General features: G+C 46.3%; 1 protein-coding gene across 1 annotated transcript; it reads left to right on the forward strand.

The window, feature by feature from the left end:
• The first annotated feature begins 24,569 nt into the window (after positions 1 to 24,569).
• uimc1 (ubiquitin interaction motif containing 1) lies at positions 24,570 to 60,040 on the forward strand. Its single transcript, XM_052013273.1, has 7 exons — positions 24,570 to 25,427; positions 31,364 to 31,416; positions 42,597 to 42,685; positions 49,274 to 49,350; positions 54,633 to 54,804; positions 57,497 to 57,572; positions 59,890 to 60,040. Exons 1-7 carry the CDS (start codon positions 24,849 to 24,851, stop codon positions 59,891 to 59,893), a joined length of 1,050 nt encoding a protein of 349 aa, XP_051869233.1. The 5' UTR covers positions 24,570 to 24,848; the 3' UTR covers positions 59,894 to 60,040.
• Positions 60,041 to 70,597: the final 10,557 nt, after the last annotated feature.

Genomic DNA, 70,597 nt, shown 5'->3' on the forward strand with positions numbered 1-70,597 from the left:
TCAACTGCCTCTCTCCGAAGGGGATACTGTGGGACGGAAGGCAGTTGTGCTCCTGGTCTTACACGGATCTAGACTGGGTTCACTGGGGTGTACCCTACCTCGGACTTCGATGCGGCCCATAAATCGGGGGTGGGTTCATCCGAAGGGAGTCGATGGGGCCGGTGATGGTGTAAACAGCCCGTCACCGAGAAAGGGACGAGGTAATAAGTCAGGGTCCCCCCGGCAGAGCCTGAGGAACCCCGAAAAGGCCTTTGCCTGTACCTCAAGCTGGTGGGCTAGGAATCCCAGTTCCTTTGGTCTATGTCCCTCGTTAACTGACAGGGTAATGTGAGGGGACATCAAGCCTGACTGATTCCACAATTCATTAGGCACTTGGACTAGAAGTGCTGTCCCCTCCTTTCCCACTACTCCCCCTAAAATAGTGACGGTCACCATGCTACCCAGGAGAGGAGCATACAACCCTTCTAGTTCCCTTGAGGCCCCAGTGGGGTCGTAAGCTAGCATCACATGCGGGTCAGTGGTTTCCAAGGGTGGGTCAAAATCGCTGCTCGTGAGGTTCACCGTCCACCACTGAGGAGGCTAGTGAATCCAGAGGATCCTATGGTTTTTAGGACCAGTAATGGTAATATCGTCATCCAGGCATTGTATTTTGAGTTGGAAGGAGCGGAGCAGGTCCCTCCCGGCTAGGTTAACCCCCAGGCTTGTGGTTACCGCAAACTGGATCAGGCATTCTCGATCTTCAAATTTAACTTGTAAGGGTTCAGTTAAGGGGTAGGATCTTTCGTGTCCCTCCAGTCCGCTCAATGGAACTGAAGCAGTGGACAGTTTAAAATCATGCTGGGTAATACAAGGGGCTTCAAGGGTCGAAGTATTTGCTCCCGTGTCTATCATAAAGGGAATTGGCTTTCCTTCAACTAAGAAATTGACGATGGGTTCATCGTCCGGGTTATCGGTGAGGGCAGGGTACATGGAGAGGCTACTCTCCACGTCTAGTCAGGCAGAAAACGGGTTGTTGGTTGAAAAAGGTTGTCGTCTACCAGGGGGTCAGGTCTGCCGATGACGGTAGTGGGGGCAGTCCCTCTGCCAATGGTCAGGTGCCCCACACAGGTAGCATCCCGTCGGCCTGGCGCTCGCCGGTGTGGGTTGTTGGGGTCCCCTGGGTCCTAGGTAATTACGAGAGGGTGGTGGTGGTGGCCCACAAGGGGGCCCATACACTGGGGCTCTTAAGTCATTGGGGTACAGTGGGTATCCTTTACTGGACTAGTCAACCCCTTCTGGAACGCAAAATTGCTGCTCCATTTGATAGCCCGTATTGTCGGAGTAGGAAGGTTGGGGCCGAGGGGGTCTCTGCACCATTTCCTGTTTTGTCTTTGTGGCTTTCGAATCGCGCCCGTTACTCCAGAAGTGGACTAGTGCCCTCCTCATGGCTTGTCGTGTGTGGTCAGGCCAGTTCATGTCATTAGTGCGGATAGCTGAGGCCACTCCCGCAGGGATGCATTGTAATAGGAGGGCGTTAAACTGGGGGGAGGCATTGCCTCTGTTGTAGGCATCGTCCCCCACATAGGTACCGTAAAGTGAACAGAAACGGTCCCAAAAGTCTGGGCCGTCCTCACCTTGTTTCGGTCGACATTCTAAAACTTTAGTTATGTCAATAGGCTGTTGGAGGGTTTTACGAAGGGCAGTTCTAATAGTGGCCACCTGGTCCTGAGGCCGGATGGCTGCCTGAAAGGCTGTCCAGTTGGCATAGTTCTTTCCACTGTGCCACCAACAAAGACTGAAAAGGTCTTGGGGGGCGGCCTGATACATCTGAATTGTTCCAATCAGATAATCTATGAAATCCTTCGGGTTGGTTTTATGGTTGGGCGCCTGACTCATGATTAAGCACATCTCCTGAGGCTTCCAAGGGGTGTAAATTTGGATTGTAGGATTAGCGCTGGCTTGGGCTGGATCAGGATTGGGAACACTCCTGTTGGGGAATTGTTTCTTAACCTTGGCTCCCTTAACCCCGTTCAACATGGTTGGTAGGCTGGGATCTGTAGGGTCGCCATAATCAGTGGTGGAATCAGAGTCGGTGTCCGTCTGAGAATCTATTGAAGGACCGTCCCTTGCCAAAAAGCTTCGTCGTTTGTCTGTGGCCTTAGAGCCACCTGCCTGTGGGCTTTCCCTTCGACTAAGCCACATCCTGGTTCGGGACGCAATAGGGCCATGGACTTGTCCTGTGGGCGGGACTTGGCTAGCAGTCGCTGGTGGTAAGGGCGGGACGGCTGGCGGGCTAGCCGCATTATATGGGGGCGGCAATGAAACCGGGGGTAGGTAGGGGCTGTGGGTCGGACCATCCAATCCTCCTCCTCTTTGTCCGTATCATTACTTTGGAACAACAGGGGCACACCAGACATGTCGGGAGGTACCTCCACTTTATCCTTACTACTTTTATTTTTATTTCTGCTCTTCTCCTTATACACCTCATTTACCTCTTCTCTCTCCCTTCTACTCTTTTCAGCATCGTGATCTCCACACTGAGACTTCAGGACTTCCCAACTCTTAGGATTTCCCTGTTCATTACACACACTAATTCCCCTTCTGCGCGCATTATGTTCCGAGCTAGCCCGCTTAGATTTATTTGTTAGGTCTTCGGCCGTTTTTCTCCAAGTGGACATTAATAATTTCCATTTTTTCCCTGTATTCCGCTCCCAAATTGCCTTTTCTGCCTTTAGGCATTTATCTACGTCCCAAGTTCCCCCCAATGGCCATATTTCGTTTCCCAATTTCTTATTGAGGCATGCTGATAATTCACGGAAGTTACTCTCGTTCTTCGGATCGTCTTTACATAACTTAGATAGTGGGATATTGGACCCAGACTTATCGAGAGTTTGTCCCATTTTTGTATTCTACCCGATCGGACAGTACGAATCGCTGCGATTACCTATAAGATCGGTCTCTTTCCTTCACCCACTTCAGGTTCCTGACCTTCCCCTGGGGGATTTCCCCTCTTAAGAACCGGTCTAAGGCAGGGTGGTAGTACCGGAGAACCGATCTCAGAACTTAGAGCTCAAAAACCTTGAAATTCACAACTTAAAATCCCAAAACCCAAAACTGGGGACTTGAACCTCGAATGGAACTTAACTTAACTTAACTGGGGACTCGAACCCCGAACAGAACTTAACTGGGACTCGAACCCCGAACAGAACTTAACTTAACTGGGGACTCGAACCCCGAACAGAACTTAAATGGGGACTCGAACCCCGAACAGAACTTAACTTAACCGGGACTCGAACCCCTCCTTACCTGTGGCACTCGGACAGGTTCGCGAGGAGTCCGTCAGAGGATTGTCGGTAAGCAAAGGGATCGATCAGGTGTCCGACTGCCTGAGAGGGATCAAGGTGAATCGTACCTTGTGGGCCCGTCTGTCTCAGGTGGCCATTATCCCCGTCGGTCGCTCACGCCACTTCCGAAACCTCGTCTTGGACTCCTGGCTGGCTCGCCAAATTGTCGTCCCGAAATCAATTTTCCCTTTCCGTCCGCTGTAAATAACACAGTGCCACGAGGTCGATTCGAACAAATACCTTTATTACCAGTGCACCGCTAGGAGAATTCTCTTCAGCACTCACTAAGAGTTGCTTCCCGAGTTCTCCCCGAACAAAGACATTTATACAGGAATTGTCACGCACGTCCCATGCAAACGGCGCTGCAAGCTTCGGTCAAGCTATAGAGATCCCAAGACAGCTATCACACCTTTTGTCTTAGTATAATTGAGTTATAATCAAGGCTTTCAAAAGCAGGTATCACCCTTCATTGTTCAGACCAAGTCTTCACCTCGATGTTAATTACACTCAGTATCGCCACCGTCTGACATATCGGAATGGTTCGTTACCCGAAACAAAGGCAGTTAACATACTTAACATTCCGACCTAACTAGTGGGTCAGCAGCTTGCTAGTCCTTGCTAAAGAAATATAAATGCATATATATATATATATTGTTTGCCAGTTATAGGTATGGTTGCAATTCTTAACCCTTCACTTCCTCACAACAGCCTTTCACGCAGCCTTCTGTCTGTGTCTTAGCACCAGTTGTGACTCAGCCTAAGGGAAGGTCCTGATTTGCACAAAGAAAGTGCCCCCTTTTTATACCCCTCAAAAACTTAACTTTTACTCTAGTACTTTTCCATTCCTTAGTGATGCCAGCCTGTACCTTCTTATCACTCACGACCTTCAGCCTAAACACCTAACTTAGAAACAGAGACAACAGGTCTGTAAAGAAGAAAACATTCTTCACTGGTACCTAATCTCAAGGATGTACATCAGTACTCCCATAAATTTTCAAAATGTTCCCACATTCCGAGCTGACACTATTTTGTGTTACACACAACTGCACATACTAAGGAGGAATCGGAAATGACTTTTGGCTAATTTAATTCTTTCCTTACACTCCACCCCTTGATTCCTCTTTAGTACGTCATAACAAAAAGAAAAAGAGTAAAACACTACATTAAATACAAATCGATTATAATACAAATGTTAAACAGTGGGGTTATTATAATGTGGATTCCATATGGGTAATAAATTATTTTCATTTCGGGGAGGTCTAGCCCTCCAGTCGCCTAACCTCTCGCTTAAGGTGGTAAGCTAAAATAAACTGCACTGCAAGCACAATTAATATTATAATTACAGCAAGATGCATGCTGGAGGGTTGCCACATTGGGGGATGTCTCCTCTTTCGTGTTGGGGCAAGATCCCTGTATGTTCTTCCCACACATCCAGATGGTATTCTCTACCTGGAGGAGAGTCCATGTTGTTGATTGGATTGCATCATTTCCCCTAAAAGAACACAAAGCATCTGTTGTTATCAGTTTTGCAGAGATTTTGAGATTACTTTCATTTTGTCAATTTCTCCCTGTTTAGACACGCCAGATGGTCTTGCCCTTGTACTGATACCCAGTAAGTGTCACCGTTTCTGTCTGCTACAATCTCCCCCTTGCAAACCGGAGAAATTGGTACGTGCACTCATACTTTCCCACCCACTGTGGGAGCCATTTCTTAAGTGCCTGCTTCCTCCTCAGGTTCTGGGGTACACTTGATCATTCTAGTCATAGATGATCCTTGGGGTAAGGGTCTGTTACTCAGTTGCACAAGGCTTGAGCCAGCGCAGCCAGCCACCCCTGTATGGTGTGGGTTGGCGTTATCAGACAGATTTGTTGCTTCAAAAGTCCATTCATCCTTTCAATCAACCCTGATTGAGGGTAATAGGGTATGTGATACACCCAATAAATGCCTTTGCTGGTGGCCCAGTCTTTTACAGCTTGTCCTAAAAAATGAGACCGATTATCCGATTGTATCTCTTCTGGGTCCCCATAACAACTGATTAACTTCTGCAATCCCTTCAGAGTATGGTCCTGATCAGCTTTTGTACAAGGAATTGCCATCAGAAGACCTGAATAGGTGTCAACCATAGTGAGCAAGTATTTAAATCATTGCTGCTGTGGCAGGGGTCCAATGTAATCGATCTGCCTTATCTGGGCTGGGCCAGTTCCCCTTTTAATATGGACAAGCGATCTTTCAGAGAGGGCTCTCCTTTTAACCTGCTGACAAATATCGCATGCAGTGAAACTTCCTTAGTCATATCCATTGGTAATCGTATACCTCGTTGCTCAGCCCATTCAATAGTGCCATGTGTGCCCAGATGGCCAGCCATGTTATGTGCCCATTGTCCCATCGCGCGGGATTCGGGGGTGTTAATCTGTTATACCCGGACTAGCTGGTCCACTTGATTATTAAAGGTGGTGGACAGAGAGGAGTCTTCCTGGTGGGCGTCTGCATAGAAAACAGTGATCTTCATTCGTTGTGCTCCCTCCCAGATCTGTTCTCAGGGTGCCTGATCCCACAGGGGCTTTCCCTGTATCTGCCAATTCCTCTACTGCCATACGGCCATCCCATTCGCCACTGCCCAGGAGTCTGTGTATATGTGCAGCTGATCTGTTTTTGTGCTACAGTGGCAAGGTGACTGCCGCCAGTTCAGCTGGCTGGCTAGAACCATCCTCTCCCTGCTGCTGCAGAACTGCTCCTGTGCCTGAGTTCAGCACAGCAGTTCTCCACCCCTGTACACTGGCTTTCCAGTGTCTGGAGCTATCCGTAAACCAGGCATGGCATTTGTCTGCTTCGGGCAGCTGTTCGTATGGCACTCCCCATGTAACAGGAGAGGGAGGCACTGGGATAGGAGAGTCGATGTTCTCTGTGCACTTATTCACAGGTGCGTGGGCTATATGTGTAATTTGCTGATTCCCTCTGGATCCTTACTTGCTCGTTTTGCAATGTACCGCTTCCACTTCACAATAGAGGCCTGCTATGCCCTCCGCACCCTGTTGGCGGAGCTCTCCAAGAGCAACCACGTCATAATGGGGAGGTCCGGTCTCATGGTAACCTGGCTTCCCCCTGTGGAGGCTTCTGTCTCCATTAACGCCCAGTAGCAGGCTAACAGTTGTCTTTCGAAGGGCGTGTATCGTTCAGCTGCATCGGGCAGAGTAGGGGACCAGAACCCTAGAGGAGTGTTCATTCCATTTCGTTTTTGCCGTAAACTCCATACAGCGGTGTTCTGGTGTATGGATACTTGTAACTCAAATGGCAACCCAGGTAAATAAGGGGCAAGGGGCAGGGCCTAAGCCACTGGTTCCTTGGCAGCCTCAAATGCTTGTTGTTGCTCTGGACCCCATTCAAAAGCTGCCTTTTTCCTAGTTACTGTGTATAGAGGTCGTAGCAGGACAGTTAGGTGTGGTATGTGCCGCCTCCAATGGCCCCACAAACATAGAACATAGAACAATTACAGCACAATTCAGGCCCTTCGGCCCACAAAGCTGTGCCGAACATGTCCCTACCCTAGAAATTACTAGGCTTACCCATAGCCCTCTATTTTACTCAGCTCCATATACCGATCTAACAGTCTCTTGAAAGACCCTATTGTATCAGCCTCCACCACCATTTCCGGCAGCCCATTCCACACACTCCCCACTCTCTGAGTAAAAAACTTACCCCTGACATCTCCTCTATATCTACTCCCCAGCACCTTAAACCTATGTCCTCTTGTGGCCACCAATTCAGCCCTGGGGCAAAGCCTCTTACTTATCTACCCTATCAATACCTCTCATCATCTTATACACCTCTATCAGGTCCCCCCTCATCCTCCATCTCTCCAAGGAGAAAAGGCCGAGTTCCCTCAACCTGCTTTCATAAGGCATGCTCTGCATCCCAGGCAGCATCCTTGTAAATCTCCTCTGCACCCTCTGTATGGCTTCCACATCTTTCCTGTAGTGAGGCGACCAGAACTGAGCACAGTACTCCAAGTGGGGTCTGACCAGGGACCTATATAGCTGCATCAATACCTCCCGGCTCCTAAATTCAATTCCCCAATTGATGAAGGACAATAAGAATATGCCTTCTTAACCACAGAGTCAACCTGCGCCGCCACTTTGAGCGTCCTATGGACTCGGACCCCAAGATCCCTCTGCTCCTCCACACTGTCAAGAGTCCTACCATTAAGACTATATTCCGCCAATATATTTGACCTACCAAAATGAACCACTTCACACTTATCTGGGTTGAACTGCATCTGCCACTTCTCAGCCCAACTCTGCATCCTATCTATATCCCTCTGTAACCTCTGACAGCCCTCCAAACTATCCACAACACCCCCAACCTTTGTGTCATCCGCAAACTTACTAACCCACCTCTCCACTTCCTCATCCAGGTCATTTATAAAAATCACAAATAGGGTCCCAGTACAGATCCCTGAGGTACACCACTGGTCACCAACCTCCACTCAGAATACAACCCCTCAACAACCACTCTTTGCCTTCTGTGGGCCAGCCAGTTCTGGATCCACACTACAATGTCACAAAAAAAACCTTTGTGTCTTTTGCTTATTGGTGGGAGTAGCCACTTCAGCTATCTTGTTGCATACTTTATCCTGGATTACTCGATATCCTGAGATCCACTGGATACCCAGAAACTGGACTATCTGACTAGACCCCTGTATTTTCTGTGGATTAACTATACATCCTCTGTCTCTCATGTGGCTTATCAGCACATCCAGGGTTTCAGCTACCCCCCTTTGATGGATCCTCATAGTAAGATGTCGTCAGTATAGTGGGCTACCTGTATATCAGGCTAGAGAGTACATACATCGAGGTCCCGCGCTATCAGTCCATGACACAGGGTAGGACTATGTACATACCCCTGAGGCAACGTGGTGAAGGTGTACTGCCTGCCTTCCCGTGTGAAGGCAAATTGATCCTGTGACTGTGGCGACAGGAGAATGAAAAAGAATGCATTGACCAGATCTATTACAGTGTACCATTTTCTCTCCCTGTGACATTCTTCCCACTAAAGTCACTATGTCCAGACAGCAGCAGTTAACGGGGTGGGGGGGGGCGTGTTTATTTAGCTGGTGAAAATCAACTGTAATCCTCTAGCAGCCGTCTGATTTCCTCACTGGCCAAACAGGACTGCAACTCTGAGGCTGCATGCCTGATCACGCCTTGTTTTAATAATTCCGCTACAGTGTCTGAGACCTCCAAGTGCCCTCCCAGTATCCAATGTTGTTTCACGCAGACCATGGCACTAGGTGGTGGTATGGTAAGAGGCTCCCACTTCGCTAATCCCACTAAAACAGTTGCCTTTAAAATGCTAAATGTAAATTTTCCCAATTTAGTCTGCACTGCTTGTCCCTGCAGCATATTCATCCCAATTATGTTTTCAGGTAACGCAGCTATCAGCACTTGGGCTTCCATCGGCAGTCCTTACCCAAAAGCCAAGTGAACCGTTGTTTCCTGTGCTGTTACTATAGATCCCCGAACCCCTCTATCTGCACCAGGGGCCCCCGGTGCTGATCAGGGTTTCCACCTATAACTGAGTGTTCAGCACCCGTGGCTAACAGAGCGTTAACCCTTTGCTTGTTCCCATCCTTCCACTATAAAGTGATAGTCATATAAAGTCTTGGGTCCCCCTGGTGGAGAGGCTTAATTATTCTGACTGCCTGAAGACCCTGACAGCACCCCTATGCAACAGGTTGGCCTGGGGGGGGGGGGAGGTGCTGGGCCGCTCTGGATCAGTCCCTGTGCCCCTGTTGTCAGCCCATTTTTCCATCATTTTCCTCATCTCAGCCCTGGTCATAAATTGTCCCTCCGCGGGAGGGACATTGGGCTCAACTTTCTTTTTGTCACAGTGATGCTTCCATAAAGCACACATGGTTCCCGTGGGAATACCATCAATCTTTGACTTTACCACTCCTGCCTTCAGCAGGGATAGAAACATCTCCCTGCGGGTTAGTCAGGGGTTACTGCCTGCATTACTTTTACTGCCTCCCGTACCTCCCTTTGACCATAAAGCCCTGACTTTCACTTTCCCCTCCTCAATCTGCTTCAGTCCCTTCCTCTTTTCAAGTGCTTCCTCCAGTGGGCTGTGCCACTTGCGGTGCTAAGAGAGCCATAAGGACCCCTTTTAATTGTGCATATTGAACTAATCTGTTCACATGACCCTGATTCAATATCTTATCATCCAGGCCATCCCACCCTAATCTACGGTAAATTTTTCCCTCATCTATGGTATGCAAAGGTACTCCCTGTTGTCCCCAGTCCACCACAGAGGGATAAGCCCTCAATACTGCACGTTGGACTCAGGCAAACAAGTCTGTAGGCTCATCATTCTCACTTTGCATCTGGTTATTAATACTGCTTTGTATAGAAAGAGGGAGCAAGTCATTAGTCTCCTCCATGGTCAGAGGCACCGTGCCAGCACCTGTATCCCACAACTGAGTTAACCATGAGGTGAGGCATTCCCCAGTCCTTTGCACGTATTTATCCCGCATAGCCCCTTTTCCTCAGCCTTCCATGCCCTGGTCACTCTCCTCTTGTGTCGTCTGCCCACCTCCTGGGGTTGTTGTAGTCTTGTGACTATGGACCGTTACTGGATGTGTTTGTCTCTTGTGTAAAGCCCTGCTCATACCTCAGTGGGAGATCCTCAGGACCATCACTGTACCGAGTGTCAGAGTCATACCATATTTTGCCATCCCAGCTGTCGAGGTCCCAACCCTTGGCCATTAGTGTCCTTACGCTGACAGGATCTGGATCCTGATCCATCAGGCTTGCCCAATCTTCCTGGTGTGCTTTAATCAGTTTACAGGCTAGGGTGGTTTGCTGGGTTTCAGCTTTGTTGACCCATTCATGGACTGACTTAGCCAATTCAGTTAAAGCGACATTTTGCTATTCTAGGGTTACCACTTGCCCAGTGAGGGTGTAACTTGTTGCTCTGCTGCCTGTCGCAAGTCATGCTCCTTTTTCAAGGTGCACAGCAAGACCCAATAGGCTGCACCCTTACTCATCTGTTTGGGAAACCCTACCTTATTTAACAGAGTGGCTAGTATACCCGGGACGTCACCACTACTGCTTTCCATCTCAACTCTCCAACACGTGGGAGAGGAACACACAGACAATATGTTGGTCAATGCTCCAAAACCCATGGGTGTTGTCTGTCCACCCCGGTACCCTAAACCCAGTCCTGCCTGCAGGTACGTCCTGTTGTTTGCAAAACATTGCTCTGGATCCTGTTGACCACGCCAATTTTGTAACGAAAATATTTTAAAATTCGTTCCTTGTTCTTTCCTGATTCAGCAGCGAGGTATTTACAAACAAAGGAGGCAGTATACACGTGTTAAAGGTCATAGAAACTATTAGAGTTATATAAAGAATAAATGATTGCCTTTATCACATTAATGATCAAATGATCTATTTTGCTTAAATGGAAGGATCCAATACCCCCTACCTACTTTTCAATGGTTTTCTCAAACTATAGTCATGTCTAAACTTGGAACAAATTAGGAGTGGTACTGTTGATCCTTCGCTTAAATTTGAAGACATTTGGAGTCCATTTATTCAATACTTTCATATGATATAGATTCCTTTTCAATTTAAAGGAATGGAGTTGACGACTTAATATTGCTCTGCTTTTATTGAGAAATTTCAGTCCAGTTTTTTTTGTCTTTTTTTGAAATTTTCTTTATAGTTTAGTTTGTTATATTATTTACAATTTTTTTTATTGATTTGGGGATTTTTTTTCTCATATATACAATAAATCTCTTTCTTTTATATTATATTCATCTACTAAGAGATCGTGAGATCTAAAGGTTTTTTATATATTTTATTACTTTTTATGATTATCTATGTCATGATTGTTCTCTTGATCTCTTTGTATTACATGTACAATCATCGATGTTATATATTAATCTGTATTAATTTGGAAACTGTAAAAAGATTGAAAAGAAGAAAAAGAATAAAATATAGAAAGGAAGAAGAATACTTAAAATACAGAGTAATACTTCAACCAATCAATGAACTGATCTATATAATGCCAGAGGGAACCTCGGGTGTCCGAGAGCCTTTCGCACAGCCTTCTGTCTGTGTCCCAATTTGCACAAAGAAGGTGCCCCCTTTTTATACCTCTCAAAAACTTAACATAACTTTTACCCCAATACTTTTTCATTCCTTAGTGGTACCAGCCTGTACCTTCTCATCACTCACGACCTTCAGTCTGAACACCTAAGTTAGGAACAGAGACAAAAGGTCTGTAAAGAAGAAAACATTCTTCACCGGTATCTAATCTCAAGGATCTGCATCAGTACTCCTGTAAGTTCTCAAAACATTCCCACAGTCTGAGCTGACACCATTTTGTGTTACACACTACTGCACATACTAGGGAGGAATTAGAAATGACTTTTGGCTAATTTAACTCTTTCCTTACAGTGAGGGAGACAAAAAACTATACACAGCGTTCCAGGGCAAAGTGTCACCAGGGCCCTATCAGATAACAATATATTTTGAATGTAACTGTTTGTACTCAAAAGATTAGAATATTTTAGGTAAGAGTATTTAATGATCTGATGGAGGAAAAGGTGTCATGTGATCTGATTGAATGGCTGTATGGGCTTGAGGGACCTGTTCTTGGAATGATGTTGAAATATCAAAGTGCAGCAGTCACAGCTGATTGGTGTGGTCATGTTGTCCCTGAGTGCAAGTGATTGACTTGTAATCTATTGCCCTTTTTTTTTGCAGACCAGGAGCAATTTGAACCCCAATGCGAAGGAGTTTGTCCCTGGAATGAAGTACTGACAATGATAACAGAGGTCTGTGTTGGTGAAAGTAGTACAATCTCCATACGGTGAAGCCAGTATTAGAGGAACCAGTAGAAGCTCCCTTCTCTATCACTGTGTTACACTCATGCATTGCCAAAGTTTTCACTTACTGTTGCATGCTAAATAAATGTACCAAGACAGAGTTATTATTCAATAACTTGCTTCTAGTTGTTGACTGAGAGAAAAAGAGCCTTGAAGGTGCCACTTATTGAGAGGAACAGCCAGTGTGGACTGGAAATACTGTCCGGACTCTTCTGGATTCAGAATTGGCTTGCCTGTAGAAAGCAGAGGGTTGTGGTAGAAGGGTTGCATTCGGATTGGAGGGCTGTGACTAGTGGTGTCCCACAGGGATCGGTTCTGGGACCTCTACTTTTTGTGATATTTATTAATGACTTAGATGAGGGGATGGAAGGCTGGGTTAGCAATTTTGCAGATGACACAAAGATCGGTGGTGGTGTGGATAGCGTGGAGGGCTGTCGAGGCTTACAGAGGGATATTGATGGGATGCAGAGCTGGGCTGACAAGTGGCAGATGGAGTTCAATCCAGGGAAGTGTGGGTGGTACACATTGGAAGGACAAACTCCAAGGCGGAGTACAAGGTAAATGGCAGGATTCTGGGCAGTGCAGAGGAGCAGAGGGATCTGGGGGTTCATATCCACAGATCACTGAAAGTCGCCTCACAGGTAGTTAAGAAAGCTTATGGGATGTTAGCTTTCATAAGTCGTGGGATTGAGTTGAAGAGCCACGAAGTAATGATGCAGCTTTACAAAACTCTGGTTAGGCCACATTTGAAGTACTGTGTCCAGTTCTGGTCGCCTCATTATAGGAAGGATGTGGAGGCGTTGGAAAGAGTGCAGAGGAGCTTTACCAGGATGCTGCCTGGATTAGAGAGTATGGATTATGAGGAGAGGCTACAGGAGCTAGGGCTTCACTCATTGGAGAGGAGGAGGATGAGGGGAGACAATGATAGAGGTATACAAGATATTAAGAGGAATAGAAAGAGTGGACAGCCAGCACCTCTTTCTCAGGGCACCAATGCTCAAAACAAGAGGACATGGCTTTGAAGTAATGGGTGGGAAGTTCAAGGGAGATGTCAGAGGGAGGTTTTTTACCCAGAGAGTGGTTGGTGCATGGAATGCGCTGCCTGGGGTGGTGATGGAGGCTGATATGTTGATCAAGTTCAAGAGATTGTTAGATGAGCATATGGAGGAATTTAAAATAGAGGGATATGTGGGAGGAAGGGGTTAGATAGTCTTAAGTGTGGTTTGAAGGGCGGCACAACATGGTGGGCCGAAGGGCCTGTATTGTGCTGTATTGTTCTATGGTTCATGCCATGTTGTATATTCCCAGATGCATACCTTGTGGCTGAGCAGGGACTGAGCTTGTCGGTGAACACCAGACACCGACTCTCAGGCTTTGTTCTCTCTACATGTCATAACCTCTGACTTCATCAACTTGGCTCTCCAACAAACAGCTCAGGTTTTCCATAGATGCTCATTTCCTGGGAATCTTGGAGCAGATATCAGCCTGTGATTGCAACACTTGTCAGCTTGTGATTTGCAAGTGATGTGGTGCCAGTAATCTGGTGTGTTACTGGCTGACCAGTGAATATGTCAGGCCCCTGTTTTACACAGTGTCCCTGGTGCACGTCTTGTAACAACAGAATTCTGACAGATACACTTATTCAATGTTTTGGGGGGGGGAAGAGAAGCTACTACTCATACCTCAAAGTAATAAAATACTGATAACCTGTTCACTCCTTATTTGTCTGTTGATGTGAGGAGGTCTTGGCCACTAATCTTTCATTAGAACAGAAAAATTAAATCTGTTTCTCTCTGTCAGAAAGCTGCCTGACCTACTGAGTATTTGCAGTATTTTCAAGTTCATTTTGGATTTTGAGGATCTGCATTCAAAAGGATCTTTTGAATGTTACAGTGTTTGGGGTGACACTATCAGTGTCACAGTATGTAGGGTGACACTCTTAGTGTTACAGTGTATAGGGTGACACTGTCACAGGGTTACAGTGTGTAGTGTAACATGGTCACAGTGACACAATGTGTACAGTGACAATGTTACAGTGTGAAGGCTGATACAGTGTCACAGTGCATAGGGTGACACTCACTGTGTAGGGTGAGACTGTTACAGTGTATAGCGTGACACTGTTACAGTGCGAAGGGTGACACTGTCAATGGCACCATGTGTAGGGTGATACTCTGTCACAGAGTGTAGGGTAAGACTATCAGTGTCACAGTGCATATGGTGACGCTGTCAGTGTCAAAGTGCATAAGGTGACGCTGTCATATCGTCACAGTGCATGAGGTGACACTGTCACAGTGTCACAGTGAGTAGGGTGACGTCACTGTGCGTAGGATGTCACAGTGCATAGTGTGATGCTGTCAGTCTCATAGTGCATAGGGTGATGCTGTCAAGGTGTGTAGGGTGACACTGTCCAGTGTCATAGTGTGTAGCATGATGCTGTCAGTGTCACAATACATCGGGTGATGCTGTCACAGTGTGTAAGTGCGAGCTCCTACCTCACCCCTCCCTCTCCCTCTGCATTCTCGCATGACTTGCGCCCATCTTGTAGAGTGAGAGTCTCCGTCATCATCTCTCTGGGTGGTACATATGTAGATTTGGCCTTTTGACTGAGTGAAAGGAGAATCTCTGACCCATTGTGGCTATCCATTGGTGTTACCTTATCACTACCATCAGACCTCAGTTTTTCATAGAGGTGGTATTACTGCAGACAGCCATGTGTCAAAGGAGCAGCAGTTCTCCTTATCTTTGGAGCTCCACTCACAGTGGTAAGGAGAGAGCATGCTTTCTATCTCCATTAGAGTGGCAGAGATCTTCTACAGCAATCCCGACAGAGGCTGCATGGCTTTGTGCAGGGGATGTCATGTCTTGATAAATTGGATTGAATTTATTAAAGATGTGAGTATAGATGAGGTTAGTGAGGAAGATGTTGCTTACCTGGACTTCAGTATGGCCTTTGACAAGCTCCCACTTGATAGGCTGGTCCAAAAGATTAAAGCTCATGGGATCCAGAGCAAGCTGGCAAAGTTGATCCAAAAGTAATTGGTGACAAAAGACAGAGGGTAGTGCTGGAGGGTTTCTTTTCTGATTAGAGAAGTCTGTGACCAACAATGTATTACAAGGGTCGGTACTAGGACCTTTGATGTTTGTGATATAGCTACTAACAACTTGGATATGAATGTAGGAGGTATGATCAGTAGGTTTGTGGATGACATGAAAGTTAGTGGTGTTGTGGATAGCGAGGAAGGTTGTCTAAGGCTACAGCAGGATATAGATCAGATGGAATGTTGGGCAGAGCATTAGCAGGTGGAATTTAGTCCCAACAAATGTGAACTGATGCATTTTGAGAAGTCAAAAAGGGGTGGGACACATACAGTAAATAATGGTGTGCTAAGGAATCAGGATGAATAGAGGGACCTTGGGGTAAAGGTCTGGCGGGGGGTGGGACCCAAAGCAGTAGTGTGGCAGCTGAAAATGTTCAGACAAATATGATATTAATGCGAGCAAGTCCAGTAGGCAGAACAGGGAGCGAGAAAGGTCTGATAGACTAAACTGCATCTATTTAATGCAAGAAACGTGACAGGTAAGGCAGATGAATGCAGTGCATGGATAGGTAACTGAGACTGGGATATTAAAGCCATGAGAGAAACATGGTTGAGGGAGGGGCAGGACTGGCAGCTAAATGTTCCGGGGTACAGATGCTACAGGTGTGATAGAGGTGGTGGTAAGGGAGGAGGGGGAGTTTTTGATGAGGGAGAACCTCACATTAGTACGTCACAACATTGCTATACAACCATCAAAGATGCCTTCCGAGCCACCCCTCGTCCTCACTTTGGGAAATCAGACCACCAGGCTGTGCTCCTTCTCCCTGCATACAAACAGAAACTGAAATGGGAGGATCCGGTACAGAGAGTCGTGCAGTGCTGGTCTGAGGAAGCAGATGAGCTCCTACGTGACTGCTTTGAGACAGTGAGCTGGTCCATGTTCAAAGGCCCAGCTACCAGCCTTGATGAGTATTGCCACCACTATCACAGACTTTATCAGCAAGTGTGTGGAGGACTGTGTACCAAAGAAGACAATATGGGTGTTCCCAAACAGAAAAACCATGGATGAACCGGGAGATCTACTCCCTACCAAAGGTGAGGACTGCTGCACACAAATCTGGTGATCTGATCTGTACAAGAAATCAAGGTATGACCTTTGGAAAGCTATCAGGGATGCAAGAGGCAATACCGACTCAAAATAGAGTCCCTGACCAGCCGTCAGCTATCGCAGGGCTTACATGCCATAACAGGCTACAAGACGAAGTCAGGCTGCATAGCAAACAACAGCGCATCCCTTCCTGATGACTTAACGCATTCTATGCGCGTTTTGAACAGAAGGGAAGTGGATTGTCACCATCCACCCTGACAGCCTCCAATGCAGCTGAACCTGTGTGATCACAGTGGAGGACGTAAGATCAGTGTTCCGGGGAGTGAACACGAGGAAAGCACCTGGCCCAGATGGTGTCCCTGGCCGTGTGCTCAAATCTTGTGCTGATCAGCCGCAGAAGTATTTGCTGACATATTTAACCTCTCCCTGCTTCAATCTCAGGTTCCACCTGTTTTAAAGAAGACCACATCATCCCGGTACCCAAGAAAGCAAGGTAACATGCCTCAATGACTACCGACCAGTGGCTCTGACATCCACCATCATGACGTGCTTTGAGAGGTTGGTCATGGCACGCATCAACTCCAGCCTCCCAGACAATCTTGACCCACTGCAGTTCGCCTATTGCCAAAACAGCAGATGCCATTTCCCTGGCCCTACACTCAGCTTTGGAGCATCTGGACAGGTAAAGACACCTACGTTAGACCTTTGTTTATTGACTACAGCTCTGCCTTCAATACAATAATCCCAAGCAAGCTTGTCACCAAACTCCGAGACCAAGGACTCAACATGTCCCTCTGTAACTGATCCTTGACTTTCTAACAAACAGACCGCAATCAGTAAGGATAGGCAGCATTACCTCCAGCACAATTCTTCTCAACACTGGTGCCCCACAAGGCTGCGTCCTCAGCCCTCTACTCTACTCCCTATAACATTCATGACTGTGTGGTCAGATTCTGCTCTAAACTCCAGACTCGATGGGCCGAATGGCCTACTTCTGCTCCCTTGTCTTGTGATCCATCTACAAGTTTGCAGACGATACCCACCATTGTAGGCTGTATCTCAAACAGCAATGATGCGGAGTACAGGAAGGAGATAGAGAGCTTAGTGGAATGGTGTCATGACAACAACCTTTCCTCAATGTCAACAAAACAAAAGAGCTGGTCATTGGCTTTCAGGAAAGGGGGCGGTGTACATGCACCTGTCTACATCAATGGTGCTGAGGTCGAGAGGGTTGAGAGCTTCAAGTTCCTGGGAGTGACATCACCAACAGCCTGTCCTGGTCAAATCACGTAGTTGCCATGGCCAATAAACCTCACCAGTGCCTCTACTTTCCTCAGGAGGCCTAAAGAAATTTGGATTGTCCCCTTTGACTCCCACCAACTTTTACCGATGCACCATAGAAAGCATCCTATCTGGATATATCACGGCTTGGTATGGCAACAGCTCTGCCCAGGACTGCAAGAAAATGCAGAGTTGTGGACACAGCCCAGCGCATCACAGACACCAGCCTCCCCTCCTTGGACTCTGCCAAGACAATGTGAGGTAAAGACAAAGCAGCCAGCATAATCCCACCCAGGACATTCTCTCTTCTCTCCTCTTCCATTGGGTAGAAGATACAGGAGCCTGAGGGCATGTACCACCAGACTTAAGGACAGCTTCTACCCCACCTTGATAAGACTATTGAATGGTTCCCTTATACAATGAGATGGACTACGACTTCACGATCTACCTTGTTGTGACGTTGCACCTTATTGCACTGCACTTTGTCTGTAGCTGTGACACTTTACTCTGTACTGTTATTGTTTTTACCTGTACTACATCAATGCACTCTGTACTAACTCAATGTAACTGCACTGTGTAATGAACTGACCTGTACGATCAGTATGCAAGACAAGTTTTTCACTGTACCTCGGTACAAGTGACAATAATAAACCAATACCAACACAAAGATCTTGGTCCTTGACCAAGATCTTTATGCCCTCTCTAGCCACAGGTGAGGTCCATAGGGCTGAAAGTAGCTAATGTTGTTCCTTTGTTCAAGGAGGGAAACAGGGATAATTCTGGAAACTGGACCAGTGAGTCTCACGTCAGTGGTAGGGAAACTATTGGAGAGGATGCTTAGGGATAGGATTTATGAGCATCTGGGAAAGCATAGCCTAATTAGGGACAGTCAGCATGTCTTATTGAGAGGAATGGCAGTGTGGACTGGAAATCCTGTCCGGACTCTTCCTCGTGGACTGATGTCCTGATGGACTGATTCCCAGATACATTCCCTGTGGCTGAGCAGGGACTGAGCATGTCTTAGTAACTTGATTGAGTATTTTGAGGAAGTGACAAAGGTGATTAATGAAGGTAGAGCTGTAGATCTTCCTTACATGGATGGTGTTTGACAAATGGCAGGCTATCCAGAAGATTAAGATGCATGGATCCGTGGTGAATTGTCATTTGGATTCAGAATTGGCTTGCCCATAGAAGACAGAGGGTAGTGGTCAATGGGACTTATTCTGGCTGCAAGTCCATGACTAGTGGTGTTCCGCAGGGATCCGTACTGGGACCTCTGCTGATTGTGATATATATATTTAAATATCTTGGATGAAGGTGTGGATGGATGGGTGAGTAAGTTTGTAAATGATAGTGTAGAAGATTGCCGTGGGATATAGAGTAGCTTCAGATATAGGCAGAGACATGTTAGTTGGAGTTTTATGTGTGAGGTGTTTGCATTTGGGAGATCACATGAAAAAGGGGACAGTACACAGTTAATAGCAGGACTCCTAACAGTGTTGATATAGAGAGAGATCTTGGGATCCAAGTCCATAGCTCCCTAAAAGTGGCTACACTGGTTGATAACGCGGTAAAGAAGGCGTATGGCAGGCTTGCCTTTATTGGTCGATCATTGAGTTCAAGAGTCGGGAAGTTGTGTTGCAGCTTTATGTAGGCCCCATCTGCAGTATTGCATTCAATTCAGGTCACCCCATTATAGGAAGGATGTGGAGGCTTTGGAGATGGTGCAGAAAAGGTTTACCAGGATGCTGCCTGGATTAGAGGGCACGTGCTATATGGAGAGGTTGGACAAACTTGGGTTGTTTTCTCTGGAGCAGTGGAGGCTGAGTGGAGACGTGATAGAAGTTTATAAGATTATAAGAGGCATAAATAGAGAGGGCACACCATCTTTTACAGGCCATCTAAAACAAGGGGACATGCATTTATGATGAAAGGGGGTAATTTCAAAGGAGGCACATGGGGAAAGTTTTTTTAAACACAGAGTTGTGTGTGCCTGAATGCGCTGCCAGTGGTGGTAGTGGATCCAAATATGATAGAGGCGGTTGAGGCTCTTAGATAGGGAATGGAGGGATATGGATCACGTACAGGCAGAAGGCATTTAATTTATTCAGCATCGTCTTTGGCGCAGACATTGTGGGCCAAAGGGCCTGTTCCTATGCTGTAGCGTTTATTTTTCTAAATAATTTAAAACAAATAAAGTAGCAAAATGTTTGTGTGCAGTTGGTGTTCCATTGACTTTGATCTATACAGCACCATTTTGTGCATTTCCATTCACTTTTTCATTATTTCTACATCCACATAAGAGCATGAGATATATGTGCAGTTGGCCATTAAGCCCCTCTGGCTTGTTTCCGCCATTCAATCAGACCATGGCTGGTATTGCAACCACTTTCCTGCAGGGTCCTATATCTTTTTTTATTTTAAATTTGATTTACAGCGTGGTAACAGGCCCTTCCAGCCAACGAGTCCGCGCCGCACATTTTAAACCCAAATTAACCTACCCATACGTCTTTGGAATGTGGGGAGGAAACCAGAGCACCCGGAGGAAAACCCACGCAGACACGGCAGAACATACAAACTCATTACAGACAGCGACGGGAATTGAACCCTGATCGCTGGCGCTGTAATAGCGTCACACTAACCTTAATAATGCAGAAATCCGTCTCTCTGTCTTGAATCTACTCAGTGACTGCACCTCCTCAGCCCACAATGCAGAGAAGTCCAAAGATACACCACCCTCCAGCTGAAGAAATTTTTTTCATTTCAGTTCTATGTCACCAACCCTCTCATATGTGGCCTGGTTCTGGATGTTGCAGCCACACAGACACCATCTCTGCATCTACTCTGGAAGAACTTTGTACATTTCAATGAAGATCCCCTTTCCATTCTTCCAACTCATGAGATTGCGGGCAGCTTGCTTCATCTCTTCTCAGATGACAAACCCATCATCCCAGGGATCAGTCTTAGTGAACCTTCACTATGTTCCCTCTGTCGCAAGTTTTATCCTTCCTCAGGTGGGAGAACTGGACTTGTGCTCAATATTCCAGGTGTCTTCAGGGCTCAACGTGGTTGTATTGCATTCAAATCCATTTGCAATGAAGGCCAACGTACAGTTTATCATGGCTTGTTGAAGCTTCATAGTAGTTTCAGTTATTCCTGTGTTGGGAGACCCAGGTCCCTCTGACATCAATACCTTCCAATCTCTCACCATTTAAAACGATTTTGCCTTTCTATTTTTCTTACTAAAGTAGGAGGGCCTTGCATGTTTCTACATTATAGTCTCATCTTCCATTTCTTGCTATTCTGTTAAACTGTCAATATCTCCCTGAAACCATCTTGAATCCTCCTCCCACACAGCTGCCCAGCCCTGTATGATCAGCTAACTTCAATATAGATTGGTGCTGGGGCCCCAGCTGCTTACAATCTTTGCGGCTCCCACTGGGTCACAGCCTCGCAACCTGAACATGACCTGTCGATTCCCACTCTCTGTCTGTTAACCACTCCTCAGATCAATATATCATTCCAATCATGTGCTCTGACTTTAATTATCTCTTCGGGGCACGTCAATTTGTTCACCCTTATCTCGTTTGCTTGTTACAATTAAAAAATAATTTGTTTTTCATAAACAATTTCCATTCATAACTCCTTGCTGACTCTGCCAATTCCATTATTATTCCCAAGTGCTTTGTTTCCACCTCCAGTAGCCCCAACCCACCACCCCAACAACTAATGCTCAACTCATTGGTATTTCATTTTGAACTTCTGTCAATAACCATGGCTAGAATATTTCCCCTATTGTTATTTTGCTTTAAAGAGCTATGTAAGATCTCATATATATGTAAACTGTATTCTTTAAAGTTAAGCATGTTTAGTTTACTCTACTGCCCCTCAATCTAGTTTCCTGATTGACGATAGCTTTTCTATACTCATGGCTTCATAGTTTGCTTATTCAGATTTAAAATCCTGGTCTCAAATTCTCTTAAACTACTTTCAGTTTTACACAGAACCTTATCACATTTTGATTACTGTTTCCTAAAGACCCCTTAACCAACAGATCATTAATTGATCTCTCATTACACAAAACTAGATCTGAAATAATCAGGTTTCCTGTTGGTCCTTCAACATCCTGATCCAGAAAACAATACTCTTACACACTCCTTGAACTCCACACTGATACTGATTATTTGGTTCGCCCGGTCGATGTGTGGATTCAAGTCCCCCATGATTGCTGTATCATCCTTCTCACAGATACCTCTACTTTCTCAGATTCTACTGTGCCCTGCATTTCCACTTCTCTTTCGGAACCTTTAGACAACTCCCACCAATATTTTCTGCCCCTTTATGTTTCTTAGATTCATCAAACTGATTCTAATTCATTTCCTTTCTGCTGCCTCTGTCCCATATTTAATACCCCTACTCTTTTTCCACTTGCCTATTTCTTCCGAAAGGTAAATATCCTGAACAATTTACTTTCCAACTTTGGTCACTTTGGAACCATTTTGTTGTAATCATCATTGGGCTATACCTAATTATTTCTATTAGTGCAATAAATTCATCTGTTTTATTACAAATGCCATGTGTAATTGCAGAAAGAGCTTTTGATTTGATGTTTTTACCATTTTCCCTTTTCTGCGTTGGACGGGTTCTATACTTTGTTCCTGTCTCTTCCTGACAGACTCCGGTTCTTGTTACCAATTTCATGACCATGCATTATCCTTTGTCCTTTTTCTTTAACTTTCGAAGTTTCCCCTCCCCAGAACTCACCCCCTCCCTCACTGTTTACATAGAGAAACAAAGGACTGCAGATGCTGGAATCTAGATGAAAAACATTACGATGCTGGAGGAACACAGCAGGCCAGGCAGCACCTGTGGAGAAAAGCAGGTGGTCAACATTTCGGGTCAGGACCCTTCTTCAGGAAAAGGGGAAGCCCAATTTATTGGAAGGAAAAGTAGAGCAGTGATAGGTGGACAAAAGAGGGGAGGCAGCGTGGGCAGGAGGTGGTGATAGGTAGATGCAGGTAAGAGATAGTGATAAGCAGGTGCGGGGGAGGAGGGGAGAGCAGATCCACAAGGAATGGGTTCAAAGGTGAGGAGATAAAGGAAAAAAAAAGGGGGTAGAAAAAAGTGAGATAGGCTAGGAAAGGGAAGAAGAGAAGCAGCATGGTGGGGAGGGAGGTTTGTGGGGAAGGGGGGTGGGGATTACTTAAAGTGGGAGAATTCAATGTTCATGCCGTTTAGACTGCAAGGTTCCAAGACAGAAAATGAGGTTTATGTTCTCCAGCATTTAGCTTTAAGTTCTCTGGCATGCACAACCTCATCTTCACCATGGACGTTCAGTCCCTATATACCTCCATTCCCCATCATGACGGCCTCACTGCCCTCCACTTCTTTGTTAACCAGAGACAGAACCAGTCCCCTTCCACTAACACTCTCCTCCGCCTGGCTGAACTTATCCTCACCCTAAACAACTTCACATTCAATTCCTCTTACTTTCTACAGACCAAGGGTATAGGTATGGGCACTCACATATGGGCCCCAGCTATGCCTGCCTCTTCGTTGGCTACATTGAACAGTCTCTGTGCCAAGCCTAGTCTGGCCCCATTCCTCAACTTTTTCTCTGCTATATGGACGATTGCATTGGTGCCACCTCTTGTACCCACGTGGAACTCGACAGTTTCATAAATTTCGCCACAAATTTTCAACCTGCTCTCCAATTCACTTGGACTATCTCTGACACTTCTCTCTTCTTTGATCTTTCCATCTCCACCTCAGGAGAATCCTTATCCACCGATATCTCTACAAACCCACTGACACACACGGCTACCTGGATTACAGCTCCTCCCACCCCAATCTGTTGTAAGGATACTATCCCTTTTTCTCAATTTTCCTGTCTCTGCTGCATCTGCTCCCATGATGAGGCTTTCCACTCCAGGACATCCGAGATGTCCAACTTCTTTTCTAACCAGGGCTTCTCCCCAACACCCCCCCCCCCCCCCCCCGACTATGGTCGAGGGAGCTCGCACCCATATCTTTGCCACTTCCCGCACCTCCGCTCTCACCCCCACCCCTCCCAGACCCAACAGGGATAGGGTCCCCCTTGTCCTCACATTTCATCCCAACCAGCCTACATATTCCAAAACATCATTTTCCACCACTTCTGCCATCTCCAAAGGGACCCCACTACCAAGCATATCTTCCCCTCCCCAACCCTTTCTGCTCTCTCCACGACTCCGTAGTTCACTCCTCCCCCCATCCATCCCGCTCCCACCCTGGGAACTTTCCACTGCCCCCGGCCATAGGTGTGTCACCTCCATTTAGGGACCCAAACAGTCCTTTCAGGTGAGACAGGTTCCTTAATTACTGCATTCGGTGCTCCAATTGTGGCCATCCTCTACATTGGTGAGACCAAACGCAGACTAGGGGACAGTTTCCGCAGAACACCTGCACTCTGTCTGTATAATCGCGATCTGCATCTCCCCGTTGCAGTCACTTCAACTCCCGCTCCCATACTATCACCGATATCTCAGTCCTCAACCTCCTCCACTGCCAGAATTCCAAGCACAAACTGGAAGAACAGCACCTTATTTTCTATCTTGAAACCTGCAGCCTAATGGCATGAACATTGAATTCACCCACTTTAAGTAATTCCCCCCCCCCATGTTTCTCTTCTTCCCTTTCCTAGCCTCTCTTTCTACCCCCTTTTTTTCCTTTCTCTCCTTAGCTTTGACCCATTCCTTGTGGATCTGCTCTCCCTCCTCCCCAACATCTACCTATCACCACTTTGTGCCCACCCCGCCTCCCCTCTTTTGTCCATTATCACTGCTCTGCTTTTCCCTCATATATAATGGGCTTCCCCTTTTCCTACCTTCAGTCCTGAAGGGAAACATTGATCTGCCTGGCCTGCTGAGTTCCTCCAGCATAATGGTGTTTTTCATCACTGTTTACATAGTTCTTTATCATTGTCGGAGGAAATACATTCGGCCCATTGGCATTCCTCCACTTACTTCCCTGGAACCTATTCTCTCTCGCATTAAGCTCTCATGTCTTTTGGATGTGGGAGGAAACAGAGCACCCAGTTACAGAGAGAACCTGCAAATTCCACATGGACAGCGCCGGAGCTCAGGGTTGAACCTAAGCCCCTGGGGCTGTGAGGCAGCGGCTCTGTATTTAGCTTGAAGCCTCATCCACAGCCATTGTTACTCCCTTCATGAGGACCGTGGATCCCTTCACACCCGGGCCGGGAGCTGCGGACACCCGATGCGCGCCCCCGCCCGTTCAGTGCCGCGGAGCCGCGCCCCATGACAGGCTCCCGGTGATGGGTTCCCCGTTCAAGCGGCGACCCGTCCCCACCAGGGACCTGGGACAGGGGAGCAGCCTGAAGCCGAGGCTTGGGGTCCAGGGGACGGGCACACGGCAGGTGGGGGCTGGGCCTTCGCCTTCCTCGCCCCGGGACCGCCAGGATGTGCCGGTTCACTACTTTTGGGGCATCCCCTTCTGCCCTGCTGGCCTGCAGCCCGACCAGTACACGGGGGTCATCCTGTGTCAGCTCCAGGCCTATGAGCGCTGCCTGAAGCGGGCGCAGAGCCGCTCCCTGCGCAAGGCCCAATTCGGGCCGCCGGTGCTTCCGCCGCCCGGCGCAGTCCAGCGCCCGAGGCCGCACCCCGAGCAGGGAGAGGACCCTGCCAGCAGGGACTGGCAGGCAGACGGATCGGCCGCAGCAAGCGCGGTGGAGGAGGCGAGCCGGGAGAGCAGTGACCGGCCGGACACGGCCAGTGATCAGCCGCAGGTAACTGAGTCAAACGGTTGCCGGTCCCAGCCGCCAGCTGGGTCAGGGTGTGAGGTGCCAGCACGTCGGGGGATGTCTCCGTGGCCAAGCTCCCCAGTGCTTGAGGTTAGGGTGACCGTACCGTGAGGTGAGACGTGCAGGGTGGAGAGTGATGGTCTTGGAGCAGAGCGAAGAGGGTCAGGGACCGGCCATCCACAGAGGAAGTTGCCCACGGTGAGAATACGGACCAGGGAAATAGTGTCAACATGGAGCAGTACAGCACAGACACAGGCCCTTCGGCCCAACTGGCCTATGCCGACCAAGATTCCCATCTGAGCTGGTCCCATTTGCCCATGTTTGGCCTATATCCCTCTAAACCTTTCCTGTCCAAGTACCATTTAAATATTGTTAATGTACCTGACTCAACCACTTCCTCTAGCAGCTCATTCCACATACCAACCACCCCCTGGATGAAAAATTTGCCCCTCAAGTTCTGATTAAACCCCCCCCCCTAAACCTATGTCCTCTAGTTCTTTATTCCCCAACCCTGGGAAAAAGACTGTGCTATCTATGCCCTTCATGATTTTATGCACTTCTGTAAGCTCACCGCTCATTCTCTTTCCCTCCAACAGGAAAAGTTCCTACCTATTCAACCTCGCTCCATGACGCTCCCTCGAGTCCTGGCAACAGCCTGGTAAATCTCCTTAGCACTTTTTCCAGCTTAATGGCATCTTTCCAACAGCAGGGTGACCAAAACTGAACACAATATTCTAAATGCGGCCTCACCAATGAATTGTACAGCTGCAACATAACATCCCAACTTCTATACTTAATGTCCTGATTAATGAATGCCAGCATGCCAAAAGCCTTCTTCACCATCCTGTCTACCTGCGATGCCACTTTCAGGGAATCATGTACCTGTGCTCCCAGATCCTTCTGTCTGACAAAAGTCCCCAGGGCCCTCTGTTCACTGTTAAAGTTCTACCCTCATTTGTCTTCCCAAAATGCCACACCTCACACTTATCAGAATTAAACTCCATTTGCCATTCCTTGGCCCACATACACAGCTGATCAACATCCCTCTGTAAATCCTGATAACCGTCTTCACTGTCTATGACACCACCTATTTTAGTGTCATCTGCAAACTTACAAACTGTGCTATGGACATTCTCATCCAATGTTCATATGTTGATACTGTTCATGTGCCTGTCTAAATGCCTATTAAATGTTGCAGTCATATCTGCTTCCACCACCTACCCTGGCAGCACATTCTAGGCACCTACCACTCTGTGTGGGAACAAAAACCTTGCCTCGTAAATCTCCTTTAAACTTTCCCCCTCTCCTCTTCTAATATTTGACCTTTACACCTTGGGGGAAAAGACTCTATCCACCCTGCCTATGCCTCCCCCTAATTTCCGATGCTCAAGGGAAAAACAATCCTAGTTTAGAACATGGAACAGTACAGCACTAGACAGGCCATTCAGTCCACAATGTTGTGCCAATCTTGATGCCAATTTATACTAAATGTCCTCCTCCTGTGTATCATCCATATCCCTCCATTCCCTTCTTATTCATTTGTCTCTGTAAAGGCCTCTTAAGCTCCACCGCATTGCCTGTTTCCATTACTACCACTGGTAACCCATTCCAGGCACCTTAGGTACCACTATGCCTGAAAAACTTGCCCCTCACATCACCTTTAAACATCCCCCCCCCCTCTAATTTGAAAAGCATGTCCTCTGGTGTTTGACATTTCTACCCTGGGGAACAGATTCTGACTGTCTACCCTAGTGACGCCTCTCATTATTTTAAAAACCTCTATCAGGTCTCCCCTCAGCCTCCAACACTAAGGGGAACAACCCAATTTTGTCCAACCTGTGCTTGTAGCTCATACACTCTAATCCAGGCAGCATCCTGGTAAACCGCTTCTGCAGCTTTTCCACAATCTCCACATCCTTACTATAATGGGGTGACCAGAGCTGCACACAATACTCCCAAGTGTGGTCTGAAGTTTTATTTAGCTGCAGCATGACTTCCTTACTCTTATACTCAACACCCCTACCAATGAAGGCAAGCATGTTGTATGCCTTCTTTACCACCTTGTGTAGTCACTTTCAGCAAACCGTTGACCTGGGCCCCAAGATCCCTCTACCTCAATGCTATTAAGAGGCCTATTCTGAACTGTATGCTTTCTCCTTTCATTTGACCTCCCAAAGTGCAACACGTCACGCTTGCCTGGATTAAACTCCATCTGCCACTTCTCTGCCCATAACTGTAACTGATCTATATCCCACTGTATTCTTTGATAGTCCTCTACACTGTCCACAACTCCACCAATCTGGGTGTCATCCGCAAAATTGTTAATCCACCATCTACATTTTCATTCAAATCATTGATGTATATCACAAACAACAGATCCTTGCGGAATGCCACTGTGTGTGTATGCTCGCTCCACTGGGGTGTTCCAGATCCTGCAGTGATCCTGCTCACCAAAGACATTTCATGGCCCCTTCTGCCCTTCGTAATCATCTGCTTGAGCACTTTCTTACTATCTTTGTATTCCACAAGGGCCCAGTCTGATTTCAGCTTCCTAAACCTTACCTATACTTCCTTTTTCTTTCTGACTAAATTTAGGACCTCTTGAGTCATCCAAGGTTCCTTTTCCTTACCATCCTTGTCCTTGCTCCTCACCAGAACATGCCGATCCTGAGCTCTGCTCAGCTGGTCTTTAAACAACTCCCACATGTCAGACGTAGATTGAGGTGTGACAGTAGCAGCTCCCAATCAACGCCCCTTAGCTCATGTCTTGTCGTGATTTGCCATCCCCCAATTTAGTACCTTCCCGCAAGATCCAATTTTATCCTTAACCATAACTATCTTAAAACATAATGAGTTTTGTTCACTGTGTTCACCCACTATCAAGTCTGTCATCTGGCCTGGCTCATTTCCCAAAACTAGGTCTCTCCTCCAGTTGGACTCTCCACATACTGTTTCAAGAACCCCTCTTAGATGCACTGAAGAAATACCGCCCCACCTAAGCTTCTTGTATTAAGGAAGTTCCAATCAATACTGGGGAAGTTAAAGTCCCCACTGTGACGACCCTGTTGTTTCTGCGCCTTTCCATAATCTGTCAACATATCTGTTCCTCTACCTCGCGGTGGCTATTGAGGGGCCGATAGTATAATCCCATCAGCATAATTGCACCTTTCCTCTTTCTGAGCTCCACCCACATTGCCTCTGTGCATGAGCCCTCCAGTGTGTCTACTCTGAGTACTGCTGTAATATTCTCCCTTATCAGTAGTGCAACCACTCCACCTCTTTTACACCCGTCTCTATCATGTCTAAAACATTGAAACCCAGGAACTGCCAGTCCTGTACCTCATGCAACCAGGTCTCTGTAATGACAACATCGTAATTCCATGTACTGATCCAGGCTCTAAGTTCATCCTCCTTACCCATAATACTCCTAGCATTGAGATAAACACATTTTAACACATCAGTCCCACCATGTTTATTAGCCTGCCCCTTGTTGTCCTTCCTTTCAGTTTTATTTGTCATACCATCTTTCTTGACCTCAACCCTACCACCTGTTGCCCTGCTGCTATGGTTCCCATCCCTCTGCCACTCTAGTTTAAACCCTCCTGAGTAGCGCTAGCAAATCTCCTGATGAGGATATTGGTTCCCTTCCAGTTCAGATGCAAACCGTCTTGTTTGTACAGCTCCCACCTGCCCTGGAATGATCCTAATGATCCATAGATCTGAAACCCTCCTTCCTGCACCAGCTCAGCCATGTATTGAACTGCACTATGTTCAACTATTTCTCACCTCGATAGAAGTTTGTCCAAATTCTCCTAATAACTAATATTCTATAATCCAGGCAACATCCTGGTAAACCTCTTCTGCATCATCTCCAAAACCTCCCTATAGCATGTTGACCAGAACTGCACCCAATACTCCAAATGTCTCCTAACTAAAGTTTAATATGGCTGTGTCAAGGCGAAATAAAATCAAAAAGTCCGGAGTAATCGAGAGAAGCTTTCTTGCGCTGTATTGATTAATCAGGAGAACAGCCCAGAAAGTCTCTGAGACTCTTCCGCCCAAGCAGTTTCCCTCTGTTTATATACTTTTAATATGCATACAGGATCAAGCAAAACAGATAGCTTTTGTTAATTCAGTCATTTCCCCATGTCTTTGTACAAGAGGTGTTAATTTAATCAATGTCTCTTCTTCCTTGATCATATCAATTGCTCCTACCCTCTTGACATCCTGCTTTTGGACACCTACATTAGACTATTGTTTATTGACTACAACTCTGTCTTCAATACAATACTCCCAAGCAAACTTGTCACCAAACTCCGAGACCTAGGACTCAACACCTCCCTCTGTAACTGGATTCTTGACTTTCTAACAAACAGACCACAATACCCCCGGCATGATTATTCTCAACACTGGTGCCCCACAAGGCTGTGTCCTCGGCCCTCTACTCCCTATACACTCATGACTGTGTGGCCAGATTCTGCTCTAACTCCATCTACAAGTTTGCAGATGATACCACCGTTGTAGGCTGTATCTCAAACAGTGATGAGTCGGAGTACAGGAAGGAGATAGAGAGCTTAGTGGAATGGTGTCATGACAATAACCTTTCCTTCGATGTCAACAAAGCAAAAGAGCTGGTCATTGACTTCAGGAAAGGGGGCAGTGTACATGCACCTGTCCACATCAATGGTGCTGAGGTCAAGAGGGTCAAGTTCCTGGGAGTGAACATCACCAACAGCCTGTCCTGGTAAAATCATGTAGGTGCCACAGCCAAGAAAGCTTACCAGCGCCTCTACTTCCTCAGCAGGCTAAAGAAATTTGGTTTGTCCCCTTTGACTCTCACCAACTTTTACCGATGCACCATAGAAAGCATCCTATCCGGATGTATCACAGCTCGGTACAGCAGCTGCTCTGCCCAGGACCGCAAGAAACTGCAGAGAGTTGTGGACACAGCCCAGCGCATCACGGACACCAGCCTCCCCTCCTTGGACTCTGTCTTTACCTCTCGTCGTCTTAGTGTAGCAGCCAGCATAATCAAAGACCTCACCCATCCGGGACATTCTGTCTTCTCCCATTGGGTAGAAGATACAGGAGCCTGACGGCACGTACCACCAGACTTAAGGACAGCTTCTACCCCTCCGTGATAAGACTATTGAACGGTTCCCTTATACAGTGAGATGGACTGTGACCTCACGATCTACCTTGTTGTGACCTTGCACCTTATTGCGCTGCACTTTCTCTGTAGCTGTGACACTTTACTCTGTACTGTTATTGTTTTTTACCTGTACTACATCAATGCACTCTGTACTGACTTGATGTAACTGCACTGTGTAATGAATTGACCTGTACGATCGGGTTGTAAGACAAGCTTTTCACTGTACCTTGGTACAAGTGACAATAATAAACCGATACCAATTAACAGAGGTTCTTGCAAACCTCCCTTTCTTTCCCAGCACAATATGCTCCAAGGTGCAGCTACACCCAAGGATAAATAGCAATTGCTTCTGTTTCCACCCTTAACCTTTGGGTCTAACTATTAATTTTGCTACTTCCTACTTCTTATTCCCTTCTACAGGCTGCAACATGACCTTCCAACATTTATACACTGTGAGGAGAGGAGGGAAGGCAGATCAGAAGGTGAGAGCTGAGGGCAGGCAGAAGAGGTACCAGTTGCGAGGGACAATGGGTGTGCAGGTGCTGAGGAAGGAAGAGAAGGAGATGAGGGAAGGGAGACAGGGGTGTTGGGTCCTGTCAGAAAGCAGGTGAGATTTGTGAGGATGAGGACTTCATGGACAGAAAGAATGGAGATAGGGTGTGGGTGCACAGAGGTGTTTAGAAAGACCACCCCCACCAGCCATTCTGTCAGAGGATTCTTTACCACCACATACACTCTTTCTTCATTGTGTTTCTTTTTCTGTTTTCAGTTTTCAAATGTTTGTGCTGAAGAAACCCCAGAGGATGAAGGAGGAGGGAACAGGTACAAGGAGAAAACTACTTGATTACAGGGATTGGCTCCAGGGATCATTATTGCCTTGATAGTAAATGTTACTGCTAATGTTCTATGTGAACAAATTCAGACCACTCCTTTGATGAGGACTGCTGTCAGTCAATGCACCTCTGTTGTACATTGTACAGAATAATAGTCTGGTGCTGATTGGTGGGATTGCGAGGGATGGCTGTGGACAGTGGGTTGTGCAATCAAATGGCGCTGGAATATGTGTGTGTGCCTGTGTGCACAGAGAAATGGCATAAACATGAAACAGTACAGCACAGGAATAGGCCCTTTGGCCCACGATGTCTGTACCAGTTATGATGCCAGTTTAAACTGTACATCTGCCTGCACATAATCTATATCCCTCCATTCCCTGCCTGTTCATGTATCCATCTAAATGCTTCTTAAGCATTGCTTTTGTATCTGCTTCCACCGCCACCCCTGGCAGCATCTTCCAGGCACCTAACGCTGTCTGTGTAAAGAAAACACCTTGCCTTGTACATCTTTAAACTTTCCCCCTCTCACCTTAAAGCTTTGCCTTCTAGTATTTGACATTTCCACCCTGGGAGAACGACTATCTGCCCTATCTGTGCCTCTCATAATTTGATAAGCTGCTATCACGACTCCCCCCAGCCTCTGATGCTCCAGAGCAAACAATCCAATCTACTAAATCTCCATGAATTCCAAGTGCCTTAATCTCCTGGATCAGCCTACCATGAGGGACCTTGTTGAAAGCTTTAATAAAGTCCATGTAGACGATATCCCCTGCTCTACCCTCAGCAATCATCTTTGTCACTTCCTGAACAATTTCAATCAAGTTTATAAGATGTGACCTGCCCTGCACAAAGCCATGCTGTCTATCCCCAGTAAATCCATGCTTTTCCAAATCCGATCCCTAAGAATCTTCTCCAAAATTTCCCTACCACAGATGCGAGGATCACCAGCCTATGAGCCCTTCTTAAACAAAGCAACAACATTAGCTATTCTCCAGTCCTCTGGACCTCACCTGTGGCAGAAGAGGATACAAAGATGCCTGTATGCACTGTGGTACATAGAGTGTTTGGTGGGAATAGGATGATGTGGGCTGTATGTGTACTGCAGGGGGAGAAGGTTGTTGTGAGGCTTTGTGGTTGTTCGCACTAAGGTGATGGTGCCGTGAGCAGTGAGTGCAGAGAGGAGAAATGTGTCCATGGTAGACAGTTGGTGTGTTTGCTGTGCATGCGCAAACTGAGCGATTGGTGGTCACAGGAACTTGTGTGTGTTCCACAGGGGTGTGTGGGTGGGTGTGTGTGTGCTCCATAGGGGTATGTGGGTGCGTGTATGTGTGTGCTCCACAAGGGTGTGTGTGTTGCACAGATGTATGTATGTGTGCTCCACATGCAGGTGTTTGTGTGTGCTTACAGGTGTGTGTGTTCTCCACTTGTGTCTGTGTATGTGTGCTCCACTGGGGTGTGGGTGTATGTGTATGCTCTACAGGTGTCTGTGTCCGTTCTCCTCAGGGTTGTGTGTGTGTGCTCCAGTGTGGTTGACACTAAGATTGGAGGCGCAGTGGACAGCGAGGAAGGCTTTCAAAGCTTGCAGAGGGATCTGAACCAACTGGAAAAATGGGCCAGATAATGGCAGATGGAACTTAATGCAGACAAGTGTGAGGTGTTGCATTTTGGAAGGACAAATCAAGGTAGGACATACACAGTAAATGGTAGGGCACTGAGGAGTGTGGAGGAACAAAGGGATCTGGGAGTTCAGATACATAATTCCCTGAAAGTGGCGTCACAGGTAGACAGGGTTGTAAAGAAGGCTTTTGGCATCCTGGCATTCATAAATCAAAGTATTGAGTATAGGAATTGGGATATTATGGTGAGGTTGTATAAGACATTGGTGAGGCCAAATTTGGAGTATTGTGTGCAGTTCTGGTCACCTAACTATAGGAAGGATATCAGGAAGATTGAAAGAGTGCAGAGAAGATTTACTAGAATGTTGCCGTGTCTTCAGGAGTTGAGTTACAGGGAAAGATTGAACAGGTTAGGACTTTATTCCTTGGAGCGTAGAAGAATAAGGGGAGATTTGATAGAGGTCTACAAAATTATGAGGGGTATAGACAGAGTTAATGCGAGTAGGCTTTTTCCACCTAGATTAGGAGAGATAAGTACGAGAGGACATGGCTTTAGGGTGAAAGGGGAAAGGTTTAAGGGGAACATTAGGGGGAACTTCTTCACTCTCAGAGTGGTGGGAGTGTGGAATGGGCTGCCATCTGATGTAGTAAGTGCAGGCTCACTCTTAAGTTTTAAGAATAAATTGGATAGATACATGGACGGGAGAGGTCTGGAGGGTTATGGACTGTGTGCAGGTAAATGGGACTAGCGGAATAACATTTCAACACAGACTAGAAGGGCCAAATGGCCTGTTTTCTGTGCTGTAGTGTTCTATGGTTCTAGGGGTGGGTGGGTGTGTGTGTCTGTGCTCCACAGATGTGTGTGCGCTCCGGTGGGGGGGGTGGGGGGTGCACTGCACAGATGTGTGGGTTTGTGGTGTTTGCTCCACATGGGGGTGTTTGAGTGTGTGCACTCCACAGGCTTGTGTGTGTATGTGTGCATGTGCACTCCACAGGGATGTGTGTGTGCTCTCCACAGAGCGGTGTGTGTGTATATGCGTGCTCCACATGGGTGTGTGTGTGTGTGCACGCGTGCGTGGGTGGGTGCACGCTTCCAGGCGTGTGTGTGCTCCAGAGGCGTGTGTGTGTGTGCGCTCCACAGGGATGTGTGTATGCTCCACAGGTGGGGCATGTGTGTGTGTTCTCCACTCGTGCATCTGAGTGTGTGTGCTCCACCGGAGTGTGTGGATGTATGTGTGTGCTCTACAGGTGTCTGTGTGTCTGTGCTCCACAGATGTGTGTGCATTCCACAGGGATGTGTGTATACACTGCACAGATTTGTGTGCTTATATGTGTGCTCCACATGGGAGTGTTTGTGTGTGTGTGCTCCACAGGCTTGTATGTGTTTCACAGGTATGTGTGTGTGCATGGGTGCATATGGGAATACTGGTCTTCATTAAGAGCAGGGAGGTTCATGATACAACAATATTATAGTATGGTTAGGCCACAACTGGAGTATTGTGTGTAGTTCTGGTCACCACACTATAGGAAGGACACTGAAGAGGATAAAGAGTTTTACTAGGATTATGCTTCAGTTGGAATGTTTCAGTTATTAGAAGAGACTGGGATCAGCTGGGTTTGTTTTCCTTCAGGCAGAGGAAGTTGGGGAGAACCTGATTAAAGTGTACAAAATTATGAGAAGCATAGATAGGATTCCCAGCAAGAAACTTTTCCCTGTAATGGATGCATCTAAACCAGAGGGCATAGATTGAAGAAGCGGAATAAACGGGTTAGAAAGGATCTGAGAAAAAATTTTTCACCCAAAGGGAAGTTGTAATCTGAAATGCACTGCCTGAGGGAGTGGTGGAGGCAGAGACTCACACAACATTTAAGAAGTTTTTTTACCCAGAGAGTGGTGGATGCCTGGAATGCACTGCCTGATAGGGTGGTGGAGGCAAATTCATTGGGGGCTTTTAAGAGGGGCTTGGATGGGCACATGAATGAGAGGGAAATGGAGAGATATGGGATTTCTGCAGGTAGAAGGGATTAGCTATGTCGGCACAACGTTGTGGGCCTAAGGGTCTATTCTGTGCTGTACTGTTCTATGTTTTAAGTATCTGGACAAGCCCTTGAATTTCCAAGAAGAAGTAGACTACGGTCCAAGTGCTAGCGAACGGGATTAGTACAGATGGGTGGAATGGTCAGCGAGAACACGGTGGTTCAAAGGGTCTGTTTGTGTGCTGTACGACTCTAGGACTCTGTAAATTGGCCTAGTGAATCTTTTTGGCAAGTATATTCTTTCTTAAGTAAAGAGAACAAAACTGAATATAGCACTTCAGGTATGGTTTCATCAAGGCTCAGTAGCAAGACTCTACTCAGATCTTCTTGGAACGAAACATAACACTTGCTGCCTTAACCGCATGCTGCACCTGTATGTTTGTTCTCAGTGACCACTGCACAAAGGTACTCAGTTCTCTACATCAGTACTTCCTGATCTAACGTCAATTGTGTTTTTCCTACCAAAGTGGAGAACTTTGGTTAAAAACACGAGGCAGAGAGGAATGTGAACATAGTAGATGGGCAAAAGGGTTGACATGGACATATTGGACTGAAGGGCCTGTTTCTATACCTTATGGCTCTATGACTCACATCCCCTCCAAATCTCTCACCCCTTTCTCTTCTAGTTTTATATACCTCTGATATGGGGAATGTTTCCTGCCATCTACCCGATATATACCCCTCATAATTTATGTCCCCTCTTAACCTTCTCTGCTTCAAGGAAAACGGACCCAGCCTCTCCAGTCTTTCCTCATAACTGAACTGCTCCATCCCAGGCAACATCCTGGTGAATCTCCTCTGCGTCCTCTCCAGCACTATCACATTCTTCCTATAGTATGGTGTCCTTGGCAAACTGAAACATTACTATCTGTTCTCTCATCCAAATTATTGATATCTGTTGCAAGTAGCTGATGTCCAAGCGCTGATCCCTGTGGTATCCCATTAGTCACTGCTGCCACCCCCAAAAGTACATTTATTTCTAGAATCACAGTCATACAGCATGGAAACAGGCCCTTCGGCCCAACTCGTCTGTGCCAACCATGTTGCAGGGAACTAGTCCCCTCTGCCCACATTTGGCCCATAGCCCTCTAAACATCTCCTATCCATGGCTTTTAAATGTTGCTGATTTGTCCACCTCAACCACTATTTCTGGCAGCTCATTTGAAATATGCACCACCCTTTGCATGAAGGAGTTGCCCCTGATGTCCCTTTTAAATCTCTTGCCTCTGACCTTAAACCTATGCCCTCTTGTTTTTAGCACCCCCTCCCTGGGAACAAGACTATGTGCTTTCACCCTGTCTATGTTTCTCATGATCTTGTACACCTCTTTCAGGTCATCCCTCAGTCTCCTGCGTTCCAAGGAATAGAGTCCTAGTCTACATAATCTCTCCTTGTAACTCAGACCCCCAAGTTCAGGCAACACCCTGGTAAATCTATTCTGCACTCTTTCTAGTTTAATTACATCTTTCCTATAACAGGGTGATCAAAACTGTACACAACGCTCCTAATGCAGCCTCACCAACATCTTATATAACTTCAATATAACTTCCCAACTCCTATACTCAGTGCCCTGACAAATGAATGAATACCAGTGTGACAAATGCCTTCTTCACCACCCTGTCTACCAGTGACGCTGCTTTCAGCAAACTATGCACTTGCACTCCTAACATTCTACTCTTTGTTTCCTGTCCAAATCATTGACACAACCAGTTTTCAGTCCATGCCAGACTGTTATCCTAATCTTGTGTGCTCTTGCACATCAACCTTTTATTTGGAACTTGATCTGAAAATCCAAGTACTCCACATCCAACCATTCTTCCTGACCTATACTTGGAAAACCACCAGTAGGTCTGACAAACACAATCTCTGAACCATAGAACCATAGGAACCATAGAACCATATGGCACAATACAGGCCCTTCAGCCCACCATGTTGTGCCGCCCTTCAAACCACACCCAAGACTACCTAACCCCTTCCTCCCACATATCCCTCTAACTTAAATTCCTCCATATGCTTATTTAACAATCTCTTGAACTTGTCCAATGTATCAGCCTCCACCACCACTCCAGGCAGCGCATTCCATGCACCAACCACTCTCTGGGTGAAAATCCTCCCTCTGACATCACCCTTGAACTTCCCACCCAATACCTTAAAGCCATGTCCTCTTGTTTTGAGCATTGGCGCCCTGGGAAAGAGGTGCTGGCTGTCCACTCTATCTATTCCTCTCAGTATCTTGTATACCTCTATCATGTCTCCCCTCATCCTCCTCCTCTCCAATGAGAACAGCCTAGCTCCTCTAGTGTCTCCTCATAATCCATACTCTCTAATCCAGGCAGCATCCTGGTAAATCTGCTCTGCACCCTTTCCTACGCCTCCACATCTTTCCTATAATGAGGCGACCAGAACTGGACACAGTACTCCAAGTGTGGCCTAACCAGAGTTTTGTAAAGCTGCATCATCACTTCGCGGCTCTTAAACTGGATCCCCCAATTTATGAAAGCTAACATCCCATAAGCTTTCTTAACTACCCTATCCACCTGTGAGGCAACTTTCAGTGATCTGTGGATATGAACCCCCAGATCCCTCTGCTCCTCTACACTGCCCAGAATCCTGCCATTTACCTTGTACTCCGCCTTGGAGTTTGTCCTTCCAAAGTGTACCACCTCACGCTTCCCTGGATTGAACTCCATTTGCCACTTGTCAGCCCAGCTCTGCATCTTATCAATATCCCTCTGCAAGCTTCTACAGCCTTCCACACTATCCACAACACCACCAATCTTTGTGTCATCTGCAAACTTGCTAACCCAGCCTTCCACCCCCTCATCTAAGTCGTTAATAAATATCACAAAAAGTAGAGGTACCAGAACCGATCCCTGTGGGACACCACTAGTCACAGCCCTTTAATCCGAATGCACTCCCTCCACTGGATCCCTTGGCCTCTGACCTTCTGAAGAAGCCTACCATGTGGACCCTTGTCAAACCTGTTTCAGAAATCTGTGATGACTTTGTCTAAATCTGTTGATGTTTTCTAAGACACCTGTTAACACATCCTGTATAACACACTTTAGCATTAAACTAGATTGGCAGGGGCAGAGTCCCTGAGCAGGAATGAGGCAGGTGAGGAGTTGGTGGCAAGTACTATAGTCAACGAGAGCAAGTTCAGTCAACAGGACAGAAGCATGGCAAAGAGAGGAAAGACCAGTGGTTTAAACTGCATTTATTTCAATGCAAGAGGTTTAACAGGTAAGGTGGACAAACTCATCCTGGATTGGCCAAGGGGACTGAGATATCATAGTCATAACAGAAACATGGCTGAGAGAAGGGCAGGACTGACAGCTCAATGTTCTAGAGTACAGATACTACAGGCATGACAGAGGCACAGGTAAGAGAGGAGGGGGAGCTGCCTTTTTGATGAGGGAGGACATAACAACAGTCCTAAGAGGATATTCTTGGAGAATTGTTCAGTAATCGTCCAGGATCTACCCAGCTATATGGGTAGAATTTAGAAACAAGAAGGGGATGGACACATTGATGGGACTGTATAGTCAGGGGGAATTAGAGGAGCAGATGTGTAGGGACATCACAGATATCTGTAAGAATAATAGGGTAGTATTAGTGGGAGATTTTAACTTCCCTAATATTGACTACATTACCCAGAGTCTTAAGGGCTTGGATGGATTGGAATTTGTTAAATGTGTCCAAGGAAGTTTCTTTAATCAATACCTTCTTTAATCAAGAGAGGGTGCAACACTGGACCTCCTCTTAAGGAACGAGGTAGGACAAGTGACTGAAGTGGGGGAGCACTTTGGGTTCAGTAACCATAATTCTCTTAGTTTTAAAATAGTTATGGAGAAGGATAGGACTGATCTTCAAGTTAAGGTCTTAAATTGGGGCAGGGCTACTTTTAGAGGCATTGGGCAGGAACTTGCAGAGGTTGATTGGGTAAGGCTGCAGATGAAGGGACGTCTGGCAAGTGGGAGGCTTTTAAAAGTGTGATATCAAGAGTTCAGGGACAGTGTGTTCCTGTTGAGCAAAGGGCAAGGCTGGCAAGTTTAGGGAATCTTGGTTGATGAGAGATATTGAGACTCCAGTCAAGATAAAGGAGGTATACATCGGGTTTAGGCAGTCAGGATCAAGTGAATCCCTCAACAAGTATAAGAAGTGTAAGAGTATATTTAAGAGAGAAATTAGGGGGCCAAAAAGAGGACATGAGATGGATCTGGCAGGAAGGGTTAAGGAAATTCCCAAGAGGTTCTATAGGTATATTAAGAGTAAGAGGTGGCACGGGAGAGAATAGGTTTCCTTAAAGATCAGCATGGCCGTCTATGTGTGGAGGAGATGGGTGAGATTTTTAATGAGTGTTTCCCATCGTTTTTTTACTGTGGAGAAGATCATGGAAGCTAAGGAATTGAGGCAAATGAGATGTGATGTCTTGGACCATTTCCGAATTACCAAGGAGGAGGTATTGGCAGTCTTAAAGAATATTAAGGTAGCTGAATCCCCAGGACCTGACCAAGTGCATCCTCAAACCTTGTGAGAAGTTAGAGGAGGAATGGCAGAGGCTCTCGCAGAGATCCACACCTTGTGCCCAAAGATGATGGATGCATCATCTTTGCTATGGTTGAAGTTCCAGAAGACTTCCAGAAGAGGGTGGCTAATGTTGTACCGATATTTAAGAAGGCCATCAAAAACAAGCCAGGAAACTACAGGCCATCAGTGGTAGGTAAGCTACTGGAGGGAATCCTGAGGGACAGGATCTACCAGCATTTGGATAGACAAGGGGATAGTCAGCATGGCTCTGTGCATGGGAAATCATGTCTGACGTCTGTTAAGAGTTTTTTGAAGAGGTAACCAAGGGGATAGATGAGGGCAGGGTGGTAGACATTATCTACATGGACTTTAGCAAGGCCTTTAATAAGGTCCTGCATAGAAGCCTAGTGCAGAAGGTTAGATTGCATGCAATCCAAGGAGACCTGGTTAAGTGAGTACATAATTGAAACACAAGAAACTGTAGGTGCTGGTATCTGGAGCAACAAACATCTGCTGGAGGAACTCAGTGGGTCAAGTAGCATCTGTGGGGGGAAGGGAATTGTCAATGTTTTAGGTCGAAACCCTGCATAAGGACTAAGAGTGGAGAGGTGAGGTGGCCAGTATGAAGTGGAGAAGGGGAGTGGTGAGATAGGAGTCAGAGGTGATTGTAGGATTGAGAAGAGGTGTAAGATGACAAGCAGATAGTGCGGGAGAGGGGAGCAGGGGTGGAGCTGGGAGACAGTGGTATATGAACGAGAGATGGAGGCAGACAGAGAGAGAGGAAAAAATGGAGAGACAGATGGAGTGAGGTGGGGAGAGGGGTGAATGAAGATTAGAGACAGCTGTTGGAGGGTGATGAGCAGGAACTCAAAGGGCTGGACTCTGATAAGAAAAAGAGATGAGAATGAGGAGAGGTGTATAGCAGTTGGAACCAGACCAGATTAAGGGGGGTGGAAAGTAGTGGTAGCGGCGGAGCTGTGGGTGAACTGTGTGTGTGTAGTGGGTGGATGGAGCCAGGAGGGGGTGGGGGACAAAGGTGGTTGAAGAGGGCTGGGGGGAATGGTATGAGGGAAAAAGGATAAAAATGGGATGACTGGAGGAGGATCAGTAGGAGAGATGGAGGGGGAAGAAAAGAGGGGGAAACAGCCCATTGTAGGGAATGGTTACCTAAAATTGGAAAATTCAGTGTTTATACCATTGGGTTATAGACTACCCAGGTGGTATGTGAGGTGTTGTTCCTCCAGCTTGTGTTGGGCCTCACCCTGGCAGAAGATGGGCAGGTCAGTGTGGGAATGGAGAGGGGAAATGGCATGCAACTGGGAGCTCAGGATGGCCATTGCAGACAGAGAGCAGATGTCCTGCGAATTGGTCACCACGGCTGCACTGGGTCTCACTGATGTAGAGGTCACATGAGGAGCACTGAATGCAGTACATAGAACTTACAGCACTGGATAGGCCATTTGGCCCATGATGTTGTTCATTATAGATGAGGTTGGAGGAGGTGCATTTCAATCTTTGCCTCACCTGGAAAGACTTGAAGTCCCTGGATGGTGATGAGGGAGGAAGTGTAAGGACAAGTATTACACCCCCTGCAAGGGGATGGGTTGTAATCATAAGATACACAATTGGCTTGATGGTAGGAAGCAGAGGGTGATGGTGGAAGGATGTTTCTCGGACTAGAGCCCCATGACTAGTATCTTCCCCAGGGCTCGGTGCTAGGCCCATTGTTGTCTGTCATCTGTATCAATGATTTGGATGGGAATGTACAAGGCATGGTTAGTATGTTTGCAGATGACAACTAAAGTAGGTTAGTGTTGTTGACAGTGAAGAAGGTTATCAAACATTACAGAAGGTTCACGATCAGCTGGGTAAGTGGGCCAAGGATTGGCAAATGGAGTTTAATTTGGATAAGTGTGAGGTCTTGCATTTTGGAAAATCATACCCAGAAGGGACTTTCACAGTGAATATCAGGCCCATTTGGACTGTTGTCGAATAGAGGGACCTTGGATACAGGTATGTGGTTCCCTGAGAGTAGAGTCACAGATAGACAGGGTTGTGGGGGAGGAGACAGTGGGGGGGGGGGGTGGTGGTGGTGGTGGGTGGTGTAAGAGTGGTCCCACCCTGCTGTACAACAAATACCTTCTGACACTGAGGGTTAAGGGTGAAGCTCTGGAAAACATGGACCCCCTCCAATACCCCTCCCCAGGGCCAACATTGGTGTCCACCACTGCCAGCACAGCCTTTGGCCAATTGAGGAAACGAACTCAAGTTCGGGTCGTCAGTTGTGATCCATGTCCGTCTCCATGGTCCTGGCACTGACGCTGCAGACTGAGTGAGCTCACACCGTAAGGAGAGCACTACGCACCTACTCACCACCTCACAACCCCCACACCCAGCCTCACAACTGCTTCTCACACCACCACCTCACACCCCCAAACACACCCCTCACACCACACGCCCCCACAGCCCCCCACGCTTCCCCTTATACCTCAGCCTCATACAACCCACAACACCCCCATTCACCTCCATCACACAAGCTCCTCACACCCCCCCACATTCCTTACACACACACCCTCATGCCCCCATGCCCCCCTTCACCTCCCCCTCACATGCACCATACACCCCTCCCACTCATACACATCCCCCCCACCTCCCCCCACCCCACCCCCCAAACCCTGCCTCACCTCTGCCAGTCTGTGAATCCCACATCAGGCTCATCAGCATCTCTGAACCCATTGAACAGAATGGGCACAGGTCACCCTCCATCCTAAGGGACTGTCCAAGGAGAAGCCTTCTGTAAATTTTCAGAGAAAATGGACAGGCATGGTGTGGGTATCTCTTAATGTGTGTAAGGTCGGGGACCTGCTGTTATGAGGAGCAGGCACTGTAGTATGTGTGTGTGTTTCAGGTGGACCCTGTGTCTCTGCGAGGGAAGGCAGGGCATGTGTTTCCCTGTGTTTACTAATGCTTCCTTCATTTGCCACAGTGAAGAAGAGTCTGAGGACAGCAGAGGGACTGGTTCCTGTGCAAGTCCGCATGTTTGCCCTCAGGATGTTATGCTGTTCGTTGGCACGGGTAGGTGTGGTTGGCTTGAAGGCTGTGTCCTGTTGATGTGAAGATTAGCCGTTCTACCAGTCAATTCTCCAGGAGAAGACTGCTTTCAGTTATCTAGAAACAAAGCTGCGTCTCTCTCAGTCTCCACCCAACCTTGCATCCTGGCTCTGAGAGCAGTGTAGTAATGGGAGCAGGGATAGCCTCAGAGAGCGATAGGAGCAGACAATATGGGAAAGCATTTAACTGGGGGAGGGGGAATTATGATGCTATTAGGCAGGAACCTTGGAGTGTAAATTGGCAACAGATGTTCTTGGGGAAGTGCACAGCAGAAATGTGGAGGTTGAGGAATACTTGCATGGGGCTCTGGATAGATTTGTCCCATTGAGGCAGGGTAAGGATGGCAGAGTGAAGGAACCGTAGAATATCTTGTCAAGAGGAAGAAGGAAGCTTACCTGAGGTTTAGAAAGCATGGATCAGCCAGGGCTCTAGAGAGTTACAAGGTAGCCAGGAGGGAGCTAAAGAATGGACTTAGGAGAGCTAGAAGGGGGCATGAAAAGTCCTTGGCAAGTAGGATCAAGGAAAATCCCAAGTCATTCTACACATATGTGAAGAATATGTGGATGACTAGAGTGAGGGTAGGACTGATCAGGAATAAAAAAAGAGGCATGTGCCTGGAGTCGGAAGAGTTAGGGTAGGTCCTTAATGATTACTTTGCTTCAGTATTCACCAGAGACAGAGAGACCTTGACGTTTGTGAGGATGGTGTACGACAGGCTAATAAGCTAGGGCATGTCGACATGAGGAAAGAGGATGTGCTGGAACTTTTGAGAAACATTAGGATGGATACGTCACCGGGACCGGATGGGATATATCCAAGGTTATTACAGGAAGCAAGGGAAGAGATTGCTGCACCTTTGGCGACAATCTTTGTGTCCTCACTGGAGTAGTGTCAGATGATTGGAGGGTGGCAAATGTTGTTCCTTTGTTTAAGAAAGGGAGTAGGGATAACCCTGGGAATTACATACCAGTGAGTCTTACTTCAGTGGTGGGCAAATTACTGGAGAAGATTCTTAGAGACAGGATTTATGGGCATTGAGAGAAGCATAGGCTGATTAGGGACAGTCAGCATGGCTTTGTGAGGGACAGGTCGTGCCTCACGAGCCTGATTGAATTCTTTGAGGATATGACAAAGCACATTGATGAAGGTAGTGCTGTAGATGTGGTGTACATGGATTTTAGTAAGGCATTTGATAAGGTTCCTCATGGAAGGCTTATTCAGAAAGTCAGGAGTCACAGGATCCAGGGAGACTTGGCTGTGTGGATTCAGAATTGTCTCACCCATAGAAGACAGAGGTAGTGGTAGGTGGAGCGTATTCTGCCTGGAGGTCAATAACCAGTGGTGGTCTGCAGGAATCTGTTGTGGGACCCCTGCTCTTTGTGATTTTTATAATTGACTTGGATGAGGATGTGGAAGGGTGGGTTAATAAGTTTGCTGATGATACAAAGGTTGGTGGTGTTGTGGATAGTGTAGAAGGTTACTATAGATTACAACAGGATATTGATAGAATGCAGAGCTGGGCTGAGAAGTGGCAGATGGAGTTCAACCTGGATAAGTGTGAAGTGATACACTTCAGGAGATCGAATTTGAAGGCAGAATACAAGGTTAGTGGCAGGACTCTTAGATGTGTGGAGGAACAGAGGGATCTTGGGGTCCACGTCCAAAGATCCCTCCAGGTTTCCGCACAGGTCGATTAAGAAGGCGTACGGAGTGTTAGCTTTCATTAATCGGGGTACTGAGTTCAAGAGCCATGAGGTGATGCTGCATCTCTGTAGAACTCTGGTTAGACTACACTTGGAGTATTGCATTCAGTTTTGGTCGCCTCATTATAGGAAAAATGTGGAAGCTTTAGAGGGGGTGCAGAGGAGATTTACCAGGATGTTGCCTGGATTGGAGAGCATGTCTCATGAGGATAGGCTGAGTGAGCTAGGGCTTTTCTCTTTGGAGAGGAGGAGGATGAGAGGTGACATGATAGAGGTGTACAAGATGATAAGAGGCATAGATTGAGTGGATAGTCAGAGAGTTTTTCCCAGGGCGACAATGGCTAATACGAGGGGACATAATTTTAAGGTGATTGGAGGAAGGTATAAGGGGTAAGTTTTTTTACACAGAGAGTGGTGGGTGCGTGGAACGCACTGCTTGCAAAGGTTGTGGGGGTAGATACATTAGGGACATTTAAGAGACTCTTAGACACATGAATTATAGAGAAATGGGGAGCTATGTCAGAGGGAAGGGTTAGATAGATATTAGAGCAGGATAAAATGTCGGCACAACATTGTGGGCCGAAGGGCCTGTAATGTGCTGTAGTGTTCTACGTTGTATGTCCAGCTGCAAGCATACAGGGCTTGCATACAGGTCTCTCACCTTGCTGTAAAGAGAGTTCAGCGAAGGTTCTCCACACTAACATAAGAAGACAAATTGAGACAAAGGGGCTTCTGGGATTGGAATTTAGAAGAATGAGGGCACCACAATGAAATTTATAAAATCTGAAAGGGATTGGACAAAGTAGATGTTTCCCGATCGTTCGAAATCCTGAACCAGGGTGACAGCCAAAGGATATAAGCTAGCCACTTAAGACTGAGGTAAGAAGTTTCTTCACTCAAATAGCGGATTTTCCAGCACAGAATTATTAAATATATTCAAGAAAGAGCTGGATAGAATCAGAATCAGGTTTATTATCACTGACAAATGTCATGAAATGTGTTGTTTTGCAGCATTACAGTGCAAGAGATAAAGACATAAAAATTACTGTAAGTTACAAAAATAAACAAATTGAGCAAAAGAGGAATAACGAGGTAGTGTTCATGGACCATTCAGAAATCTGATGGCAGAGGAGAAGAAGCTGTTCCTGAAGCATTGAGTGTGGGTCTTCAGGCTCCTGCACCTCCTCCCCAATGGTAGTAACGAGAAGAGGGCAAGTTCTGGATGGTTGCCACCTTCTTGAGGCACCACCTCTCGAAGATGTCCTCAATGGCAAGGAGGGTTGTGCCCGTGGTGGAGATGGCTGAGTCTATAACCCTCTGCAGCCTTTTGCGATCCTGCACATTGGAGCCTCCATACCAAGCGGTGATGCAACCAGTCAGAATGCTCTCCACCGTATATCTGTAGAGATTTGCAAGAGTCTTTGGTGACATACCAGATGTCTTCAAATTCCTAATGAGGTAGAGCCACTGGCGTGGCTGCATCAATGTGTTGGGCCCAAGATAGATCCTCTGAGATGTTGATACCCAGGAACTTGAAGCTGCTCACCCTTTCCACCACTGACCCCTCAATGAAGACTGGTGTGTGTTCTCCCAAATTCCCCTTCCTGAAATCCACAATCAATTTCTTGGTCTTGCTGACGTTGAGTGCAAAGTTGTTGTTGCAACACCACTCAACCAGCTGATCTATCTCACTCCTCATCACCATCTGAGATTCTGCCAACAACAGTGGTGTCATCGGCAAATTTATAAATGGTGTTTGAGCTGTGCCCAGCCACAGAGTCATGAGTGTAGAGAGAGTAGAGCAGTGGGCTAAGCACGCATCTTTGAGGTGTGTTGATGTTGATTATCAGCGAGGAGGAGATGTTACTACCGATTAACACTGACAATGGTCTCCCAATAAGAAAGTCAAGGATCCACTTGCAGAGGGAGGCACAGAGGCCCAGGTTTTTAAGCTTGTTGATTAGTGCTGAGGGGATATGGTGTTGAAGCAGAGTGGAGAGCCAGTGAGATTGCATCCACTGTAGACCTGTTGTGGCAGAGTGGAGAGCCAGTGAGATTGCATCCACTGTAGACCTGTTGTGGCAGTAGGCAAATTGCAGCGAGACCAGGTCCTTGCTCAGGCAGGAGTTAATTTTAACCATGACCAACCTCTCAAAGCACTTCATCACAGTAGATGTGAGTGGTACTGGGCGAGTCTTTGAGGCAGCTCACCCTGCTCTTTTTGGGCACCGGTATATTGCTGCTCTTTTGAAGCAGGTGGGAACCTCCGACTGCAGCAGTGAGATGTTGAAGATGTCCTTGAATGCTCCAGCCAGTCGGTCGGCACAGATTTGCAGTACGCTGCCAGGTACACCTTCAGGGCATGATGCCTTGTGAGGGTTCACCCTCTTGAAGGATCTTCTGATGCCGGCCTCCGAGACAGAGCGTGCAGAAAAGGTGTTGAGTTCAATGGGGAGTGAAGCATCACTTCCATTTACGCTGTTAGGCCTCACAGGAAATAATGGCACGCAAACCCTGCCACAGTTGTCGTGTGTCTGATTGTGACTAACTTCACACGGAATTGCCTTTTTGCTCTCAGGATGGCCTTCCATGGGTTGTACCTGGACTTCTCGTAAGGTTCTGGATAGCCAGTCTTGAACGCCACAGATCTAGCCCTCAGCAGACGGTTCATCCAGGGCTTCTGGTTTGGGAAAACTTGATGTGTTCTCAACAGCCCACACTCATCCATGCAGGTTTTGATGAAGTCAGTGACAGCCATCACATATTCATTCTGATCTGAAGATGAATCCCTGAATATGGCAGTCCTGTAAACGCTCCTCTGCCTCCCTTGATCATACCTTTGCTGCCCTCACCACTGGTGCTGTGGTGTTCAGTCTCTGCCTATATGGCAGGAGTAGAAGTCCAGCCAGGTGATCAGACTTGCCAAAGTGCGGGCACATGATGGAGGTGTAACAATGATCAAGTGTGTTGCCTCTTCTGGTTCCACAGGTAATATGTTGGTGGTAGTTTGTCAGAGACTTCTTCAAGCTGGCCTGGTTGAAGTTCTCACGATGATCGGGAAGGCATCAGGGTGTGCTGTCTCGTGACTGTTGATCATGGTGCTCAGCTCCTCCAATGCCAGCTTAACGTTTGCCAGGGGTGGAATGTACACCGCTACCAGGATGACAGTGGAGAACTCCCTTGGCAGATGAAATGGATGACACGACCGCCAGATGTTCCAGGTTGGGGGAGCAGGACTGAGACACAACCACCACATCTGTGCACTATGATGAGTTAATCATGAAGCAAGTGCTGCTGCCTCTGCCTTTACCTGATGTTGCCGTCCAGTCCACGTGGTGGATGGTGAAGCCCTCAGGCTGGAGAGCTGTGACTGGAGAGCTGTGACTGGAGTGCTGGGCGCGAGCCATGTCTCTGAAGCAGAGTACACAGAAGTCCCTGATATCCCTCTGGTACTGCAGTCTTAGTCTGAGGTCTTCAATTTTATTTTCTGGAGTCTGTACATTAGCCAGGAGGCTCGAAGGAAGGGGGGTCTTAGGACCCTGCGTTTCAGTTTTACCTGCAGCACCTTTTCTCAAACAATAGAGATATTCCCTGAGCTTCCAGCTGCTGCACTCACTCCCTGGGTGGTCTAGCGTTCAGAGTCTGTCAGTTCCTACCATGGCCAGTTGTTGCTTGCTGTAGTCTCTGTAACTGCAGATTTCAGCTGTAATAGTTGTAAAGGGGAGTATTTTATAACAAAAAGTCACCTCTCTCTCATGCCATCTTTATGATATTATTGTAATGGTTAAACTAATTTTAATAGAAAAGAGTGGAAGAGGTCATTGAATTTGGATGATCAGCTATGTTCATATCAAATAGTGGAGCAGGCTCAAAATGCCAGTGGCCTACTGGCTTCTGTGTTTTCTGTGCTGTCAACAGAAGTGCTGTCACTCAGTATCATCTCTGATTTGGTTATTGTGTATGTATCTCAGTGGTTAGGCCAGTGCCACAAAGTTCTCTGCAGCAACTTGCCAGGACTTCCACTGAAATCCACAACCTCAATAACCCAGAAGCAAAGGTGGCAGCTGCAGGTTACTTTGCCATGTTTCATGCCATCTTGATGTGGATAAGTGCTGTCCTGCTTTCATTACCCAGAGAAGAATCCTGGAACACATTCCCCATCAGTGCTGTGGGAGCACCTTCACCACAATGATTGCAACGGGTCAAGATGCTGGTTCACCACCTCTTCCAGGGCAACAAGGGATGGGCATTAGATTAGTGAATTAAAACGCAACTGGATTCAGCTGACTGTGGGACTGGGTTCGGGCAGCATCCTGAACCACCTACCCCTTTCACACCATCAACCTTGCTTCAGCAACTCCTGATAATCTTTCTTAATAATTTATGTAATTTTTTTTGCTGAGGGGTGATTGAACTAAAGGATTACCTCGTTCCTTTCTCCACTGATTCCACGTGACTTTAGCACTAGTAACATTTTTCATTTCACTTTTTATTAAGTTTGTGATCTCAGACTTGAAAATAACACATCTTCCATGGCCCATTGTATGTGGGTCACAGAGTACCAGTCTCACATGAATGTGTGGTGTGGCTCTCTGAATGTTGAAGTAGTTCTGGGAGTGCTTAATGGTACATTGTGAGGGGCAATGAGTGTGCTGTCCTTCACTAAGATGTGTGGAACAGGGCAGTGTAGAAGGAAGGACATCTGGAAAGTCACGAGGTGTTATTGGGTCAGTGTACAGCGAGCACCTCTTGTGTTGTTTCTGTTGGTACAGTGTGACTCAGTGTATTGTCTCAGGTAAGTGCTGAAGACTGTGATAAGTGACAAAAATGTTTATTTTTCACTCTGCAGAAACACAGCAAAACTTACCTGAAGAGATGCATCCAAAATGTGAAGCTCCTCAGGGATCTGACAGTGACTCTGCCCAGGTGAGTCAGGTGAGAGGGCTTGGCACGTCAAAAGTATTTTGCTGCCCTTTCAGTTGTGCTTCTCCAGTTCCAGCCCTGTCCTCATTGAAATCACATCATACAGGAAGTCCCCAGTGGAAGTTGAGCACCAACAAATCATAGTCATAGAGTTACATAGCATGGAAACAGGCTGTTCGCCTGACTTGTCCATGCTGACCAAGTTGCTTACCTGAGATAGTTCCATTTGCCTGTGTTTGGCCCATATCCCTCTTAACATTTCCTATCCATGTACCTGTCCATTTGTCTTTTAAACATTGTAATTGTACCTGCCTACACCACTTCCTCTCGCAGCTTGTTCTATATGCCCACCACCCTCTATATTGAAAACTTTATCCTCCAGTGCCCTTTAAATCTTTCCTTTAGACTCCCCTACCCAGGGAAAAAGACATTCTATCTATGCCCCTCATGATTTTATATACCTCTATAAAGTCACTCACCTCCTCCACTCCAGAGAAAGAGAAAGTCTATCCAGTCTCTTCTTGTAACTCAAGCCCTCCAGTTCTGGTAACGTCCTCATGAATCTTTTCTGCACCCTTTCTAGCTTAATGACATCCTTCCCATAGCGATGTGACCAGAATTGCACACAATACTGTGTGGTCTCATTAACATCTTGCACTTTTGTAACAACTCTTGACCTGACCGATGAAGGCAAGCATGCCAAACACTGCCTGCTTTGCCACCCTGTCTACCTGTGTTACCACTTGCAGAGAACTACATACTTGTACCCCTAGGTCTGTCGTTCTACAACACTCTCCTGGGCACTGTTATTTACTGTGTAAGTCCTGGCCTTGTTTAACTTACCAAAGTGTAAAACTTCACACTTGTCCAAGTTAAATTCGATCTGCCGTTCCTTGGGCCATTTTCCCAGTTGATCTAGATCCTGTTGTAACCTTAGATAATCTTTTTCACCAATTTTGGTGCCACCCACAAACTTTCTAACCATGCCAACTACATCCAAGTCGCTAATGTACATGACAAACAATAGGGGACCCAGCACCTTCAGCACACCACTGGTCACAGGCCTCTAATCTGGAAAACAACCCTCCACTATCACCCTCTGACTCCTTCCACCAAGACAATTTTGTATCCAATTGGTGAGCTAACTCGTGTTCTAACCTTCTAGGACCTTGTCAAAGGCATTGCTAAAGTCCATGCAGACAACATCTACCGCCCTACCCACATCAATCCTCTCAGTCACCTCTTCAAAAAAACTCAATCAAATTCATGAGACATGATCTCCCATACACAAAAGCCATGTTGACTTTCCCTAGTCAATCCTTGTCTTTCCATGTGCATAAATCCTGTCTCTCAGAATTCCCTCCAGTAACTTTCCCACCACTGACGGGTTGCACTTGAACCAGCGAGGGACCAATATCCTTTCAGGGAAACTTGCTAATACTGCATGGGAGGGTTTAAACTAGATTGGGGGTGGTGGGACTCTGAGCAGGAGCAAGTCATGGGATCAAGCAGGAGCCAGTTTAGTTCTCAGGATAACCAGGGGCACAGTAAAGGGACGGAAAAGAATACTAAGTTAAACTGCACTCATTTCAATGCACCAGGCTTAACAGGGAAGGCGAATGTACTCAGAGCGAGGATTGGCTCTGAGGACTGGGATGTTACAGCCATAACAGAAACATAGCTGAGAGAAGGTCGGGACTGGCAGCTCAATGTTCCAGGATACAGATGCTACAGGTGTGACAGAGGTACACGTAAGCAATAAAGGGGTGTTGCCTTTTGATAAGGGAGGATGTAACAGTAGTACTTAGAGATGACGTTCTTCGGGGAACATCCAGTGAGGCCATATGGGTAGCACTTAGAAAGAAGAAGGGGAGGGTCACTCTAGTGGGACTGTATTATGGACCCCCCAGTAGTGAGTGGGAACTTGAGGAGCAGCTGTGTAGAGAAAATGCACATAGTTGTAATAATAGGGTTGTATTAGTGGGAGATCTTAATTTCCCCAGTATTAACTGGACTACCCAGAGTGTTAAGGGCCTGGACTGGGTAGAATTTGTGAAATATGCCCAGGAAAGTTACCTGAAGCAATATATAGACGACCCCACTCAGGAGGGTGCAATACTGGACCACCTCTTAGGGAACAAGGTAGGGCAAGTGAAGGAAGTAGCAGTCAGGGAGCACTTAGGCTCTAGTGACCGTAATTCTATTAGTTTTAAGGTAGTGATGGAAAAGGATAGGACAGGTCCACAGGTTAGGGTCCTAAACTGGAGCAGGGCTAATCTTGGGGGAATTAGGCAGAGGTCGATTGGATGAGCCTATTTGAAGGGAAAGGAACGAATAGTAAGTAGGAGGCTTTTAAGAGTGTGATATCAAGAGTCCAGGAGCAACATATTCCTCTTATTGTGAAGGATAAACCTAGCAATTTTCAAGAAATCATGGCTGATGAAGGATATTGAGATTCTGGTCAAGAAAAAGAATGTATACATTTGGATTAGGAGGTTGATGACTACAAAAAGGTTTAGAATTCCCTGAAGAGGGAAATCAGGAGGGCAAACAGAGGGTATGAGATGGATCTGGCAGTTAAGGTTAAGCAAAGTCCCAAGAGGTTCCATAGATATGTTATGAGTAAAAGGGTGGCTTGGGAGAGAGTAGGTCCCCTCAGAGATCAGCAGGGCTTGAGCTGCAGGAAATGGGTGGGATTTTTAACAAATATTTCTCCTTGGTGTGTACTGAGGAGAAAATGATGGTTGCTCAAGAGATAAGGGAAACTAGTGGAGTTGTTTTGGAGGAAATTCATATTACCAGGGAGGAGGTATTTGCAGCCTTGCAGCAGATTAAGGTGGAAAAATCGCCAAGGCCTGACTAAGTGCATCCTCGGACTTTGTGGGAGACTAGAAAAGAAATTGCAGAGGCACCTGCAGAGATATTTGCTTCATTGTTAGCCACTGGTGAAGTTCCCAAAGACTGGAAAGTGGCAAATGTTGATCTGTTGTTTAAGAAAGGTAGCAAGGACAAGCCAGGGAACTACAAGCCGGTCAGCCTGACATCAGTCGTGGGGAAGTTACTGGAGGGAATTCTGAGGGACAGAATCTACCAACATTTGGCTGGACAGAGTGTGATTAGGAGGAGTCAGCATGGCTTTGTGCTTGGAAAGTCTTGCTTAAGGCACCTTATAGAGATTTTTGAAGAGGAAACCAAAATGGTAGATGAGGTTAAGGCAGTGTATGTTGTCTATGTGGACTTCAGGAAGGTCTTCAACAAAGTCCCGTGTGGTAGCTTGGTCTGGAAGGTTAGGTCCCATGGGATCTAAGGGGAGCTAGTTAGGTGGACTCAAACTCGGCTCGGAGGTAGGAAGCAGAGGGTGGTGGTTGAAGGTTGTTTCTCAGAATGGAGGCTGATGACTAGTGGTGTGCTGCAGGGGTTGTGTTGGGACCCTTGTTGTTCCTAATTTATACTGGTGTTGGTATTGGTTTATTATTGTCACTTGTACCAAGATACAGTGGAAAGTTTGTCTTGCATACCATTCGTACAGATCAATTCATTGCACAGTGCATTGAGGTAGTACAGGGTAAAAACAATAACAGAATGCAGAGTAAAGTGTCACAGCCACAGCGGAAGTGTGGTGTGGGTAGACAATAAGGTGCAAGGTCATAACAAGGTAGATTTTGAGGTCAAGAGACCATCTCATTTTATAAGGGAATCATTCAATAGTCTTATAACAGTGGGATAGAAGCTATCCTTGAGCCTGGTGGTATGTGCCCTCAGGTTCCTGTATCATCTTCCTGATGGGAGAGGGGAGAAGAGAGAATGACCCAGATGGGGGGGGTCTTTGATTATTCTGGCTGCTTCACCAGAGCAGTGAGAGTTATAGACAGAGTCCATGGAGGGGAGACTGGTTTCCGTGATGTGCTGAGCTGTGACCACAACTCTCTGCAGTTTCTTGCAGTCCTGGGCAGAGCAGTTGCCATACCAAGCCGTGATGCATCCAGGTAGGATGCTTTCTCTGGTGCATTGATAAAAGTTGGTGAGTGTCAAAGGGGACATGCCAAATTTCTTTAGCCTTCTGAGGAAGTAGAGGCGCTGGTGAGCTTTCTTGGCTGTGGCGTCTATGTGGTTGGACCAGGACAGGCTATTGGTTCACTTTAATTTGGATGGGAATGCACAAGGCTTGATCAGTAGCTTTGTGGATGAAATGAAATTAGAAGGTGTTGATAGTGAAGAAGGTTATCGGAGATTACAGGAGGATCTTGATCAGTTCAGGAAGTGGCCACGGAGTGGCAAATGGATTTCAATACAGATAAGTGTGAGGTGATGCATTTTGGAAAATCAAACCAGCGTAGGGCGTGCAACATAACAGAAGGACCTAGGAGTGCTTGTGCATAGTTAATTGAAAGCAGTGTTACAGGTAGACCAGGGTGGTGAAAAAGACGTTTAGCCCACTGGCCTTCATCAGTCAGGGCATTGAGTGTAGGAGTTGGGACATTATGTTGCAGTTGTATAAATCATTGGTGAGGCCACACTTGGAATACAGTGTACAGTTTTGGTCACCTTGTTTTTGGAAAGACGTGATTAAACTGGAAAGAGTGCAGAAAAGATCTACAAGGATGTTGTCAGGACTAGAAGGCCTGAGTTATAGGCAGAGGTCTTTATTCCTTGGAACATAGGAGAATGGGGGGTGACCTTACAGAAATGTTTAAAATTATGAGAGGCATAGATAAGGTGGACGGTAACAGTCTTTTTCCCAGGGTAGTGGAGTCCAAAACAAGGGGGCATAGATTTAGGATGAGAGGGGAAAGATTTGAAAGGGACCTGAGGCGCAACTTCTTCACACAGAGAGTGGTGAGTATATGGAACGAGCTGCCAGAGGAAGTGGTTGAGGGAGGTACAATTGCATCATTTAAGAAGCACTTGCATAGGTACATGGAGGGGCGGGGCTTGGAGGGATATGGGTTGAATGCAGGAAATTGGGACCAGTTGGGTGGGCACCGTGGTCAGTGTGGACTCATTGGGCCGAAGAGCCTGTATCCATGCTGTATTGCTCTGTGACTCTCTATGACTCTCTTACTAGGAACAAAGGGATGAAGTGGAGGGTGTTAGAATGGGTAGTCTGTGAATCCCAGTGTTGTCCTGTTATAGGCAAACAGTCACCTGCTGTGCCTGACCCAAGAGAGCTGCAACCACACTCAATGGGGAAATGTCTCACAGTTCATTAGCCAGGCTCTTTCTCTATCTCTTCTCACTATTGCTCTTCTCCATGATCCTGTCTTTCCCTGCCCCAACCACAACAGGAGCCTGAGGACGTGGTGTTGATAGAAGATGAAGCTGAGGAGTTTCAACCCACACCATCAAAGAAATCATATGTGGAGTGTCCGATTTGTGGTCAGAAATTCCCATCAGAGAAGATCGAAATGCACGCGGCTGACTGTAACGGTACCTGCGATGGTGGGAGTCAGCTGCAAGGTACACATCTCCCAATATTTGTGGAAGCCGAAGGGAACAGAAACTGCGGAGAAGGTTCACAAAATCAGAGGAACACAAATCCTCAACTAGGACATCAGTGTGCGCAATTAAAAACTGTGCAGTCTGGTGTCTTTGGCCGTAGACGGTCCCAGTGTTTCTGTGGGTGTAGGCAGTTCCGATGTGTCTGTGGGTGTAGACAATCCCAGTGCCCAGCAGTGAGTGCAGAAGCAATCACAGCCCTGCTCAGCCAGAAGTGCTGAGTAGATGATCCCTCTCAGCTTCCTAACATCCCCACCACCACAGAACTGGTCTTTATTTGATTCAGCCCACATAATAATGGTTAAAAGACAGGATACAGCAAGAGATACTGGACCATATCAGGACATTTCCAGGGTCAATGAATTGCAGGTTTGGAGTGAAAACAGAAATGGCTATAAATATTCAGCAGGTAAGGCAGCGTCTGTCGACACAGGAGAATACAAGCTCCAGGCCTTACATAAACAGATCCAACATTGAACGTATTCTTCAGTTCCATTCAGTTCAATCAAATCCAAAAGATTCTACAGGTATATTAAAGGGTGACTAGGGAGAGAATAGGTCTCCTTTAAGATCAGTAAACCCAGCCATGTGTGAAGCCACAGGTGATGGGCGAGATTTTTAATCAATATTTCTCAACAGTTTTTACTGTGGAGAAAATGATGGATGTGAAAGAAATGAGGGAAATGAGTGATGATGTCTTGGTCCACATACGAATTGCCATGGAGGAGGCATTGGGGCTTCAAAGCACATTAAGATACGAGACTGCAGATGCTGGAATCTGAAGCAACAAACAATCTGCTGGAGGAACTCAGCAGGTCGAGCAGCATCTATGGGAGGAAAAGAACTGTCCATGATTCAGCGTCTTGATGCAGGGTTTCAACCCGAAATGTTGAAAATTCCTTTCCTCCCACAGATGCTGCTACACCCGCTGAGTTCCTCTAGCAGATTGATTGTTGCTTAAAGCGTATTAGGGCCTGACCGAGATCATCCTTCAATCTTGTGGGAACCTAGGGAAGAAATTAAATCCGTTAAAAACCGGAGACATGAGAGATTCTGCAGATGCTGGAATCTGGAGCAATACACGCATAATGCTGGAGGAACTCAGCAGGTCAGGCAGGATCTATGGAGAGAAATAAACAGTTGACATTTCGGGTCAAAACTCTTCATCAGGACTGGAAAGGAAGAGGGCAGAAGCCAGAATAAGAAGATCTGGGGAGAGGGAGAAGTACGTGCAGGCAGGTGATAGATGAGTTCAGGTGATAAGCGAGTCCAGGTGAGAGGGGGAAGGTAGGAGGGTGTGGGAGGGGGGAGAATTAAGATGCTGAGAGGTGATAGAAGAGGCAAAGGGCTGAAGAAGAAGGAATCCGATAAGAGAGAACAGTGGGCCATGGAATAAAGGGGAGGTGGGGAATAGATGGGCAGGTCATGAGGGCAGGGGAAGGGATGTGCAGGGGCATGAGGGTGGGGGAAGGGGCAAGAGAAAGGGGAAGGGGGCTATAGGAATGAGGGAAGACAAAGGAGAAAAAAAGGGAGGGAGAAGAGGGGAGGGGTTACTGGAAGTTAGAGAAATCGATGTTGAGGCCATCAGGTTGGAGACTACCAAGGTGAAATATGAGGTGGTGTTCCTTCAACCTACTGGTTCTGTGGTGGTGGGGATGTTGAGGAAGCTGAGAGGGATCATCTACTCAGCACTTCTGGCTGAGCAGGGTTATAATTGCTTCTGCACTCATGTGCTGGGCACTGCCATCATTATGGATGGGGATGCCCTCAGGCCCATCTCCTCTATAATTGTCTACCAACATTCATGACCAGATGCAGCAAGACCTTGTAATCTAGATCTGATGCAGTGGCTGCGAAATTGCTTGGCTCTTTCTATTTGACACATTGCTTGGTGTCTGTTTGACACATGGAGGCCTTGTTCCAACTTCACCACGTTGGCATCTCAGTAGATAAATAAAAGAGGGCAGAAAATTCTGAACATAGTAGGAGAAGGGCAATTGGCCCCTTGTGCCTGAAGTGCATTCAGTGTAAACACTCCCCTCTTTACCTCAGCTCTACTTTCCCACATTAACCCCATGTCTCTTTACCTGAAACTCTACAGTCCACCCAAATATAACGAGACTCCACAGTCTTCTTGTAGAGATGATCCCAGAGATTGACTACTGGGTGTAGACATTCCAACATCATTCAGCAGTCCCACAGGAATATTGTATGGTCTAAAGGGATCACTAATATCCTAAGAATCGGGCTGGTGAAACTTCATTGCAATCCCTACCCATCACTGGATAAGAAGACCAGACCTGTGCAGGTGCCATCTCACCAGGGCCCTGTGTCATTTGCAGCTGCTGGGAGTAATAGCTGGAACAGTGGACAGGAGGTAGAAATTTGGACAGGCCATCAATTAAAAGGATGCTTCTAATGAAAGTCAAGAAGAACTTGAAGTTTCATGATGATTGGGCAAATCCAGTTAGCAAAGGAGGTTTTGAGAATGAGATCATGGAATGCATTCGAGATGGATTCCCAGAGCAACACACTGTGGACCTGATATCATTGCAAATTATTTTTTGATAGCTCCATTAATAATTTTGCTGTCGTGAACCAGTGAACCTTCCATTACTTAGCCTGACATAACAATGCTTCCCATTTCCCACAGTACAGACACGCAGCCACACACGGAGAGTGGTGAAACAAAACGGCACAGAAGGATCCAAACCTTGCACACTGACACTGTAAGTATTGGGGTTCATAACAAACTGTGGGAGGCGCTGCTGTATCCATGTGTGTCCACTTGAGAATGGGAGCTTGTACTCACTATGCATGCATCAGAGCCCCTGTACAGGTGTGTGTATGTGTGTCAGAGCCCCAGTGCAGATGTGTGTGTGTGTGTGTGTGTGTGTGTGTGTGTGTTGGAGCCTCCATACAGGTGTGTGTCTGTGTGTGTGTAAGAACCCCTGTACAGGTGTGTGTATGTGTGTGTGTCAGAGCCCCAGTGCAGGTGTGTGTGTGTCAGCCCCAGTACAGTTGTGACTGTACGTGTGTCTCAGAGCCCCAGTACAGGGGTGTGTGTGTCAGAGTCCCTGGACAGGTGTCTGTGTGTGTATCAGAGCCCCAGTACAGGTATGTCTGTGTGTGTATCAGATCCACAATACAGGTATGTCTGTATGTGTGTCAGAACCCTAGCAGAGGTGAGCCTGTGTCTGTCAAAGCTCCAGTACATCTGCATCTGTCTGTGTGTGTGTCAGAGCCCCAGTACAGGTATATCTTTTTGTGTGTCAGAGCTCCAGTGCAGGTAGGTGTGTGTGTGTGTGTCAGAGCCCCAGTATAGGTGTGTCTGTGTGTGTCAGAGCCCCAGTGCAGGTGTGTATGTGTGTGTCATAGCCCCAGTACAGGTGTATGTGTGTGTCATAGCCCCAGTTCAGGTGTGTACAGAATTGATCTCAATGCCTTGACTAATAAAGGCGTATGATGTGGGCGAGGTCCTAAATAAGTACTTTACGTCAGCATTCACCAAGGAGAACGACATGGACGATAGTGAGATCAGTGTGGAGCATGCTAGTGTGCCAGGGCATTTTGAGATAGATAAGGTGGTGGTGTTGGGTCTTTTGAAGAACATTAAGGTGGATGTGATATACCCCAGGTTATTGAGAGAGGCAAGGGAAGAGATTGCTGGGGCCTTGACCAAGATCTTCCTGTCCTCTCTAGCCACAGGCAAGATCCTGGAGGACTGGTGAGTAGCTAATGTTGTTCCATTGTTCGAGAAGGGAAATAGGGATAATCCTGGAAATTATCGACCAGTGAGTCTCTCATCAGTGGTAGGGAAGCCACTGGAGAGGATTCTAAGGGATAGGCTTTATGAGCATTTGGAAAGCCATGGCCTAATTAGGGACAGTCAGCATGGCTTTGTGCAGGGCAAGTCGTGTCTTACTAACTTGATTGAGTTTTTGGAGGAGGTGATGACGGTGATCGATGATTTTGTCTGCATGGATTTTAGTAAGGCATTCGACAAGATCCCTCATGGTAGGTTCATGTAGAAGATTTAAGATACATGGGATCCATGGTGACTTGGTCACTTGGATTCAAATTTGGCTTGCCCATAGAAGACAGAGGATAGTGGTTGATGGGACATATTCTGGCTTGAGGTCCGTGACCAGTGGTGTTCCGCAAAGATCCGTACTGGGACCTCTGCTGTTTGCTATATATGTAAATAACTTGGATGAAAATGTGGATGGATGGGTTAGTAAGTTTGCAGATGACAGAAAGATGAGTGGCATTGTGGATCATGTTGAAGATTGCCGAAGGATACAAGAAGATGTAGATCTGTTGCAGCTCTGGAGGGAGAAATGGCACATGGAGTTCAATCCAGGGAAGGTGAGGTAAAGAAGATGTATGGCATACTTGCCTTTATTAGTCAAGCCATTGAGAGGTGTGAGAGTATGTGTGTCTGAGGGAGTGTGCATCTCTGAGGGAGTGTGTGAGAGTACGTGTCTCTGAGGGAGTGTGTGTCTCTGAGGGAGTGTGTGAGAGTGTATGTGTCTGAGGGAGTGTGTGTCTCTAAAGGAGTGTGTGTGAGGAAGTGTGAGAGAGTGTGTCTGTGTGCGTGAGAGTGTGTCAGATTGTGAGTGTGTGATTTTGTACGTGAGAGTGTGTGAGATTGTGAGAGTATGAGATTGTGTATATCAGAGAGTGTGTCTGTGAGAGTGTGAGAGTATGTCTGTGAGTGTCTGAGAGTGAGAGTGTCTCTGAAAGTGTGTATGTCTGTGAGAGAGTGTGCATGAGAGCATGTGATTGTGTCTCTGAGTATGTGTGTGATTGATTGTGTGTGTGATTGTGTGTGAGAGAATGAGATTGTATGTGTGTGAGAGAATGAGATTGTATGTGTGTGAGAATGTGAGGTTGTGTATGTGCGAGACAGTGTGTGGGGTTGACAGGTTGCTCGGGGCTGAGGGAGCTCTAATGATCTCTGCCTGATGGGTGTGTCGGTGTGGGTGGGACTCAGTTTCTACTCAGCTCTTCTGACTTTTATACATGCTCCATCCACTTTCCCAGATGAGAACTAGCCGAGCGGAAGGAGTGGTTGGTTTCCCCACCTCAGGACTGCTCTGATCCAGACACTGCACGTCTGGCACCCTCTCATGATGAACAGCATGTGCCAGAGCCTGATGTAAATAATCACATTAAAAGCAATTATTTCATTGCCTTCTCCATTTCTTTGTCAGAATTGGAGAGGATGAATGTGTTGTCCATTAATAGGCTTCATTCCTGGTCCGTGTGTGTGTGTGTGTGTGCGCGCGCGCGCGTGCGGTGGTGGTGGGGGGGGGGGGCGGTGGTGGAAGCAGGGGTGTTCCTCAGTTAACTCCATGCACTTCCTTCGTGCCCTCCCAGCACCACTTTGGCGCTCCCTCATTATGCTCCATGCACCAGATCTCTACTTCAATGCTCTCCCTGCACCAGGGATTTGGGCCAAACGCAGGTAATAGGACTAACTTAGATGGGCATCTTGTATGGCATGGATAAATTGGGCAAAAGAGCCTATTTCTGTGCTGTATGACTCCATATCACCAGTGCAGAACTCCCCCAGTTCTCTCCCTGCACTAATGCAGCATTAACCCCAGTTGTCTCCCTGCAGTAATGCAGCATTAACCCCAGTTGTCTCCCTGCACCAGTGCAGCACTCCCTCGGTCTTCTCCCTGCACCAGTGCAGCATTCCCTTGGTACTGCCGTTCCATTGTATTTCAGCTTATTATGGAACTTTGTCTGGGTATGTCCCATCTGCTGACAACTGCACTGTCACTTACACAGATAAGGCCCTTCATTGAATTGTCTTCCTTATCATAAGCTTAGACTTGTAGCCTGAGAGACATGATAATTAAGTCATATAAGTTTCCAGGTGGCTTATGATGTGGAAATTTGATTTGCTGATAAATGTTGATCAGAGTGGGTGATGAGAGTGTTGTAAATGAATGAGCTCAAAATCTGTGTTAATAAATCCAGCTGCAGTGATGATGTGAGGAGCAGGAGAGCCAAGCTACAGGAGGGCAGCTCGCTCTGTCGCTCCCTTCCTGCACACAGCATTCTGTCTGTTGTGGTGATGCTGGGTGAGTGATGCAGTGTGACCTCACTGACCTCACCACAGACTTCTGGTCAAACTCCTCCCACCAAACACCCCTCAGTCACACCTAGCATGTTTAGTGCAGGTACATTGTTGCCCCACTTCCAGCCACTGTAAACCTTGGCTGGCAAGAGCTGACTCTAGTGAGGAATCAGCCCCAGACCACGAGCAGAGGTGCATGTGGAAAGTCTTTTTTTTAATTTTATTTATAGCATGGTAACAGGCTCTTCTGGCCCATTGAGTCCGTGCCGCCCATTTTAAACCCAATTTACCTACCCATACGCCTTTGCAATGTGTTAGGAAACCGATGCACCCGGAGGAAACCCACACAGACAGGGGAGAACATACAAACTCCTTACAGACAGTGACGGGAATCGAACCCCGATCGCTGGCGCTGTAATAGCGTCGCGCTAACCGCTACACTACCGTGCCACCCCTGTATCACGCCATCCCTGCCCGAGCTCAACAGATAGCTGGGACAGTCACTGACCCACTGTCCTGCATCACCTCCCGCTTTGATACACAGAGAATGTTCCACAACACCGTCCCGGACACCTTTGGGCAATGTGTAGTACAGTCAATGTTAGACAAAAGCTCCCTCTCACCTGGTTTGTCCAATACGCTTATAACAGTAAGTGGTTTATAGCTGATCTCTTGCAGCTAACCTCTGCCCAGTCCCATCAAACCCTGCCAGCAGATGTAGCAGTTTCATTGGGGAATTCGGTTCCCTCTGTGCACTCCCAGGGAAGTTTGACCTGGGTCAGGTGTGGGTGTTTGCTGTTCCTGCACACACTCGGCAGGCTTAGGAAAGGACTCAATCTCTTGCTCGCGTTGTAACAGCGAAAGTATTGCAAGGAACAGGACAGGGAGTTGCACCAAATGCTCACAGTTCTGGGCTAAAGGCCCACACTATCACATCCAGCTGCACATCTGTGTCAACGAGAAATGGCACTTCAACACAAGTCTGAGTTTGGGTGAGAACTGGAGGTCAAATTGGAATCTTGAGATCTGTGGAACTTGCTGATGCTGAGCCCAGATCTGAGGATCATTTCCATTGACTGTTCCTGTCAGGTTCCTGGCCCAAGCCCTCTCTCCCTGGGATACCTGCAGTTTCCCAACTGTCCCGTTGATTGTTCACCTCAATAAGGGGGCACCCTGAGGCAACAGTGATCATGCTTTGAACTCAGTTTGTGGAAGAGAAGGATGAATCCAAGGCTGGTATTTCAACCTTCAACAAGGGCAATAGTGAGAGCATGAGAGAGAGCAGGCTGAAGTGAATGGGTGGGTTGGGTGAGTGGATCGGTCAGTCCAGTTGCTGTGGAGGCATTTAAGGGGATTCTCCAGAATACACTCCCATTGGAAAGGAAAGTTCCAAGGGACTTCCATCCATGCTTTGCTAGAAAAATGTGAGACAGGTGGCAGGTCAGAAGATTGGACAGAACATAAAAACAGCAAAGAATAACTGAAGGATAAAGGAGGGAACATGTGCTTGAAGGCGAAGAATGTGACTGGTGAGTCTAACTTCAGTGGAAGGGAAACTATTGGAGAAGATTCTTAGAGATAGGATTTATGAGCATCTGGAAAAGCATGGCTTTGAGTGAGGTAGGTCATGTCTTACTAACTTGATTTTGAGTATTTCGAGTAAGTGATGAAGGTGATTAATGAAGCAGAGCAGTGGATGTTGTATACATAGATTTTACTAAGGCATTTGACAAGATCCCTCATGGGAGGCCCATCCAGAAGATTAAGATGCATGGGATCCATGGCGACTTGGCCATTTAGATTCAGAATTGGGTTGCCTATTGAAGAGAGAGGGGACTCTTTTGGTGGCGCTAGATGGAGTAGGTCGTATCTTGGCTTTGCTCCACTTACCTTTTAATTTCTTGTACACCACCTCTTTAATAAGACTTTTATAACACTTTTACAAGATTGAATTTGATTTTTAATTGCCGGAAATGAACACCAGAGCTAAAGCTGCTGCTGATGGTAAGGGTAATGGAGACCCTCAACTTACTTTGGAAGCTATTTCTAAACTGGATAAAAAGCATCACCAGAGATTTGCTACTTTGGAAACGTTGTTAAAGGACATTGAAGACAGACAAAATATACTCATACAGGAGAATGCTCGACAACAGCAATTAATTGCTCAACTGGATGAAGCTAGCAAAGAGAGGGATCGCAGACTGAGCTTACTGGAAAAAGATTTGACTGCGACTATCCAGAGGCTGGAACAGCAAAGACAGATGATTACTGATTTAGAAAATCGCAGTCGGAGAAATAATTTGAGGCTCATTGGTTTTCCCGAGGACGCTGAAGCTGGTAATCCTACTGAATTCTTTTCTAAACTTCTGATGGATGTGTTTGACTCTGAAGTTTCCTCTGTACATCCCATACTTGATCATGCTCATCAAGCGTTAAGACCAAAACCCCCAGCAGAGCAAAAACCACGACCAGTAATACTGAGATTTCACTATGTGAGTACCAAAGAGCATTTCATTCGAATTGCTCATCGTCAAGGAATGATCCAATATAAAGATTGGAAGTTTTGTCTGGTATAAGATTGCAGCCCAGAAGTTATGAGAGAGAGACTGCGTTATAAACCGATTATCTCACGGGTTTATCAACCTGCATTAGTGTTCCCTGCACGCTTGAGGATTGTAGTCCCAGACAACTCACGCCAATGGTTTAATTCCCTCGAGGAAGCTGAAGAATTCCTTGGCTAATGGTGGTGTTTGGCATTCCTTTTAATTTGGAGATCTGCCACCAAAAGGGGTGGGGTTAAATTAGGTAGTGGGTAGCATTCTGGCTGTCTATTGGCCAGTTTTCGGGCTTTTGTGGGTGGGGGGTGGGGCTGTTTTTAGATTAGTTGTTTTTTTCCTCTGGACTGATAAACTACAATTATGCCTGAATTGTCGCCATATCCGGCTCCTCTTTGAACCTTTTTTGTTTTCTTTTCCCGTTTAGGAGTCTCCTCTGCAATAAGGTTAACCCTTTACATACCATATGTTTTTAGTCTGTTAAAATTGGATAAGATGATTAATTTTGTTTCATGGAATATGAACAGTTTAAATAATCCAATTAAGCACAACAAGAAGATCTTTAAAGTTTTTCATAGACTGAATGCTCAGATTATTTTTGCACAGGAGACTCATATCAGGAGAGAGGATAATCAGCGCTTTTTTAGATTTTGGAGGGGGTCAACAGTTTCATTCTAACTCACAAGCAAAGGTGAAAGGAGTCTCTATTTTTATAGATTCCTCAATTTCATTTGTTCATCATGAAACAATTTCAGACCCGAATGGTAGATTTTTATTAATTACTGGCTTACTTCACAATAAAAAAGTTGTTATGGTTAATGTTTATGCACCTAATGTTGATTATCCCTAGTTTTTTAAACATTTATTTGCATCTTTTCCTAATTTAAACGAATATACGTTGATTATGGGTGGAGATTTCAATTGCTGCTTAAACCCTTTGGGATAGATCTGCATCGAATCACGTACTTCCAAACAAATCCACTGTCTTTATTAATTCCTTCTTAATTGATTCTGGAATTTTAGAAGTTTGGAGATTTTTACACCCATATGATAAAGAATTTTCATTCTTTTCTCATGTTTATCACAACTACTGATTACTTTTTTATTGACTTGCGATTAGCTCCATCTGTTATTAACTGTAAGTATGATGCAATTACCATTTCTGATCATGCACCATTGAAACTAACAATTAAATTAGCGGACGTACCCTCTGGTGTCAGACAATGGCGACTTAATTCTTCTCTATTGCAGGATTCAGACTTTGTTCAGTTTATTAAAGAAAAGATTTCCTTTTTCTTTTCAACTAATTCTATGGAAGAAATTTCCAGTGGAATATTATGGGATACCTTTAAAGCTTATATCCGGGGTCAAATTATTTCATACTCTGCTGGATTGAAAAAAACGAACTAATAATGAAATATGTTTATTGGCTGATAAGATCAAAGAAATCGATAAAAAAATACTCTGATGCTCCTAATTTGGAGCTTTATAAAGAGAGAACTGAACTTCAATTACAACATAGTTTATTATTAACATCTCCAATTGAAAATCAATTACTCAAAACTAGGAGTCAGTTTTATATACATGGTGATAAATCCGGTAAATTGTTGGCCAACCAACTGAAAGCTGCTTCAATTAAACGTCAGATTTTTAAAGTTCGTAAACGAGATGGTAATTACATGGTGGACCATGATCAAATTAATAAATCTTTTCAAGAATTTTATTCTTCTTTATATCAATCAGAATTTCCTGAGGACCCTACATTAATGCATGAATTTTTAAGGAATTTGAAGACTCCGAAATTATCACTTAATGAACGTTCAATATTAGATGCACCCATTTCGGAGGAAGAAATAAAGAAAGCAATTTTTTCAATGAATTCGGGTAAAACACCTGGTCCTGACGGGTATACAGTTGAATTTTTTAAATCCTTTTCTGATCTTCTCTCTCCCTGGTTAGGTAAAATTTTTAAGGATGCCCTATTAGTAGGTAAATTACCACAGTCTTTTTATGAAGCAACTATCTCGTTAATTTTGAAAAAGAATAAAGATCCTACTGAATGTGCATTCTTACAGACCTATTTCTTTATTGAATGTGGATTCCAAAATTTTTTCCAAAATATTGGCTTCCAGACTAGGAAAGGTACTCCCACAAATTATTTCTGATGACCAGAAAGGATTTACTAAAAATCATTATTTGCATTTTAATATTAGGAGGTTAATGAATATTGTATATACCCCTTCATCTACAATCCCAGAATGTGTTGTCTCGCTAGGTGCCAAGAAGATGTTTGATAGAGTTGAATGGGAATATTTATTTAACGCACTTTAGAAATTTAATTTTAGTCCAAATTTTATATCCGCGATTAAATTGATTTATCATACACCTATGGCTTCAATACTTACTAATAATCAGAGATCCCTCTTTTTTAGGCTTTTTCGAGGCACTAGGCAGGGTTGCCCTTTGAGTCCTTTATTATTTGACATTGTCTTGGAACCCTTGGCAATCGCCCTTCGGGACTCTTCTAACATATTTGGAATTACTCGTGGAAAGGGGATCCATAAGATATCACTATATGCTGATGACCTGTTACTCTATATCTCTAACCCGGAGAAATCTATCCGGGCAGCATTATCATTGCTTGCTCAATTTAGTGTTTTCTCTGGTTATAGATTAAATCTTGATAAGAGTGAACTTTTTCCATTAAATATGCAAGTCCCAATTTATAGGCAATTACCATTTAGATTAGTGACGGATTATTTTATGTATCTGGGTGTTAAAATTACCAAGAAGCATAAGGACTTATTCAAAGTTAACTTTTTACCTTTAATTGATCATGTTAAACAATTGTTTACTAAATGGTCCCCATTGTCTCTAACATTGATTGGTTGAATTAACGCGGTTAAGATGACTATTTTACCAAAATTTTTGTATTTATTTCAGGCGGTTCCAACTTTCATTTTGAAATCCTTTTTCGATTCTATGATTCTAAAATTCTTTCATATATAGGGCAGAATAAAAATCCCTGGCTGAGTCAGAAATATTTAAGAAATTAAAAAAGGATGGTGGTATGGCTTTGCCTAACTTTAGATTTTATTATTGGGTAATTAATATTAGATACTTAATTTTCTGGGCACAAGATTTAGGTGTAATTTAACGTCCTCGATGGGTGTATCTTGAGAATGAATCAGTGCAAGGATTTTCGTTAGCTTCTTTTTTAGGAACCTCACTCTCTTTTGCACTTACTAAATTGAGTAAACAAATGATTAACCCAATAGTTAAACATACAATACGAATATGGTTTCAATTTTGTAAATTTTTTGGATTGAATAAATTCATTTTATCAAGTCCTATCCAAACTAATTTTTTCTTTCAACCATCTAGAATTGACATCGCTTTTTCTTTATGGAAAATGAAGGGAATAATGTTTTCATGATTTATTCATTGATAACTGTTTCATGTCTTTTGAACAGTTGTCTAATAAATACAATTTGCCTCGATCACATTTTTTTCAATATTCACAGATTAGAAACTTTTTAAAAGTCACTTTACCTTCTTTTCTGATACTATATAAAACTGAAATTACGGGAAAAATCTTAGGTGTTAATCTTTATCAGAAGGGCTTGATAGCAATAATTTATAATCTGATTATGAAAATACGTCTAGACACACTTGATAAAATTAAGAATGAATGGGAAAGAGAACTCCAGATACTCTTACCTACAGAGACATAGAAGAAAATTCTCCAATTAATTAATACTTCTTCAATGTGTGCTAGACACTCTGATACAGTTTAAGGTGGTTCACAGGACCCATATGTCGAAGGACAAGTTAGCCCGTTTTTATCACCATATAAACCCTATATGTGACAGATGTAATTTGGAGGTGGCTTCCTTGACACGTATGTTTTGGTCCTGTCCTCTTTTGGAAAAATATTGGAACGATTTTTAATATTATTTCAACTGTATTGAATATTGATTTACAATCCCATCCTATTACTGCAATTTTTGGGTTAACAATGACAGATTCTGGCCATTTATCCACTTCTGCTTGTTGTATGATTGCTTTTGTTAATGGCCAAGAGATCCATTCTATTTAAATGGAAGGATCCAATACCCCCTACTACATTTCAATGGTTTTCTCAAACTATAACATGTTTAAACTTAGAAAAAATTAGGAGTGGAACTGTTGATCCTTCGCTTAAATTTGAGGAAGTTTGGAATCCACTTATTCAATATGTCCATATGATATGAACAGACCTTTTTCGAATCCTCTTCAATAACCTTTGAGGAGCAGAGCTGATGAGATAAGAATGTGTTTTTTTTTAATCTAAGAAATATCAGTCCAGTTCTTTTTCTTTGAAGTTTTTGGTTTGCTTTTGTTTAATATTATATATTTTTTTGATTTGGGAGTTTTCTCTTCATATAATTAAATTTCTTTTCAATTATTTTTTTTTCCCCATCGTACGCTTAGCAAGAGTGCGGGAGGTCTAGATTATATATTTTACTCCTTGTGAGTATAAATATTAACTTGTGGCGGCCCGCACATGCGGGGCTCGAACCGCCATTGGGAGCCGCGGGCGCACGCGCAGAAACATGTTTTGAACTACCCATTCGGGGCAGACCTTGCTGGAATGGTCTGACATCACGTCCGCCCTGCGGATCGCGAGGGTTTTTGGTTAGAGAGTTTGGCACGCTTTTTGGTGTGGAAGTAAAGAGTCTTGAGTTCAGCACTCGCTGCCTCCACGTCGTTCTTCGTAGTGCGTTGCGTCCGGCTACATTTTAGTGACCCCGACGTTCCAGACAGCATCTGGAACCAACAACTCAGTGACCAGCAATGAATTCGAGCAACTCGCACAGCGCAGTGTCTCTGAAGCTCCCGACTTTCTGGGCTGCTCAGCCCCACATTTGGTTTGAGCAGGCTGAGGCCCAGTTCAACATCAGAAACATCACAGCCAATGCCACGCGGTACTACTACGTGGTCAGTGCGCTCGACCAGAATACGGCAGGCCGAATCATCGATTTCCTACACCAGCCACCAACGGAGGACAGGTACCCCAAGATTAAGGCGCTCCTGATCTGTACCTTCAGTCTCTCCCGCCACGAGTGAGCCATGCACCTCCTGCACATGGACGGTCTGAGCGACCGCGCGCCATCCAAGCTGATGAACGATATGCTGGCGCTCATTATTCAAGCAGTTGTTCCTTGAGCAAATGCCAGAGGACATTCACCTCCTCCTCGCGGGTGAGGATTTCAGAGACCCAAGGGGGGTCGCGGCTAAAGCGGACGTCCTTTGGCCGAGCAAGCAAAGTGGAGCAGCCTCCATCGGCCTAGCTGCAACTGTGCGGCCCAAAGCCCAGGCCCCGCAATCGAAGCCTTCGAGACCCACGAGGGAAATGGATGACACTTCCGAACAATGGTGTTCTACCAAAGGTGGAGGAAGTGGGAATTGTCTGCCACTCAGACAGCCCGTGGGCATCCCCACTGTACATGGTGCCCAAGTCCGCAGAAGGGTGGAGGCCCTGCGGATACTACCGACGGCTCAACGACGCCACAGCCGCCGACAGATACCCGGTGCCCCACATCCAGGACTTCACGGCGAACCTGCACGGAGCGACCATCTTCTCAAAGATCGACCTGGTCTAGGGATACCATCAAATCCCAGTGCACCCCGGTGATGTGCTCAAGGCAGCCGTCATCATCCCGTTCGGCTTGTTCGAATTCCTGAGGATGCCGTTCAGCCTCAAGAATGCAGCCCAAACTTTCCAAAGGCTCATGGACTCGGTTGGACGCGGCCTGGATTTCGTTTTCATTTACTTGGACGATATCCTGGTGGCCAACAGTTCACACCAAGAACACGTGGCACATTTGTGCCAGCTCTGTCAATGCCAAAGCGACCACGGCCTGGCAATCAACCCGGCAGTGCCAGTTTGAGCTGATGGAGATCGACTTCTTGGGCCACAGGGTTAACTGGCAAGGTGCAGTTCCCCTACCGGACAAGGTCCGAGCCATCCGCCAGTTCCCTAAGCCCAGCACGGACAAGGGCCTGCAGGAGTTCATAGGGATGGTCAACTTTTATCATCGGTTCGTGCCAGCGGCGGCGCGCATCATGAGACCCTTGTTCAGCCTGATGGCCAGCAAGGCCAAAGAGGTGGCATGGGACGCGGAGTCCACGGAGGCGTTCGAGCAGGCCAAGGAGGCGTTGGCAAAGGCGACCCTACTAGTACACCCAAGAGTTAACGTACCCATGGCACTCACAGTCGACGCTTCCGACACAGCTGTCGGCGGAGTCCTGGAGCAGCTCGTCGAGGGCCAGTGGCGACCACTCGCTTTCTTCAGCCGGCACCTACAACCACCAGAGGTGAAGTACAGCGCTTTTGACAGAGAGTTGCTGGCACTCTTCCTGGCTGTCCAGCATTTCCGGTATTCCCTCGAGGGAAGGGACTTCACTGTCTACATGGACCACAAGCCCCTCACCTTTGCACTGGCCATGATATCAGACCCATGGTCGGCTTGGCAGCAGAGGCACCTGTCCTTTATTTCAGAATTCACCACGGATGTCTGCCACATTGCAGGGAAGAACAACGTCGTCGCCTACACACTGTCTCGCCCCTGCCTCCACTCAGCGGGCATATCGTCCTCAGGGATAGACTACGCAGCATTGGCTGAAGCACAACAGTCAGACACCGAGATCCCGGCTTACCGCACTGCCGTTTCGGGACTCCAGCTGGAGGACGTCCCTATTGGCCCGGCAGCGATTCGACTCCTGTGTGATGTGTCTACCGGCAGACCCCGACCCTTGGTACCAGCAGCATGGAGGCGACAGGTGTTCAACATGCTGCTCGACCTGGCCCACCCGAGCATCCATCAAACTAGTAGTGGACAGATACGTCTGGCACGGTTTGCGCAAGCAGGTCAGACACTGGGCCAGGACATGCATGCACTGCCAGACAGCCAAAGTCCAGCAGCACGTGAAGGCTCCCGTCCAGCAGTTCCAACCAACACACAGGAGGTTCCAACACATCCACGTGGACATCGTTGGCCCCCTGCCAGTCTCCTGGGGCACCAGGTACATCTTTACCATGGTCGACAGGTTCACCGGATGGCCA

This window comes from Pristis pectinata, chromosome 4, assembly GCF_009764475.1.
Source record: "Pristis pectinata isolate sPriPec2 chromosome 4, sPriPec2.1.pri, whole genome shotgun sequence".
Taxonomy (NCBI): domain Eukaryota; kingdom Metazoa; phylum Chordata; class Chondrichthyes; order Rhinopristiformes; family Pristidae; genus Pristis; species Pristis pectinata.

What these genes read in the sequence shown, in the direction of transcription:
- uimc1 (XM_052013273.1), top strand. Translation starts at nt 24,849, where the DNA reads ATGAGGACCGTGGATCCCTTCACACCCGGGCCGGGAGCTGCGGACACC. An exon ending in CGGCCAGTGATCAGCCGCAG is followed by an intron (nt 25,428 to 31,363) that starts GTAACTGAGTCA and finishes TTCTGTTTTCAG; the next exon opens with TTTTCAAATGTTTGTGCTGA. An exon ending in TGGTGGGAGTCAGCTGCAAG is followed by an intron (nt 54,805 to 57,496) that starts GTACACATCTCC and finishes CATTTCCCACAG; the next exon opens with TACAGACACGCAGCCACACA.